This window comes from Beta vulgaris, chromosome 5 (genome assembly GCF_026745355.1).
Source record: "Beta vulgaris subsp. vulgaris cultivar EL10 chromosome 5, EL10.2, whole genome shotgun sequence".
Lineage (NCBI taxonomy): Eukaryota > Viridiplantae > Streptophyta > Magnoliopsida > Caryophyllales > Amaranthaceae > Beta > Beta vulgaris.
The window spans coordinates 50,205,578-50,277,666 of NC_079206.1; the positions used below are offsets into that span (position 1 = coordinate 50,205,578).

Sequence of the window (72,089 nt, forward strand, 5' to 3'; positions counted from 1 at the left end):
TTGAGGGTATAATTTCCAATAGGAGCAATTTGAATGTAAGGATTTCCCTTACCCTCCCCTTTAGTCTTAAATTGTCTAGACACTAATTCGAGCCGAATTGACATGTGCGAGGTTTCGGTTCGATAGGAAAATTCATCTTACCGATAAAAAAATTATGATTATATAGTCAAGACATGTACAATAGTCACTTGATACACCACAATACAATACAATATATCATTAACTTAATATGATAATATATAGTCAAGGCACGATATATTAGTAACTCGATATGGTAAGATGATATCAAGATAAGATATACTAGCCATTTGATATGTTAACTAGATTTCAAGTAACCAATACCAAATAAAAAAAACTTTTGAGGGTATAGAATTTTCCTTAATACCCTCCCTCTACTCTTAAAGTGTTTACCCACTAATTCGAGTTGGGTTAACATGTGTGAGGTTCTTGTCTGATAAGATAATTCATCTTACCGACCCAAAAAATGATTATATAGTCAAATGTATAATAGTCGCTCGATACAATACAATACAATATTAACTTGATATGATAAGATACAATCTATATATAGTAGCAACTCGATATGATAGGATGGTGTCAAATAAAATATACCAGCCATCTGATATGTTAACTAGATTTCAAGTAACCATCACCAAATAAAAATATATACAGTATCAAAAAATCAATTTTTTTTATTAATTCAAATAAAAATATATACGGTATAAAAAATTAAAGTTTTGTATTAGATAAAAATTTCAAAAATGTCATGGTATGTGACAAATTGTCCCAAACCTGATATTCGCTGATCAATGCTCCATCCTAGTTAAGTAATTTCCTCCATTTTGTGGTAAGTAGAACTTCCTTAAAAGTCCAATTTCCTACATTTTACCAACCAAACAATCTCTTAATCTTTACCAATTAGATGTACCTAAAAAATACTCCATCCGTCCACCAATAGATTTTCCACCTTTTCATTTATGTTTGTCCCAAATACATTTTCCTTTTTCTTATTTGGCATGGGTCCACCTATTAAAATATTATTTACCTTCCCTGTTTATTATATTACTCACTTTTTCATAAATCAATCATGGATCCTACCTAGGGCCGTATTCGCGGTTTGGGTTGGTGCGGTTTGGGATGTACTACCCAACCCAAACCACAAATCGCACCGTACTTTTGCCCAAACCAATCCAAATCGAACCTCGCAAAACGGTTTGGTGCAGTTTGGTTTGCATTTTAACCATTAATTCATCCGTGACATTAATTTTGTAATGTAAGAGTAAAAAAATTGTCAATAAATATAAAGTGTCCAAATAAATATGATGAAGTTGACTTCATAATTAAACATAAATAATAATTTATTAAAAGTCTTCAAGTTGTTTATCTCAAATTTCTTTTTTCAGTTGTATACTTGTAGGCTACCTTGTCAAGTGTATTTTAAAAAAAATCATATAAAATTATGGTTTACAGTGCGGTTTCAGTTTACAAAAATTAAAACCTAACCCAAACCGCAAACCGCGGTTTGCTTGAAATAATAACCCAAACCACAATTTTAAAACTGCAAACCAACCCAAACCGCGAAAAAGCGGTTTGATGCGGTACAGATCGCACTCTGAACAGCCCTATCTAGGGGTTTTCTCCGTTCCAAGACCACCGACTGGACCGGAATCTGGAAAAAATTTGGACCGGGACCGGACCGGAAAAATTTCTCCCCTGTCCATCAGCGGATGTTACAATAATACGTATATGAGTTTTGGCTGGTACAACCACTCTATTGTCCACTTCTAATAAACGTGATTGACCCAATTCTGGATCATCTTCTGGAATCGTATAACTGTCAAAAGTGAGTGACTGTTCATCGGAACTGTTATAGTCCGAATACTCATAAGGTTGGGTCGACGCCCGCCTCCCCCCAAACTGTACTTGCAAGTTTCCCCGCAAAAAGCTCTCCACGCCTACTCTTAGAAAGAGCACTATTTTTCTTTAGTTTTAGGTAGTTCTCCCGACCGGAGGTTTGGACTTTTTGGACCGGAATCTATATTTTTGTAAAAAATTTTTTTTATTTGATTTAAACATATTTATAAGTTATATACTGTACATTAGAATTTAATAAGTTTAATAACAAAATTTCTAAAACTAATAAATATTAGCTTTTTAACTTTATAGCTTTACCTTTTAAACTTTTTTAATAGGAGAAATTCACAAGAGGGGACCCAATTATTACCTATTTTCTTGTATAAGTCCCAACTATATATGGATTATTTCCTGCAGGTCCAAGTTTACCATCTTCTGATTTTTATATGTCCTGAATTACTTATAAACGGTTTAAAAGGTAAGATTTTTAAACGTTGCTCCCATTTTATAGGTATTTGTCACTTGTTGAAAGTGTTCGAAGATGGTAAACATTTAAAAATCTTACCTTTTAAACCGGTTATAAGTAACTAGGGAGTCGGGACTTATGAAAATTACAAGTTAGTAAACTTGGGACCTTTAGGGAATGACCCATAGTTGAAACTTATAAAAGAAAATGGGTAATAGTTGTACCCTCTCTTGTGAATTTTTCCTTTTTAATATATGAACTCTTTTTTTTTTTTTACTAAAAAATCAGAAATTTGGTCCACCAATCCGCACAGGAATTTTTACCCCTCAATAGAAATTTCATAAATAATATACCAACTCTAATATTTTATTCTAATTATATATAACCAACAACTCACTTATAAGTTATAACTATTCTTTAATACTTGTACCAAAAAAAAAAGAAGTCTATTAAAGAACAGTGAGTAAAAAACCGTCATTGTACATGCTCTAGGAAAAAAGAAAAGAGGTCAAATGTTATGTATATGCCCACAGGCCACAACATTCCATATTTGCCCATACATTTTCTTGATAAGAGTAAAGTTAGCTAGCCTTCTACATCAAACAACATGTGGAATGCGTATAGGAAGTGCTGGCCAATATGATAAAATCAGTGACATTGTTGTACTGAAACTGTAGTTGGGGTCTTGGGGATAGAGGGGATAGACTATGGAGGGGTTGGTTTGTCTATTTTGTTTAGTTTATTTGGAATTTGGATCCTCTCGGCTTCTCCCGAGATTTCTCATCAAAGTAGAGCACTATATGTTGTCAACTTGTCATGTTTAACTCTTTAAGTGCCTATTCGATTGGATGTAAAAAGTAGAATTTCTTACAAAGTTGTGGGTAATAATTTTTTTTCTAAAAAAAAGTAAAAGTTGTTTGATAGAATATGGAAAAAATAGTTTACCTTTGCCTAATTATTCTTTTAGGAAGTTTCCCTTTCCACGTAATTTATATTAATCAAACAACTTCTAAAAATGTAAATAAGCTTTAACAATTGATGAACATGTCTATCTTCATTTCATTATAATTTACTCAATATTGTTTTCACAAAAATCAAGAAAATGGGAAACAAGTAGGTGGAAAAAATGAATGGGATTAAGGCGAGAAAAATAGTTATAAAATAAGAAAATGTGAGTAATAAATTTAAATGTTATGGTGAGCCTCACATTCCAAAATAGATTTGGCAAAGTGAGTAAATCTTTTCAAAACATACCAAGTGATCAAATATACGGATATGGAGGAAGTAGACGGGTATTATGTAGAGATGACAATACATTTGTTATCTCAAATTATTTATTCAATATGACTCTAATCGATATCGTATATTTCTAAATTCATATTAGACTCAAAATTACTTTTCATATCCAAATCACATTAATTTTCCTTGGATCAGGTCAAAATTGATACAAAATTATACTAGATGAGATCACAAAAATCATAGATTAGAAAACATATACTTCTATATTACAGTTTTAATTTTTTTTAATCATGCAGACATAATTATTCTATTGTAATGTAATTTTAATCTATGAATTGATGAGATGACAATAGATTTCGACACGAGTCAGATTTATTTGATCTTTCATAAATTTTACCCATATAAGATTTAGATCATATTTCACTTTTCTTGATTCAAATAGAATTTTCTTCTTCATATCGGTTCCACACTCAAATCGTATCTAAAGTGAATTGTCAATCCTAGTTCTAGAGGACCATTTTCAATATCAAGACCTCGTAAAGCTTATCCCATTTGAATTATTTGGTAGAATAATTGTAGCCACATGATAGTGTCTCCCTATTTAGCACCCAATGATGAAACATACAATCACTCTAATTAGTCCGGTCCAAAGGAACCAATCCAACAAGCTAAACCTCGAATCGTTATATGAGCATAAAGTCTAACTTATTTGTTTAGAACAATTCCGAGCTCGCTTTAAAAGCTCAATAAATTACTCATGAAAGCTATTTGTATTTTCAAGCCCTTTTTCATAAAGCACAATTGATTATTCTTGATAAGTAATTTTATTTTAATGAATATTAATTATTCTAAATGATTAATAAATATTTCCTAAATCAAGAGATATTATGAAAATTAGTTTTTATTCCTTAAAATAATTGATTTCGGACTCCAAAAGATAATATTTAATGAGGGATAAAAAGAATCTTTTAATTTCGAAAAATTGCTTAGATTTGCGTTGCGTCACACGCACCAAAATGCGCGAGCAACATCGAGACACTCAACAAAACGAAGAAAGGCAATGTGCAATGCGTTGACGTACGAATAGAGGTGTCAACACGGTTGAACAATACAGTTCTGGTTTACCCGAAAAGATTGGTTCAGCGGAAAACATTTAAAGATATCGACAGTTCGATTCAGTTTACTTGACTTTTCGATCAGTTCATTTTGTTTCGGTTAATTTATTTTTTAGTTCAATTGCAATCAATTTCAGATTAAACAAAATCAGTTCAACGGTTCAATTTGTAGCAGTTAATCACATAACCACAATTATTTTCATATTTGGATTCGGTTAAGTTGTAGCTTAATTCGAATTATACCAGATCAGTTCAACAACTAAACAGTTCCATCTATAGCACTTTAGCGTATCGATAGTTAATTTCACTTTGGGTTCAATTAAATTAAGTTGCAACTTATTTCGGTTATACCCGATAAATCATTTTCGATTATTTCCAATTTCGATTTAGTTAATGTCGGTTCTTGACTAAAATCACATCAATTCTTGACTAAAATCACATCGAAACCAAAAACATCTACTCAAATGATTCCAAATACTTATGGGACTAAATGAATATGTCAATGGTAGTCGATAAGCTAATTTTAAGATCTTTCATTCCCTTTAATGATGTTTTGGTTAGTTATTTCAAATCTCATCCAGTCTTAGTTTTCGCAAAGACTTCTAACATTATTCTCTCCTCTCCTTTGGACTTAAATTCCCTATTAATCGTCTACACCTCATTGCCTTTAAACTCTAACCTCCACAAAGGCTAAGTACCACTATAACCCACCTATAAGTGCATCACCATTAACTGCTGGGTAGTCCACCGTCGTACCACCATTGACTACAACACCGATCAACACCACCGTCGATCACAATAGCCTGACCACCAAAATCTTATAACCAATATTGATCCTAAGGAGAGAGTAAGATATTGTGCGAAAGAGTAGATATAAGAGAAACCACTAATGAATTTTGATCTTAAGGCAACCATAATTAATCTCAAACGCTCCACAACCACTGTGTTGTTGGGTTAAACTAGACTTAAGTATAGATCAATAAACAATCATGGATAAAAGAAGGAGATAGAGAAGCCAGTAGGCTAGCCCTAGTGAAATTATGATAGTGAAAATGATGTTTTTTAGAACATGTTGACCAAGATGAATGATGGATGGTGATAATAAATGTGTTCTTTGTGGACGAAGGGTGAAACACCATGGGAGGAAAGATTAATAAAATTTAGGGTGTAGGTGACCACGGGATGGACTTTTGTCAACAGAGAGATGGTCCATTTTAGCCTCCATTTTTCGTACCCAAACTAGATATAATTGGGCTGAGTTAGTCGAGCTTTTTAGTTTTTTTCTTTTGGTTTACGTCTAATTAAGCTTTAAAAAAAATTTACTTTTCAAGTTTCGTAAGTATGCCCATAGCCTCGATGTTACGCCCACAAATCGGAAAAATTTAACGGAACTCAAGTTTCTTTTCAAGCCAAGTGAGGGTAGACTTTATCACCTCTAAAGTCATAAAGCTTAGATTCAAAAGAAAATTGATTTTCTAAATCAAACAAGTTTTAAAGATTAAATTTCATTCACCAACATCAACCAAACATGTTTTACAATTTTCCTTTTCTGATTCCTTTCCCTCCCCTTTTACCTTACACGAACCAAATGCCCCCTAACTAGTTTTATACTTTTATCAATGTGGCAATTCTTAACTTTAGCTCAAGAGTGGACCATTAGAATTTTGATGAGGCTTTTTTGTTCTTTCTGAAAGGAACTTAAATGGGGCTTCAACACAACAGTTTCAACAACAAAACTTCAAACCATTCGTTGCTTTTTCTAAGAAAAACCCAAAAGTTTATTCCTTGAAAAATGCCCAGAAAAAAGCCCATTTAACTACTCCCCAATTCAATTTTCATTTCCATGTTTAAACTCCATTTTTAATAATTTGTTCTTCCCTGTTCTTTGTTTGGTGAGGGGAAAGTTTTTCTTCCCCTTCTTTCTCATTCTACTACTCTTCCTGCTATGCTAACACCTTCACCAAACTCATGGGTTATCGCAATCACCACCTTAGATTATTTTTACACAGAAAACACACAAAACTCAGATTATCTCTCTGCAATTTTACCACCTTGAATCTCTCCAATGGCGGAAATGTTGAAGAAATTTCAACACTTCTCAAACACAACAACTGGGAAATTTTAATGGGTTCTTCAAACATCACTAAGAAGCTAAACCCAGATATTATTCAATCTGTTCTTCATCATAATCAGTTTTCTGATCCAACTAAACTTCTGGGTTTCTTCAATTGGTCACATTCTCAACTGGGTATTCATCAAAATTTGTTTTCTTTCTCAATTTTGGCTGTTCTTCTTTGTAATTCTAGCTGTTTTCCTCTTGCGAATGGGGTCATTGAATGTATGTTCGAATCCCACCGACCTCCTCCCTTCATGGTTTTTGATTCTGTGGCTAGTTGTGTGAGGGAATATAATAGATGTGAATCTAAATCTTTAGTTTTTGATATAGTGATCAATGTTTGTAAGAAAAAGGGTTTCTTGATTGAAGCTGCTAATGTGTTTTTGTGTGTTAAAGATAGTGATTTTTGCCCTAGTTTGGTTTGTTGCAATTCTTTGTTGTCTGACTTATTGAAGAAGAGCATGATGGATTTGTTTTGGAGGGTTTATGATAAAATGTTGGAGGTAAAGCTTGGTCCTGACATTTATACTTATACTAATTTGATTAGTGGTTTATGTAAAGAAGGGAAGGTTATGGAGGGTAAAATGGTGATTTTGGATATGAAAGAGAAGGGGTTTAGTCCTAGTTTAGTGACATATAATGTACTTATTAATGGTTTGTGCAGATGCAAGGCCTTAGATGAAGCTTTAGAGCTCAAAGATTCCTTGGCTAATAAGGGCTTAGCTCCAGATAGCTATACTTACTCGATTCTCGTTGATGGGTTTTGTAAAAATAGGAGGGCTCAGGAGGCAAAGTTACTGTTGGTTGAGATGACGGGGAGGGGTTTGAAGCCTAACCATGTTACTTACACTTCCTTAATAGATGGGTTTATGAAGCAAGGTGATGTGGTAGAGGCTCTCAAAATCAAGGATGAGATGATTGCTTGTGGTGTTAAGCTGAATTTCCTGACGTATGCTGCACTAATTAGTGGTGTTTGCAGGATAGGTGACATGGAGAGGGGAAAGGGTCTTTTGTTTGAGATGATTAGATTAGGTTTAAGTCCTAGTTCTCAGATATACAGCTATTTAATTGAAGGTTACTGCAGAGAAAATAAAATGGAGGAGGCCTATAAGCTGCTTGCTGAGATGAAGAGCATGAATTTGCCTCCTACAGCTTTCACGTACAACGCGATTATCAATGCACTCTGTCTTGTAAAAAATGTTCAATGTGCTTATAATATCCTACAAGAAATGGCCGTTTGTGGTGTGAAACCAAATGTGGTTACCTACACAACTTTGATCAAAGGTTATATCCATGGGGGTAACTCGGGTGAAGCAATGAAGATATTTGAAGAAATGAAAGAGAAAGGGATTCTACCTGATGTTTTTTGCTACAACTCTCTTGTGATGGGCCTCTGCAAGGCTGAGAGAATGGGAGAAGCAAGGTCTTATTTTGATGAGATGGTGGACAGAGGGTTAAAGCCAGATGCATATACTTATGGTGCTCTTATCCATGGATATTGCAAAGTTGGGGAAATGGAAATTGCTAGTAGGTATCTTGAAGAGATGTCAAGTCGTGGTATTAAACCAAATGATGTCGTCTATGCTGCATTTATTGATGGACATTGCAAAGAAGGGAATATTGCTGAGGCCTTCTCATCCTTTAAAGATATGCTTAGGCAGGAAGTTCTCCCTGAATTACTTGCCTACAGTGTGCTGATCCACAGCCTCGTCAAAAATGGAAAGATGCAAGAAGCAGCACAGGTATTCGTAGAACTCAGGGATAAGTCTTTGGTGCCTGATGTGTATACTTACAGTTCTTTAATCTCTGGATACTCTAAGCAAGGAGATATGATAAAGGCTCTTGAACTTCTTGAAGAGATGAGGAGGGAAGGTGTTCAACCAAATATTGTCACTTACAATAGTTTGATTAATGGACTCTGCAAGTTTGGTGAAGTGGAGAAGGCACAAGGATTCTTTTGTGAAGCCATCGCAAAGGGGATTGCACCAAACAGCGTGACTTATTCTATTTTTATCGATGTCTATTCCAAATGTGGGAACTTGGTGGAGGTATTTAGGTTGTTTGATGAGATGCAATCAAAGGGCATTCCATGCGATAGCTTTATATACAATTCCATTATTGATGGTTGTTCTAGAAAAGGAGATATGGAGAAGGCTCTTTCCTTGTTTCAAGAAATGTTGCACAAGGGTATTGCTTCTGCACATACTTTCAACACTTTAATTGACGGGTTTTGCAAGTTAAATAAGTCAACTGAAGCACTTAGACTCTTGCAAGACATGATTAACTTAAATATTGCACCCACCAATGTGACATTTACCATTTTGATTGATCATCACTGCAAATTGGGAATGATGGAGGAAGCTGAAGATCTCTTCTTGGAGATGCAAAATAGAAATCTAAAGCCAACTGCCATAACTTATGCCTCCCTCTTGGATGGACATAACAGAATAGGCAACGGGTTCAAGTTGGTGTCTCTTTTCAACGACTTGTTGACCAAGGGAGTTGAGCCTGATGAATCTATATATTCTTTAGTGGTGCATACTTATTGTAGAGAAGGAAATTGGATGAGAGTCTTTCAGATGTTAGATGAAATATCACTTAAAGGTTTGACATTGAAGGAAAATGTATGGGATGCTTTAATAGAAACCCTAAATGAGAGGGAACAATTTTCAGAATTCGTAAAGTTACTTGATAATATGGGACAGGAAGGCGTCATGCTTAGATCAAATACTTGCACCAATATACTCCGTGCTTTCTGTCAATCCCAACATACAGACAAAGCAGCTAAGGTTCTTGAGATCATGGTTGAATTTGGATGGGTTCCCATCGGCACTAGCTTAAGTAAATTTAGTCACATCCATGGCCAAGACAACTCTCAGAGTTCTGACAGCCTTTCAGGCGAAGGGGCACTGACTGTTGCATATCCAGTGTAAGAGTGGTTTTATATAATGTTGGCCTGTCACTAATCTCATGCTGCTAGCTGCTGCTATTTCAGGGGAGGTCGCACAAATACCATGTAAGTCAGGTTCTTGTACTCGTATTTTTATCTCTGTTATTCTCAACTCTGATATATTGGTTAGATAGGAGAACATTGATTTTGCTGCCCCTTCTATCTTTGTTCCAGTTGTCCAAATATAGTATCCTTTATTTTTTTGATAGAACATATAATATCCCTACTCACAACTCACAAGTATGTGGAGGAGATACATTATGCTTTTAACTGTTGACGGTCCCTAATATTGCCCATTTTCAATAGACATATCACATATGGTAATATGGTATACCCTATTATTGTGAAATCTGTTTCACCATACAATGTAGCCGGCGATGGTAGTACATCTATGATCTAACTGCTGCTTAGCTTCTTTACCGATCAAAATTGTATTCTTGACATGTGATAGTTATCCTTCTCCTTGTAAAACTGTGCAGTTTTTTTTTCTTGATATGGCCTGGAACTGCCCCATCCATGGACCATGATCTTATATTTGTGTAGTGGATGTGGGATGACATGTTGATAATATGCGAAGAATTGTTTGCTTCATTGGTGTTTGGAAACTGCGTAAGTAGCTTACAGTTTCTCATTTCTCTTTTGTTTCTAAACGTTCTTCACATTTTTTTGGGAAGGAAAACATAGAGGTTGCGAATATGAAAAGTGATCCGAGCCTTCTAAAATATGTAGTGGAAGGCCGATTGACGATTGTAATAGATGAAGATATCACATCTTTTGGATCCTACTGTTTCATTTTGAGGATTAGTATATGGTCTTTTGATAGCTTGCTGAGGTTTTTGCAGTTTAAGATATGTAAAATACGATTGAATATAGTGAATTAAAGGATCACCTTCACAAATGCTAGGTTTTGTAGTCTGAGAACTTCCAGCTATCCCTGATCCTGAAAGAAGGCCATAGTGGTCAATGAAACAAAAGGTTTATTATTTGGTTGAACCAGATACTCTGCTTGGAACCTTCTTTTTCTATAAATGCTGATTTTTGCTGCATCAGAATTTTGTAAAGCTCTGTTATCAAAATAGAGGTGAAACAGTGTCAACTTTGCGTCCAGCCAACCAGCTAATGCAGGCGTCACTTCAACATTGCATTCTCCTCCCCATAGGTCAAGTATTAGAGGGGAAGTTGTATTTGCTAAAACGGTGTATGTTATTGACTGTTGATTGAGTCAGTTTTCTGCATTTGTCTGAATGTAGCACTTGTCTATCTGTTTCTTCGGCACCTGCAAATGCCTCTTGCTTGCTACACTTTCAAGTATTTCTGATGACCAAGTGATTTTCTTGTGCAGCTGCAGATTCTTGCTGCATCTATCTTGATTAAAAGATGCAAGAGTCCAGGTGGCTGATTGATCAACAAATTGGAGTGGCATCTACCGGATTACACGCATGGTTTCCTGTACGAGATCATGCACACGCTTATGAAGATCTCTAGTAAAGCAGTGGAGGAAATTATGCAATCTTCTGCCCTTTGAAAGGTATTCTTCATTGATGCCAATCTCACAGCTTATTGTCAAACTAAGTAATCTAACTATTGAGTATTGACTAGTATTAAGTTTTTTTTTTTTGATAACTATCTTGGCACAATTCAGGTTTGACTCGTTTGACAAAGGATACGTATTGAACGGTCTTATCTTTGAAGGGCTAATCAGAAAAATAAGTCTTTGAGATGCTGGACTAACTTCTGCAATCCCAGAACAAGTCATAAGGAAGTGCAGTAGAATATTATTCTCTAGATCTCCGATAAGTTCAGTTCAAATAAGTTCAACAAGTGAAGCGAAGCATGCTGGTGGCTCTAATCGATTGGGTACTATATATAAGAAAAAGCAGCTTCTTCCAATTATGTTTTCCAAGTGATCTACGATCTTGCCCTGTTAAAAGATTGTGGTTTTGTTGAATTTGCTTCCACATTCGCTTCGGTCACTCTCACTCATGAAGTACATCAACTATGAGGAGGGCCTTTATCTAGTTTCAATTGCATAGTGTGAGTTTTGGAAACCTCGGCAGCAAATGATACATCTGCTGATAGATCTTTCGGTACAATGAAATGCTGGATTCTAGCAATTTCGAGACGTCAAGGTAAGGGAAGTCATTAGTCATGATTCATGAATATGATTTAGAAGTTAAACTATTATAATATGTTCACAATTGTAATGAGATTAACAGCATATCGTATGTCGGAATTAGGATAGTTACTTGTCTAGTTCATCCATTTTTTTTGAAACAGTCCAACTGTTGCGGCTGTATTTTCATGCTGCCATTTGGCATAGTTGGATGAACATTCGTTGTCATAACTCATAAGACGACATGTGTCCTCTATAATAAGACGGTAAGTGTCCGTGTAATGATGAGACACGTGTCTTTGTAGTCTTGTGTGCTTTAAGTATTCGTTTATTAATATAGATACTAATTTTGAAGACCGTGCGTTGTACAGGTTGTTAATTTTATTTTTTTGCAAATTTTTTTTTACATTGTTGATTTTTTGTTGCCGTGAATTGAAACTTTTCAGCACCATTTTATTTATATACTTCCTCAATCTTTTTCTATTGCAACAATGGTAGTTTCATTTAGGACATTGATTGAGTGACTTTAAGGGTTGCCAACCCTCTTATTATTGAATTTTCATCGGTTAGGAATACATTAAAACATTATTTTTATATCTTTTCTCGCCTCATTTATTACATATTTATCAATATTTTATTCTAATGTGTCTAAGAGGGTTGGCAATCCTAAGGGTTACTCAAACATTTTCCTTTCATTTATTGAAACCATTCCACTTTTGGTAAAAAAAAAAAAGCAACTGTAGTTGACAACATCGCTTTTACTTTATGTTGATCAAATTGTCTCATAAAGTTGTTTTTACTTTATTAAGGATTTGCTTATCCCATAATCCAGTTAATCCCTCTTTGCTAAATTACTTATTTTTTTTAGTTCTCTTAAAACTATGTCCAAGTCTATTTTTGCAGTATGAAAAGACAAAGAAATTATGTGTCAGTATACTTTAATTTCTAGATTTGTTATTGTGATATATAAATTTTATATTTTTGGTAAAATTTTAAAAAACTACTTTTTATAACCAATTTTTTTCATAAAATTACCTTTTAAAATTTTTCTCTCAAGAAATTACCTTAAATAACAAATTAATTTCAACATACTACCATTTTATGTTTATATTTAATACTAATTAATGAATAAGAATCACCGTAGGTTTTGCTGTCGGTTGGGTAGTGAGAAAAGAGGAAATAAACGAAAGGGGAAGAAAGAGGAGCAATTTATGGTGATTCAATTATTAGTGATTAAACCCCATTAACGGTAAAATGGTAATAGATTGAAAGAAATGTGTTATTTCCTCCGTTTCGTTTTAAATGCAACAAAGAGGTATTATTTGTGCGATATAAAATATTCATTTATTGCATTTAAAACGAAACAGAAGAAGTATAAAAGGTAGTTTTTTCAAAGAAAATTTTTAAAAGGTAGTTTTTTGAAATTTTTTTATTATAAAAGGTAGTTTTGTGAAAAATTTACTATGTTTTTTAATGTTCAACTAAATATTGTAGCTAAGTCTATTATTAAAAAATATCTCAATAATTGGTATGACTTACAATAACTAACACAATTTTAACATGAAAAATACCCGAATGATACTTTAAGAAAGTAGAGGGTAATAATTTAACAGAAGCAGGATAGAATGATAGAGAAAAAATATGAGTTATAGCCACAACTTCAACTTTCAATATAGCACATAAACACTAAGGTGTATAGGTGTATAGAATAGGAGATGAAAAAACCAAAAAAGAAAATCATAACGATGATATCATGAATAAAATAATAAATTTAATGTAAAACTAACTTCTATTAATAATCTAAAATACTATTTAAGAGAAAAAATATCTTCATTAATCATAACCATATCAAAACTTATCAAACTTTCTCTTTTTTTATGATATGCGATCTCAAATAATTTAGAAACTCGATCATTGATTTCCTAATTAGTTTTAGTAGAATTAAGTTCATTGAGAAAAAAGAGATATGACATATAGGTTTATGAAAATGAAAAATATAAACAATTATGTACGCAACAAATTTATTAGGAATAAAATAATTAGTCAATTGCATAATACATCTGAAATGTCGTTGACAAACTTTCATTTAATTTTTCATGTAATTCCATCATGGTATGTTATATGTTCAAAACTATATATATGTATTTTTTATATTTATATAACTTAATTTTTAAAAGTATATATGATGTTGAAAGATATAGTTACTATTGTTACATATAAGACGCTATTTTTAAAGTTATTTTTATATGTATTAAAATAGAGAATAAAGAATACGTTATTTGTTCATCTAAATAAATATATATTCATAAGTTGTAAAACTATATTGTAAATGGAACTTATTTTGAAACATATTTTGAGCACTCTCCGATGGTAAAAAAATTATAATATGGCAAATTAGGCAGCAAAAGTTATATTCAATTTACATAGTTGAATTATTTAGGTTGTTATTTAAAATCAGAGTATAAACTTCACTTATTAAAAACACCTTATTTGTATTTATATTTATGTCTAATACTATTTTTTTTTTTAAAATTAAATATTAAAAAGAATGGCATGTATGCTTAGGTAGAGCTCTATATAATATTTTAAGATTGTTTTTTTTTATAAAAAAAATCATACTCTAATTTTTTCATCATCAAAAACTCTAACATATATATACTAGCATTTTTTGCACGCGATGCGTGCTTCGATTTCTTTCGAGACAAACCTTCGGTTCTATTCGACATAAGTAAGAGTCAAAATTTGAACATTAAACATACAAAGTATAATTGTTTTGAGTTGCAAAATTTGATTGGTTTAGTCTCTATCACTTAAGTCTTTCACCGGTCTTTTTTTTTTAAAAAAACTTTTCAAAGTTAAATTCTATGAACAAAATAGAAATTTTATTGAATTTCTTTATGATTTCTAATAGTATATTTTTTTAGTTGATTTTTGAATTAAGTACACTACTTGATAGATTGTGAAGAAAGTGAACACTTTGATTTCAAGTCAATTTTTTGTGAATATTTTTGTGAGTATGTATTGATGTTGTAGTGTATTGGTTGTATTTTATAAGTAAATTTTAGTTTTGTAAAGTTTTCTCATTTGAGTGATTTGTATAATGTAAATTATGCATTCTATGATTTTATTTGATTTGCGAGTGATTGTTATAATTTTATTTTCAGTATTTTTCTTTGAAGCCCTCTTTCGTTTGTAAATGAATTGGTAATTTAGAAAGAGAATGAGGGTAAAATAGTCTCTTCATCCAGGGACACCATAACTCTCCATTCCCTTATATAATAGAGATATGCAACATTATCGCTATACATTTTAATTTTTATTGTAGCAATAAATTTTTCTTAATAAATTTTGTTGCAACACTAAATTGTTTTGGTTCAGTTGAGAAGGCTGGTGTTTGGATTCTCTAGAGTTGTAAAAAGAATAAAGAGTTTGAGCAATATCAACCATTGAATAAAAAATCAATGGCTCATATATTATCTTTCCTAAACCCCCTCTATTTTTTCTCACCAAAATCCACCTCCTTATTTCCCCCCTTCCACCAATATAAGCCCTTGATTATAAAATATATGGTTTATATACAACTCTATCTTGTAAAATTTTATTTAAACTCTAGAGGATCCAGATTCGTAATGTTGAGGTTGTGAAAGATAACATGTTTAATCTTGTAAATTGGACCTATGATAAAATGTTATAGTCACAATATTACATATAATACACTATAGTTATAGCTATTATTATCTAAGAGAAAGATTAAATAATGTCTTACCATTCATCTAGTTCAATATATTTTCATGAGTTGTAAAACTATATTGTAAACATATCTTATTTTGAAGCATATTTCAAGTACTCTCAAATGTTAAAAAATTATAATGTTTTGAACCAAGTAGCAAAAGTTATATTCAATTTACATAATATAATAATTTAAGTTGCTTATTCAAAATGAAACTCTAATTTCTCGTTATCCAGAACTCCATGTATGCATTTAAATATATGTAAAACTCTATTTTTAAAATACTAAAAATAAAATTTAATGATATCACAATCCTATGTGGCGTTCTCTATTTCATAAGTTGTATAAATATATTATAAATAGATCTTATTTCGGAACACATTTCAAGCACTATTCAATGGAACAATAATTATAATATTGTATTACGTAGCAAAAATTATACACAATTTACATATTATAATAATTTAGGTTGTTCATTCGAAACCAAACTCTAATTTTAGCTTATTTAGAACTTTTATATGTATTTAAATCTATGTATGACTCTATTTTTGTAAAAAAATAAAAATAAAATATGATATGACAATCCTAACGGCGTGCTCTATGGCTTCGAAATCTTGAGGAGCTCCCTATGCTCCCGAAAATTCATCCTTTATATATATACTAGCCTTCTTTGCACGCGATGCGTGCGTGGATTATTTTGGCGACTATTATTAAATTTCATCTAAATGTAATTTTGAAGAATGTAATTTACAATCATCATCAATTCTAATCAGATATCATGTGGTGTAAATACAAAATATAAAAATTACTTGATGAAGAAATTGTTTCTTGGTATTTCTATTACTTGTTAATGGATGTTGGTATTGTTATCGCATTTCAAAGTTCAGACAAAATTAAAAATTTATGTCTTTGGTTTTATAATTGATTTAGAAATTGTTTTAGTTATGTTAATTTGTTCTTCAATCATAAATTTTTTTTGTCACTACACATTTTTATGAAAGTTTATTTTAACTACTTTGAACTTCTTTTGATATACATATTTTAAATTTAGGAAGGGCTATGATTGAGGAAAATCTTAAAATCTTAGTATGCAAGTATTTTTATTAGAAATTGAATGATACTACCTCTGTTTTTTTTTAATTGCAACGATTAGATATAACGTGTGAGTAGAAAATGTCTAATCGTTGCAACTAAAAAAACAGAGGTAGTATATGATGATTATCAATTCATTGAACAAATAATCCCTTTCAATTTGAAACACTTGGTGACCTTAGGAATTAGCCAATCAAGAGTTGGGATTTATTAGGTCATTTAATACTGCACAACAAGAGAGTAAAAGAGGAAAGAAAAGCCAGTTAGAATCAATACCTCACATGTTGACTTTGTTGATAGGTTAACAAATTTTAGAGTCTGTTTTTGGAATAAACACTAGTTGGATTATTATTAGAAGATCACCGATAATACAGATTATCGTGTTGAATCTTTTCTTTTTTTGGAACAATTAGGGATGGTTTTAATTGGAAAATTGTAGGCAAAATGTTGAATGGGGAAAGAAAAGAACATTGTAAACAAAATTCACAGAATATGTCCTACATACACCCTCCATTTATTTATTTTTTCTTCGTCAAAGAGGAAGAACTTTTTGAAACTATGAGAGTATCTAATAATAAGTTATTTACATAAAAGTAAATAATTTATGATAAAAATATTTCATTTTCTAGGAGAAATAACAATATTTTATGGTATTTGATAAGTTATAGAAAATTTACAATGGTACATGAATAACTCATAAAATATTCCATATTTATTAACTGAGTGAAATTCTTTGCATATCAAATGAATATAACTAGATGTTACAAGCTATCAATTAAAGGAATTATATATCATCACAAGTTTATTGACAAAATCCAATCCTCTACATCCCATTTCTTACAGCAAAATCATGCCAAAGAAGACTGACATATTTCAAACTTTACCTCTCAGACAGTATTACTTACAAAACGCCGTTATTACCGGGAAATTAGAAGCAAACATGAAAAAAAGGAACAATGGGAGAAGCTATAATGCATGACATCTCTATATTACTTTATGTGATATTATATTTTGTGAAAATATATGTGAACATACATACATATATACATATATATATATATAGATGACCTGATTATTTTGCATGAGCTTCTGGGAAGGATACGAATTGCCGCATCTCTTAAACCCTGATGTAATCCAAGGTAGTATTACCTTGTATGCATGTGAATTGTGATTCCTTTGATCCTTTGGTGTTGGTTTCTATGTGCAGCTATCTTTTAAGAGTGTCAAAAGCTCAGTATCATTTAATTCCATATCCAAAGCCAGCTGCATTGCAGATTTGCCTTCTTGGTCCATGGTGTTCCCGCTAGCTCCCCTGTAACTAATATTATCTCGTAAGCACACTTCATGCTGCCCAAACAACAATCAACATGAACCATAAATCTTTACAAATAGCAATATGTACACTCATAAGAGAGAGAGATCTGTCGGGAGAGATTTACATGATCATTCAAATGCCTTAAGGCTCCTCTCCGTATCCTATATCAATGGTCAGGATTGCATGAAGGGAACGATATAGGTTTTTTTTGGGAATCGTTTGTCATACTAATTTAGCTGCCACAATCTGGATATAGGACATAAAAGAAAAGAAGTTGAAAGGATCCTACTTCTAAATGAGTGATGGAAGAAGACTTCTCTATTACACAAGACTCGCTCGCCTCAGTTATGTAAGTTGGTTGATAATAAATGATATTGGACCTCTCATTGTCTCCACGAAGCAAATATGAGAAACATTATCCTGCTTACGTCAAATAACCCTGTCATGACAGAAATGCTATTTCCAGCTAATCCATAATCCAAATGTGATGAATGTCTGTTACTCAACAATAGATAGAAAAGACAATAATTCACCGAGTCACTTCGATTTAGTCTGTTCTATTCCAAACACTATATAATCAAGCTGAAGTTCTAGTTCTTCATGAATAAGTAATGAAGTCGACTAGTCAAGTTAAGTTACTATGCATTAATATCAGAATAGATCATGCCGGACTTCCAGATAATGAAACATGAAACTTGGGGTGGTTAAAGCTAATGGTTCAAGATATTGTTATTAATTTCAAAGTGATATAGAACTTGTACAAGGTCCTCAATGTACCAATTCCCTTGTCAAGTAATAAGATCTTCATTGTCAAAGTTAAACTAGCTCCCCTTATTATAAGAAAAGATAGGCAGGTATGTCATATAAAGGTGATGTCTCAGAAAGTAGTCATCAACAAAATACAGAAGTCCATTAAGAAACAAGGATTTGGGAGTTAATAAAGGCAAAGAATAGAATACCTCGTGAGAAGCACTTTTGCTATATCGATTTTCCGTTCTGTAATGCAGTGATGAAGCGGTGTTCGACCTCTTGAATCAACAGCATTTATATTTGCGCCATACTGTAGGAGCAGTTCGACCATGCCAACATCAGTATATTGACAGGCAAGGTGAAGTAGAGTACAACCATCAAGAGAATTTTCTAAATGGATCTTTTCCCTTAGTTAGTGAGCTCCACGATCTTGAGGTAGTCCTCTCCACAGATTTTGCTCTTCCTCTGTCGGTCAGAACAAGGGGGTCTCTTCTGAATTTCTTGGTCTTGGCATGATAAATGACTTAGCAGTTGATGGTAGTCGATGCACGGCATTGACATCTGCATCAGAGCATACAATGAGGCGATAAACTGCTTTCTTATTATTGGCACGGACACTTTCCCACATCTGTTGGGGAAAGAGAACACGTTCTGATTTCCCTTTGTCTTGCGAACAAAAACTTTTTCTTCATACTGCAGTCAGCAAAGATAGCATCACGTCTTAGAGTTGAAAAAAGAGCTATTTATATACACGAGTTGCGAAATTACTTCAGTAAATAATGAAATAAGAAAAAATAAGAAAGGCGGTCCAAAGCCAGTCTATAAATCCAGCACTGCAGATGAAGTGGTTTCAGCTACTACATTACATAGGCATTAAAAATAAGACTACTAGGAACAGAAGTGATATATTTTCAATAAAATTAAAAAGATGCATGTAATGAATCTCCAGCTATGAGCAACTCCAGTGGTAAGCTAACTGTCTAGCACTCTAGCTTGGCTTGCCACCTTAACTTCTTAGCAATATCACTTCCTAGCTACAAATTATCCCATGGTTAGATACAAGCATATGACCCTTATTGCTTGAATGGGTCCCATTAAACTGAAGAATATTTTTTCTAAAGAAAAACCTACAGGTTGGCTGGGGCAAATTACCATGCAAAATTCAGGCGCTTGCTAGCATGCTCAATTCATTTGAAGCAAATATGTCTCTCACGCACAAATGTGAGGATAGGTTATCTCTTGTGACTTTTGGTCGACTGAAGTAGACAGTTGGGCGAATTTGCTTAGAAAGCTAAGTGTATATTTTTGCTCCAGTCCTTAGTAACCAATGGAGTTGCCACAAGACCATTAAACACAAAGTAAGACTTAACAATACATGGTGGTACAAAATAGCAGGCTGAAGTGTTTATAGCTCAAGCGATTGAAGCAGTTGCAGATCAGCAATAGACAAGAAAAGTTAATGCACAATGGAGTAAAGACAATGTAAATCATAAAATTTCTGCCAGATTCAAAATTTGTGTCCATCAGAAATCTTGCCCTTGATAAGAAAATCCCATGTGTGAGTGTGTGTGTGAGAGAGAAATAGATAGATAGATAGATAGATAGATAGAGAGAGAGAGAGAGAGAGAGAGAGAGGGAGGGAGAGAGAGAGGGAGGGAGAGAGAGAGAGAGATGTTTTAGAAAGTCATGTCACAACTTATGTGGCACCATGTCAGCGTTAGAGAAGGGACAACACGTGGTGGAGAGCATGTCTTGGCCATAGGTTTTTATGATAATTATCAGTGAGACAAATACTTCATTACTACATATTATATGCATTTGACAAAATAAATTTTAAAAATATATTCAACAACTACGGGATAAGGACGCCAGATGATATGTTGACTTATCAAAACTTCAATTACGGACAAAGACGGTCAGATAATTAATAAATCACAAGTCTAAAGTTCATTGTCTGATAATCATCCACCAAATACAAGAACTTAAAGCAAGTTTTTAAGAGAGGTATACCCAATACCTTAGCATGAATGAACAACTCTTTGACTGCAACAGGATCATTAGGTGCAGGCTTTTTCATAAATGCTGGTTTGTGTTGCTCAGACTTCGGAAAACTGCTTAGGTGAGTGGAAAATCATCACAGAAGTGAAAGAATGTCTTTTATATAATGTAAAGTATGCATCACTTACATTACTGGTCGTTCATCTGATTGAGTAAAGTTCCGGGCATGCATAAATTCTTCCCAGACTGAGTTTGCATGGACGTTACCCAGGGATTGAAACAAAGATATAACAGAAGGCTCCCACACTCTTACATCCAGCGTTAATGACCTTACCTGTTTTCAGCAAATGTCATCACTAATCAGCAGTTCAGCACAAAAGAAAGGCTCGATAGTTTTTCTTTTTTTTAAATGCAGGAGCTAGAAAAGGAAAATTTTGCATTGACCTAAGCAAGAAGGGTATAGAAATAAGCTACTTATTCTAGAGTATATAAAGTAGAAACAGCAACGGATAAAAACAGAAAAACAATTATTTGAAGCATCAATTTCAAAAGACTCAAACCATGTAGTCATAGTAGTGTAGAGGTTTCCAGGGCACCACATCTAATCTAGGAATGCATAGTAGATACACAGTCTGCTACTTGTTTATGGTTGTAGAGAAGAAAATAAACTATCAGCCCCTAGGAACATATAGCTCATACATTATCTCGCTTTAATACTACAATAACCAGTTAGTTCTGATCCTGAATTTTTTGAACTTGTAACTCTAGTTCCTGGCCTCATTACTTCATGGACAACTCTAAAAAAGATGATGAATTATGATAAAATAATTCAAATTTTTTGACGTAACAAACCTTTGATATATGAACTCCAAGATTCCGATGGACACCAGAACATTCAATGCACATGAGAATGCCAAGATTTAAAGAAGCCCAGTCAGGTCCAGGAGCACCACAATCTGCACATTTCTCATTACCAGATACCTTACTCAACAGATCAATAGGTTTTTCACCTCTCACACTATATCTTTGTTGCTGGAAACTACGGGGTCCAAAGCTATTTGATGTGCCGTCTTCAGTGACTGATGAATCGACAGTAGAAGATACAGAGGAACCACTATCTGTCATACTGGCTGGATCCTTTTGTTCCCCCCACGTTGAAGGACGCTGACATTTAAGTTGGTTCTCATCAGCACAATAACTTAATTAAAGAAGTCTTTTCTAATGACTACAAACAGAAGGCAAAAAGAATTCTACAGATATACCCCTTCAATGGCTTGTGAATTCAATAATGAAGCAATTACTCCTCTAATCATCTCAATCCATTCCATTTGATCTGCCGCATTCTCAGCCTACATTTGCCAAGAAATAATTTAAGTTATTTTTTCATTATAAATCTTTATGATCTGCTAACTAACTCTAATTATGTATCTGCTCAAAGTAATAAGGCCTCCCTACATCACTCATTAACAGAAAACATGAAAAGTTATTATTGTTGCTGTTGGGCCTTGCATTATAAATGAAATCGGAAAATACCTGCAAGGTGTAGGTCTTCACAGGCGAGATGATCCTGAAGCAAAATCTCATATCTGACTGCTCAGCATCAGGCTTTATTGTTGATGTTAGCAGATTGACAGTGTGACGTGCCACAGACTTTTCATCGCTAACGGCAAGAGTATTGTAATGAGAAGAGATCCATCGACCAAGTACTGACCCAGGGTCAACAGTACTATTAAGAGGACCAGGAAGCTTGGTGGTGGCCATCTGAATACAAGAAAGGCTAGTAAGTGGAGATGGTCCATATGAACTTGATTTGTAATCTTTTCTTTTACTCAACTTACAGATGCCTTGCTTCGTGGCTTTCGGTAGTAGTACAACATCCCACGACTGTCAAGAACAAAAAACCTTCGTTTCCAGTCAGCCCTCAAATTAGTAGAGCGCTTAAATAGATATCCTTGACGAATAATTTGGACCTGTATGCAGAACCAAAGCGTAAACATATATGAAATAATAAACTAAGAAGTACTTAACTTAGTGGCATTTGACATAGGCTCTGATTTCCACAGCAACTATGTAACACCTTTCCATTTGTAGAAGACTGCATAACTTCTTCAATTGTTTTATCCGTGCTTTTGGGGAAAGGTTGGGACAATCCACTGTAGGAGATTCCCCATTTACAGATTGCCTACTTTGCTGATCTATCTGCTTTTTGTACTCTTTCATCTTTTCGTTGAGGGATGTGAGTTCACTGTTGGAACTTTGTTTTGACTGCTCTGCATAGTCAAGAATCTGCAGGAGACATATAATAGTGGTTATCATGTTGTTTAAAAAATATAAAGTTAATAATATTCCCAAAAGAAAAGACAAAAAGCTCTAATTAATAAGCACTCTCTCCAAATTTCCTCAGGCTTCAGCAAAAGAAATATTCCTAAACGAGCACTCTATCCACATATCCTGAGGGCCTTTTTAGGGAAATATCTCTGTCCGTCAAAAGTTATAGAAGCAATGGTGCAAAGCAAACTAATGCATGCTCGTAGATAGTAAATAGAGTATGTGTAAATATTTTTGTTATGTAAACTTCCTTGTATGTATGCTAAAGACAATTTTATCTGAACACTGCAAATACACGAGATTCCAGATCAGGGCCTCTCTCATATATCTTCTAATTTAACACCGGTATCTATCCAGATATCCAGATTTTGACTGCATGTCATCTGATTTGCATTACCGCATTCAACTACAATGTGGTTGACTGAGTCATACTCATTACATTATTTACCTCGGATGATTTAGCAATCAAGACAAGGAACATCCAGAATTAAACCACAACCTATACCTTCTCCATCAGGGCTGCTAATTGTACCAACAACATCCTAAAAAGTTGCAGTGTTGTACACTAGGATATATAAGTTTCCATGTTAAACTTACAAATAAATGGGCTGGCTTAACGAATTTTCATGCCACTATGATTGAGTACTGGTTTCCAAGATTCAATTCCTCTCTTCTATGAAGGAGTCTTCTACTTTTCCCTCAGAAAAAAACTATAAAAGTGTTTATTATGTATTTATGTTGATTTAAAATCTATAAACACAATCAAATTAAGAATGAGAAATTTTTACACAAGATTGGATATTTTTACGTCTTCAAGTTGTCCAATGAGACTCCCTACAGTCAGTAAATAAATTATCTCAGCCTACTGTTTCTCATCCCTAGTGCACTACGATCAGGCTATGTTACTCGAACTCAAACTCTCATATGCATCCAAGTGTCGTACTCAGCTGGTTACTTTGAAAAACTCATGTTTTTGATCAATAATGAATGTCAAGCTTTGTTACCCAGACTCTTCCCTTTACCTCAAGTATCAGTGTTGGATCTTGGACATTTTGACATGGGTAAGGACACTTTGACAGTAAAATCATAAAACTTCTTCATAACATAGCCGAGTTGAACACTTGGACACATACTATGTCCAACACAAGTACCTAAGTCCAAGTAGCATAGGGTCAAGTTTATGTACTCCATACCCAAGTTATATCAAAAACTCAAAATGGGCACTTAAGGGGGAAAATATAAAAATTAAAAAGGAGTCCTGGGTAGCATAGGTGTACCATTTAAACTAAAATCCAGATAAATGATTCTGAAACCAAGCAACTACAGAAGTTAACATCAAAAAATAAATTGAATAAAACACAACCAACTCGAATTAAAAAGATACATATTACCAAACCTGCTTTATATAAGGCTCCATCTGATGCAATAATTCATAACCCTGGAAAGCAAACAATAAAGTTATTCAACCCGCTGTACATCATAGACAGCTGATACTGCTGATAAACAAAAGAGCCAATATATATTGAACCTGTTTAAAGTAATGAAGATGTGCATCCATCGACCGGCTAACAGCTTCCAAAAACTCATAATGTTTTTTCGCTTCCACGTTTGAAAGAGAAGTAACCTGCAATATGGATTGGAATTCATTAATTTAGCTGCAGGCAATGCAATCATTAAAACAAATAATTTCAAGAGAAATTCATTCAGTAAAATGGATGGAACAAATCAATACCAAATTGAAACGCGCTTGGTCATATTGAGCTCTTGCAGTGTGAAGTTCCTGGAATGTCTCTCTACCAAATTAGATTATGAGGATCATCGACACAAAATCAGGTGATCATGTACGCATCAGAAAAACTTTAGTGAAGGACTAAGAAGGTCCGCATACCTCCTCTACGATAGCAGCTGTATCCTTCCTGGCACTTTTTTTCAGCGACAAAAACTTCTCACGAGCCTGTGGCACAGTATTGCAATTAAGGTTTGAGTGTCACAAGAGGAGGGGGGGGGGGGGGGTTCCTGAATAGTAGGATATCTGAAATTTCAGGTAAATTTTCATTAGAACATCCTAAGTTCCTAACAATGTTAATTTCTTTCTCTTATGTACATTTGCCACCAGCAGAATAGAAAAACCAAAAGTAGAAAATTTGAATTACACCATACTTGAAGAAAAATAACAAATACCACTTTTTCCTAGTCTTACATAAAAAGGACTAAAATAAGTAAAAGAAAGGAACTCCCCTACTTGCACATGTGGATAGTTTTTCAAGTCATAAACTATAATCAGTGCCATCATAACAAATAATGTTTATTAATACAATCAATAGATAACAATACAACGTGCATTTTGACAGAAGAAAATGTTGAAAGATAGTACTGAAAATAAAGATAATAACGTTTAATTTTTTTAAAAATGAGTTATAACTTAGATACAGCTCACCTGATCATACATAGCGGCCGCCTTGTCAAAGCGTTTTCGAGCTTCCTGTATCAAATAATAATGGATGCTTAGATAAGCAAGTGTGCTAAGCTAAATGGTATAGCTTGTTCACATGAAGCACAACAGGGTAAGAGGGGAGAATGTTTAAGACCACCCTATCCAAGATTTTGGAGGGATGCCATTGCATCTCAATTTGGAGATTTTTGTCAAGCAAGGAAAGAAAATGTGTGTGGAGAGAGTTCTGTGAGTAAACAAAGAATAGGTTATGTTGTAACAGGGCAATGGTATTACATGGAAGTCTCTCAGAGACATGTCATGGAGACAATTTTTTCTATCTAGGAGATTCTAAAAAATCTAGGTGTACCTTGTTCTCACTTAATGAGCTTCATCACAAACATAGAAGCCTCTCAGAGACATGTCATGGAGACAATTTTTTCTATCTAGGAGATTCTAACAACTCTAGGTGTGCCTTGTTCTCCCTTAATGAGCTTTATCACAAAGAATAGACTATGTTGTAACAGGACAATGGTATTACATGGAAGTCTCTCAGAGTCTCAGAGACATGTCATGGAGACAATTTTTTCTATCTAGGAGATTCTAACAAATCTAGGTTTGCCTTGTTCTCACTTATTGAGCTTCATCACAAACATAGAAGCATCTATTGAGAGTTCCTACCAGCCACGTCGAAGACAATCCCCACCCCACCCCGACCACCGAATTCATATTGGGTTTTTGTAAAAAGTTTGTACATTAGATGCTGAGAAGATCAGATTTAAATACTCCCTTCATTCCATAATATATTGCTTACATTCCATTTTGGGTGTATCAATATATTGTGCCTACTTAATATTTTATCAATTTGTTTGGACTAATTTATCCTCAATTTTCACACAAACTTTCCAAAAGACTCCTACCTTTTTTTTCAAAATGTGTACTCCTATATATTGTTTTACATCGTTCCAAGGAGCAATATGGGTTTTTGATTTTTTTGGAAAGAAAAAGAAAATAAATAAATAGTTCCAAGACAAACGTAAATATATATTTTTGGAGAATCCTACTACCTTCTCCATTCTCCTTAATTCCCGTGAAAAAGAAGTAAGCACTATATTATGGGACGGAGGAAGTACATATAAATATACAAGTTCGTACATGTTAACTTTGGGGAAGGGGTGAGAGGGACATATTAGAGTGAAGGACGGATATGGTGAATACCATGAAGTACCTTGACATGATATAGGTCGACGTTGACGAATTGCAACAGCTTAACGTTTAATAGGTTCTCCACCTATTGAAATCAAGAAATAAAATTAGCACACAACGGATTTGCTGTACAGATTGGGGATTGAACTCCTAGGTTTCGGAGTAAACACAGGGTACATCTTACATCTTCCTCCCTCCATTACATGTTAGAGAATAAAGAATCCTAGTAGACACTTCAAGATCTTCAACAAAGATGTTAGGACTTCAGTCAGCAATTTCTCTCAATTATTCTAGTTTGTTATTGTTAAATTATGTAAAACTTGCTTTAAAATGTAGTATTTTATTTCAAGTTTAAATATTGCAAATACTACTGACATATTTTATAAAAAAAACTTTTGTTGGTAAGACTTCAAAAGGTCAAAGGTCAAATGGGACTGCTAATGTGGGACTTGGGTAGTAATATGTTCTAGTTAGTGCACCTTTTCATCATGCGAGTCAAAATAAACTAGAAGCAGTGCAAATCAGAGCACTCAGAAGCCAGAAACCTGAAAGCTTTAAGTCAAGAGATATGATAATCTTTAGGATTTCAGCAGCAACATGTGTTGGCTAACAGATAAACCATCCTCAGATGAATTTAACTGACATCAACCGATGTGGTTACCAACAATACATCAATCCAATACGCAGCTGAACAAAAAAATTATCTTTCATCGGTTTTGTGATACATATATTCCTTGACTAAGAAAATATTGTTAGAGTTGGACTGTTGGAGCATATACAAGCACCAATGTTGGAATCATGCAGGTCCTGTGTTTCATTCAATGCCTACCTCAGTCCTCAAGCTTTAGTATGAGGAAACAAAGTATGCAATATACCTTCTTTAAAAAGCAGCAACAAACGATAAATATAATCTTTCAGGTTCAAGAAAGCTAAGGAGGTACCTGTGATCGAAGAACTTCCTTGTACGTACCAATCTCTCTTAAGGCGATGGTAAATTTTGCCATCACAGGACCTGAAATTTAATGATTACGCGTGAAGATGTAAAAGAAAGTTCTGTTTGCATCTTACAATAAATTTTGTGATACACCAGAAACATAGTTATAGACACCCAAAACGAAATCCTTGAGACTAAAAACAAAAATTCAACGAGAAACATTTTGATTTCATAAAGAAGAGGGGAAATCAGAAGTGAGATACCTCCAAAAGAAACACCTAAAGGATCATTGTTTCCTCCTGCAAAAGTTTCAAGAGCGCTTGCAAAACCAACATCTCCATCATAACCCTCTCCAAGCCCTTCCCTGAAGTCATGGTGATAGCAAAAGTTCAAAACATTAGAATTAAAAAAAGAACTTTAGATGCAGAACGTCACACCCTTGTTTGAAGAACATTAAATTACTGGCACAAATTCCTTAAGTACAAAAATTCTAATACTAGTTCAAGTCATGCTTCTTCATATACTATTCGCATCAGCACGTTAGTCATTCAATAGAAAGCACCAGGCTCTTCAAGAAAGAAATCCTAATCCTCGTATAAGTACACCTTGAGAATTGAGATGAAGCCAACCTCTGAGAAAATGGGATAATTCTCATGATCCCCTTTATTCAGAAAAGCTTCATAAACATGCTGCACACAGCAAAATGAAATCTCCGCTAATAAAATAAAAGCCTGCTTATGGCATAAGATGATTATACCCATGTTTGAAAACCTCATAAATTCACCATCTCTTATTCCTCAGAAGTTTCAGTATTCAAACAAAAATCAAAGGTGGTCATATTGCAACCACCAATCACCATACTCATCGACAGTTCAATATATGCACACTCGATACCCCCATTGGAACCGTTGGCCATTGATGGTACAAAGTCATTAGTAAATTCATGTTTGCTGAACAGCTTGAAAACAAATGCCAAATGGGTACCTTTTATAAGCTGGTCAATCTTATAAAGTAACAAGAAAAAAAAAAAAACAGCTTTATAAACTATGTCGAGGTATCATTATGTATTGAGCGAACGGAGCAAGATGACAAGAAAGATAAACAAAAATTAACTTACGTGTACTTATGGCATCCTTTGTAAAACTTTAAACTTCGATCCTTTAGCAATTCAGCGTTTTCTTCCAAACACTGAAGCTGTTCATCAACCAAATTTTGTAAAAAGTAGGTCATTTGGTACAAAAAAACTAGTAGTTTAGCAACAAGAAAACCAAGGTGGTATAAAAGAAAAAAGGAAAAACGAAGACAAATGGAAAAACCAGAGAAGGCAAGAAGAACAATAGTGTGATCATCCTATTTTCTCCTAAGCTTTCAAGTAATGTTGAAGTTTCAATCATGCATTTCATATCAAGTATAATCTAAATTCAACCTCATTTGGATGCTTACACTACGAGGAACTAAAAGGTCCTAACAATTACTTCGTCCGTCTTTAATTACTTGTTACATTATTCTAAACACAAGTATTAAGGAGGGGAGAAAAGGTGTGGTGGGAACCATAACGTTATGGGAGAATGACATATAATTGGGAGTTATAAAAATTGACAAAAAAGAGGAATATTTATGGGTCATGGCTATCAAACAAAGAAATGTAGCAAGTAGACATCCATTTACGCAAAATGTAACAAGTAAAAATAGATGGAGTATATTCCAAACTACCCAAATAACCCCCATATGTTTTACACTCTTCTCAAAAAACAAACCTACTTTCCCCTTTTAGTTCCCAAAAAAGTCCAGGTTATGAACAAATTTTGTCCAAACAGTTAGGAGTCAGAAATCCCTTAGACTACCCCTAATTAGTTTAAAGGAGTCATTTTGATCATTTCGAAATTTGATATGATAATTCAACAAGTAATCAAATTCCTCCAAAGTGGAAAATTTCCTAGACTACAACAATGTAGAATAACAGCTATTACTAATCTGCATTATATGTAATATCAACAAAATTCTTGAATTTAACCTCAACAATACATGTAAACCTATCTTCAATAAATTTCTGTCTCCTCCAAGAACAAAACCCAGAAACAAAACTAAAAAAAGCTTCTACATTTATTATTATATTATATCATTTCCCAAATAAAAATTCAAACAAAATTGAAATAAAAATTAGGAATATAAAGAATAAATACCTGGGTCCTAAACATGGGAGAATCATCTAGCTTTAAGAAGTCCATATTTGTATCACCACTCATCCTCTGCAAAATAAATAAGATGAACCGAGAAAAACAAAAATAAGAAAGAGCAATTTTCTGAAACTCAAAAACATATAAATGATTATGAAACAAAAAAAGTTAAAATTCATACCCGATGAGGTTGTCTGTAACACAACATGCAAATTTTCTTCCAGCAAAATAACCTTTTTACTCTCCTCTTTTTCCTTAATTTCAAGATCAAATTTTGATGAATTTATGATTGCAAAGAATGAAAACAAATTCAGCAAAATGCCAACTTTGAAGAAAAATTCAAAATAAAAGAGGGGTGATTGTGATTTCCATACGTAGAAATTAGAATGACAGAGAAAGAAGAGAGAGAAAATGAGGATCATCAAATATTTTTTGTTTTGTTTTGTTTTGTTTTGTTTGAATATATATATTTTTGTTTAATTTTAATTACTTACTACTTAAAATGATTAAAGTAAGAGATAAAATTAAAAGAAGGTGGTGGATTTGTCATATTAGAGAGAGGAGGAGCGCGTTGAGTGGACGGCTGCCCATGTTTTTATTAAGATGATGAATTTTTACATCACTATTATTAGCATGGGAATTGGGAATGCTTCTTTTGTTTTTCTTTCTATTCAGTATTAATAATAATATGGTTATGTAACAACAATATATTATTATACACTAGTCTTATTTTATTACTATCACAAATTCACAAGAGTCTATAAGTTTTGCTGAATGAGATGGCGCCCAAAAAACATGGCATGCATGTCTCTTTTGAGAAAAAACTGTGTATTTCGTCATCTTGAGAGGGATTGAGGTTTCATCAACCGTCATCATTTTATGAGAATGACTGCTTTGTAAATAAGGTACAATCAATGTATAATAATGGTATTCGTATCCATTTACTAAATGTAGATTATGTGGTATTTTAGTTCAGATTCTAAGGTTTGTAATTTGAATCTTTTCAAATTAATGTGTTTAAGGGTTGGGATTGAGATTTTTATACCTTTTTATTTCTATTATTAATTATTTGACTTTTAAATATTGGACCAAGAAATCGTGAAAGTTAAAGTCCGATTCTTAAATTATTATTCTTACATTAATAAAAACCAACAATTTTTGCACGCTATGCGTGCGTGTCATATTACAACATCTCTCAACCCTTGAGCATCTCTAAAACTCGTTAGGAAATTGGAATAACATTTGGGATCAACTACTTTCTTTAGTTCCCATTCTTTTGAATACTTTCTCTAACTTTATTGTTTGAATTCTTCTTATATATTGTCAATTTACTTTCCCCTCCTCAATAGAGATGTTTGTCATAACATCATGTAGCTTTAATTAAACAATTCGTCTAAGTATTATCTCCATCTACTCTTAATATCTCTATCTTGGACTACGATCCTTTAATTTTTATTCTCAACACATATCATTATAGGGAAACCCTTGTTCAACACTTATTTTCTTTAATCTATCTTATAAATTTCTCTTTCACCAACATAATATACATTTGATTGTTGGAAAAAACTACTTTTACCTACACATCAGTACCCTTATATTTTGGAAACTTTCTTCATTTTTGCATTTTCCTAAGGTCAAGTAGCATTTTTCTTTTCTTCTTATATTATGCTTCTTTTACATACTCATTCCACCAAGTGCGTTGGTACTTTCGCCCTTCAATTCTCCACTACTGAGGTCCAATCAACTCCTTATCACTAATTTATTGAAGAAACATTACATTCTATTAGACCTACTATATAATTAATTATTAACTTCTCTTGTTCTTAAATTTTCCTTGATAAGAATTTCTAGCAGTATATTTCTATGTTGAGCCCTTGAAATGACCTTAAAGTCAAGGCAATTACGTCTATCCACACGCCTTGCTAACATGAAGTAAATTTATCTTGCATGTGCTCCATTTTGAAATGTCTCAAAGTGTATATCTCGCTTTCTAAACCACGTGTTAGCCAACATCAAGTCTTAGGATCGTGCACATCTAAATGGTCTTCCTCCCTTCCTCTCTTCCTTCCATATCGAAACCCTCCATAAATACTTTGAAAACTATCATGACTTGCTCTTACATGTCCACTTAATTTTGCACTAATAATTAGCTTTTTCGGGTAGGAAAACCTTGAATCACCTCATCTACATCCTCTCAAAACTAACATTTAAGTGTTTCTTTTATACTAACTTAAGGCCCATACAATCTCTCTTTCGCATATGATCTTGACTATCATAATCCTATCACCCTTCCAATATACTTCATCTACTTCATTTACTAGCATACCATCATCGATAGTAATGTTAACTCTTATTGTATCATGAATTACACAACTTATACCTAGCTTAAGAATTTTAACTTATTCCTCACATAAACTATGATCTATTTATAATTTAGGGGTGTTCTTGGGGGTGACTTTGGAAAGGGTGATAGATTGGTCATTTTTGGTTGCTATAGGTAAGAAAGGAGGCCTTAGATTGTTCGAGTTTATTTGAGAGATGTGTAGAATACGAATGTTTATTAGGTTTAAGATCGATGTGGTTCAGTGATTCTTTCAGCAGTCTAGGATTCTATAATGCCTATTATATTGTTGTAGATATAAAGGTTTTCACATAGGCCATAAGGGAAGATATCAATAATGTACGCTTCGGGTAATTTATGATTCTTTTGTAGCAACAACATTGATTGCATATTTTTAAATTCGTCAATGTAAGATTCGATTGATAATGTTATTACAAGATATTAAATATTCCCATCACATTTACCCCAGACTCATCCTCAAATCCAATAGTTATATAAATCACAAGTTCTTACTAACAAATTAAATAAATGAAAATCTAATTTTTCACTTCATCTATTATATATAGATAACAAAGATCAACATTATAATCACCATCAAGAATCTTGCAATGAGAAAATATTTGCAGCTTTCTTAATCCAAATGCAATGATTAGAACTATCAAAATTTAGGATATTCAAGCTTAGGGGAATTTCAAAAGACCTAGTGTAGGTCGCACTTTATTTAACCTTAAGAAGTTTTAGGAAAATACTTTCACCATTAAAGGAAGGTTTGATTTTGGGATTCCAGGAAATGATAAAAAAAATCAACTAATTTGATCATCTTGTTGTTTGTTAAGACATACTAGTCATTTCTTTTACTCTCTCTTTTCCCCCAAATTCCTCTACTTTCATTCCGCGTCCTCCCTCAAGGTTTCACTTACCCTTTCTTTCCTCTATTCCATGGTGACCCTAATCAATTATTAACCACTATTAGGGCTGACAATTCGTGTTAGTGTGTCGTGTTCGTGTTTGATTTCGTGTCGATTTCTGGTTGGCCTCCAAATGTATCAAAAATGATATGAAAAGTGGCATAGTTGCATAATATGATAAATGTAACTAATCGTGTTAACTCTGTCTCATTTGTCTTCGTGTCGGGTTCGTGTTTCTCTCAATAACTTCTGGTCGGGTGTAATCCCCCATAATTTTAAAGGATTTTATAAATATATTTAAGTATTTATATATTTATATTTAAACTCAAATGAGTTTGGAAAATGATTGACTATTTGAAAAGGTTGACTATTTTAAAAGTCAAATGAAATTATTTTTCATGGCTTAATAAAATTGAGAATATTTAATTAAGCATGTTTTAATAAAAGTTTTAAGTATGAAAGTATATCGAAAAACAAGTCTAATGGAACTAAAAATCCTAAAAAGATAAAAAAAAGGGAAAAGAGTCATATTGATGATTAAAGTCTTAAGTCATTTATCTTGATGATCATCAAATTTCATTAAACCTTATCTCTTTTTCCTAAGCCCAAAAGGGAAGCCTTTTATATAAATATCCTAATACCCAATTATTTTATCCCACACAACTATTTTTTTCTCCACATTCACGCCACTCATGTTTTTCCTTCCTCCCCTCGGTTTTCTCTATCCTCTTCGTCCGTCGTTCTTGGTTTTTCTCTCAAATCACTTTTCTTCTTCTTCAAGTAACGTTTCTTCTTCAACAAGAAACGTCACAAGCCTTCCTAAAAATCTGATTTCACTGCTGCCGTGCTGCTGTTGGTGTTTGTTGTTGCCGACGCCTTTCCTCCTCCTCTTTTGTTGGTTGTTTTATTTTCTTCCTTCTTAAGATTCCATTAAAGACTATATTTTTTTATGTTTTATATTATTATTAATCATGTTTATTAGTTTTAATTACTGTTTTATTAAGTAATTTCAATTCATCTATACTTTATATTATAAGAAAAATTTCTGATTTATTATTTAATGATTAGATTTTTAGTTTTAATCATGAAAATAGGTGTTTTTAGGGTTTTAAATTGCTAGAAAACCATAGTGGCATATTATGTACTATGAGATTAACTTATTATATGATTTTAATTATGTTATACATGTTTTAAGGAGATTTATTAAATTTTAAAGTTGTTGTAATTTTAGAAAAGGGTTATTCATAGAGTTTTTAATTGCTAGAATAGTAGTACTATGCTAGGAATTAAAAATAATGCAAGTTTGACATGAAAATCGATTTTTAAACGTGTTTTAAGGGGGTTTTAAATTACTTAAAGCTGCTGTAATTTTTATGTAAAGTTATTAATTTTAGTTACCTTGTTTTCTAGGCGGAGAATATCTCGTAGGGAACTTTTAACGGATTAAAAGTGGCCTACAGGCTAGTATACACGAGGTACGTACATAATTACGTACTATGTGGCTTAGTATCATGTTCTAAGGAAGATTTAAGTTTTAATATCATGTATAGGAACCTACTTTGTTCATATATGTGATTTCTGGAAATTATTTTACATGTTTTATGCCTGTGTGCAACATGTGACTTGGAATTTATTATGAATATCGAATTATATGTTTGTATAGAATAATTGATGCAAACATGTCAAGAAAGTTTATTTATTAATTCGCATGAAGAATTAGTATATGTTATTAAGTTGAATCATGTTGTTCATGTATTCTTTGAGAAGTATTATTTTCATTATCTTATGAGGACCGTGGACCTTATTTGGTAAGTTTACAAGTTATACCTATATAAAGGTAAGATTATTGTTGGCTAGGTTCAACAAGTAAAGGAAGTTAAGTTTTAAAAAGGAATTAAAGTCGTCTTGGATTGTAAGTTGTGATCACTTGTTAAATCCAAAGATAAAAGAAGTTCAGTTGTGACTGTCTGATTATTATTTATGTGATATTTGTATGTGTGTGTCAACACAAGTAATAATATGTAAATAACGTAAAGCGTAACGAGAATAGTTATAGACTTTAGACTAATGCACGTCTAGAGTTGGACATTAAGGGTTGGGGTTATGGTGAGCGTGCCATAGCTTTTCTAGGAATGGATTGATCACCATCCCTCTTTTATTTCAAAGGTTCCTCGATATCGCAGGTCACTCTGAAATGCGGAGTCGCGCCCGTATTTTACATTAGTAGGCAAGACAACTCGTTCCAATAACTATTCCATTTAAAAGAAGAAATGATGTTTAGAGTCTAGTTCAGTAAAAGTTGTCTGCTGAATGTTATATGTTTATATTATTATTTATCTCTGCATGTTAATTATGTAGTATCCTGTTTAGGAATGTTTATGTTTGATATGTAGTACTCAGCTTTGTTTGATGTTTATGTCAAAATGGTTGTCATCATATGAGGTTGGTCATAGCGTCCCGCAATCGTGTAGAATTGGCAAAAAAAAAAAAAAACAGCTGCTAAATTGCAAAAAATATGTGTAGGAACAGTGCACTAGACGCATGAGGATTCACCTGACGCACTGCTCCTGCATTGAGGGTACCTTTGCTGCGTGCACGCTTATTGTGGGTCTTATATTTTTAACCAATAATTTAGGCAATGTGGCGGCTGATTCCGCATTTTTTCCGTCTGCATGCATGTAGAGTTATTGGTCGTTCGGTGCATCCTTAAGTCTAAAATTAATTTCGCCTAATCAAAGAAAATAAAAAAACAGTCATTTTCCTTATTTTGTGTCTCACTACTATTAGGTCTATTTAATTGAAAGATCATGCTTATGATTTTTCTTTTTTTATTTTCTTTTCTTTTTGGAAAAAGTTGGATATTCTCCCAAAAACTTACCCCATACATTTTTATGGGGAAAAAAATCTTTTTTTTAGGTTGTTGTTTTAACAAAACCTTCTCAATCTTTTCGAAAATTTATTTTGATTTTTAAAAAACTTTTGCCAAGTCTGCATTAGATACCTCCACAAATTACTTTCATAATTGTTTGAATCGTCATACACTGCATCCCATATTGCCATCAAAATATCAACACATAATATTTTCCACAAAATCCATAACCAAATATATCATCATAAATTTCCCTCCACAATATAAACTTCCTTCCACAAACATTTCCTTTTCCTTGTCTTGGCAAGAATGTTGAGCAAATTGAATTCATTTTTTTTTTTAAAAATTAATATTTTCAAAATATTTCTTCCTTCACTTCTTGTCTCATCCATTTTTTTGGTGAGCCATAAGTCAACGTATCCTTGTCAAACAGGAGCATTGAGAAGACGTATCCAAAAACTCGTGCTCGTGCAAAAAGTCTCGATCTGTTGTAGTTGAAGCAAGAGCCCTCTCAGAAACAAGAATGGGTGGCGAAAAGAATACTGAGTTAACTGGCATCATCGAATGATTGTCTAAGAACTTGGAAGAGGTCACTATTAATCTGCATCAAGCTGAAAGTGGTGAATCTGCTGGATTAAATGGAAAATGTTGTTCACAAGGTCACTAACAAAGAGTCCTACTTCGAGTCACTACTACAAAAAAGGCCTAGGAAACCGGTTGAAAATGGCCTAGGAAACCGGACTATAACACATCTCCATCTCACAGGTGTCCTAGGCTAAGAGACCGGTTATAATGCCTGGTTTCCTTGTTTATTTAGGAGACCAGTTGACAGGTAAAACCAGTCTCTTAGATAAGTATATATATAATATATAAAGAGGTTAGGAGACCATTTAACATTAAAAACCGGTCTCCTTGCCTTACTCTTTGAAACCATTTATTGACCGCAACCGGTTTCTTTGGTTTAGTAATATGTTACAATACATACATTATCCTGTATTTGTGGCTCTTCGTATATACGCTTTTTTTTTCTAATAAAACAATTTATTTTTATTTTTATTTTTTTGACAGGTTTGTATAACAATTTATAAATAGCCACAACAATATTATTAAATATAAATTCTTGCTTGCTTTATTCATCATGTCAAAAAAAATATTTGCTACATTTAATTTATATACAAAATAAATTATATTCAAAACATCAATTTCTTCTAATAATGTCTTAAAATAAAATTTCTATAATCTAATGCTAGCTACTAAAACTAAAATTCGAAAATAATTAAATAATATGTACAATTCAAACTTGGTCGTGTCTTCAATCTCCATCGTCTTGTGTTTGATTGTTTAAATAATCCACCCACATATCTCTTAACTCGTCAATCATCTCTTGGGAATAAGTGCTAGGAATCCCTGGAAATACTACAAAATAATTTCAGATAATTATAATTAGAATTAGTATAATAGTATATTAGTATGAGCAACAATAACATTCTCCTCGTTCCTCACAAATATTTTCAATCCCAAAAAATTATTAGATGTTTATGAGTGACAAAAAGTTACCTTATCAGGAATTAATTGCCGTCTACTTGCGATAGTTTCAATCATGTAACGACAAACATAATAGCCACAATCCTTAGAGCCTAGAGCTTGACGAGGACACTGTCATGAAAAAGTTCAGATAAATCAACATTTGACATAACTATTTCAAATCAAATGTGTCATTACATGTAGTATAATTTTAAATATATTATTACACAAACCTGTATTTTGTTCCACCTTACAGGATTTTTTTTCAATTTCTTGACGTCCTTTCGATGAACCATGCTAAATTTTACAATACCTCTGAGAAATTTTCACCTAACATAATTAGATGAAGACATTGATAATAAGATAACTAAAAATATTAATAGACTATGATTAGGTCACATACTCATTAATGATCCGTTCAGCAAATTCACGAATATAGTCTGCTCCACTAGGATCAAACCAAAAAACTGTTCCGTTCCAAGGGCTTATGACAGCTAGCATCCAATGTCGACTATATGCAACTTATTAGCAAAGGCAAAAAAAATACTCGTATCCACTAATTTAGATCAAATTTCAATAAATTACGCATATACACTTACTCTTCATGGAAAGGTGCAAAAAATAGTTGATTAATGTTCTTGCCTCCATTGCACCCGAAAACACGACATAAATAGTCAGATCGTTCTTCTTCTATAGTTGGAGTCCATGGAGCTAGATAATTAGGATCACAAAATCCATACACCCCAGATATGCCATCTTTCTGACATGATTCACTTAAGTGCCTAGCATAACAAAAAAAAATTAAGTTCATAGACACTTATTGAAATCGTCAATTATCTAGAAAAAAATCACAATTAAAAGTTAACTAAATAAATACTTCATGTCCCTCGAAACAAAAATACATACTTCATGAGAATCGACATGTGAGCTGATCCCATCTCTCTTTGGAAGCACCAATCAAGCATGTCTTCATAATCAAGCCTTACCTCTTGCTCGTTGTAAAACACGCTATCCGGGACCGATAATATGATGTTTCCACGCGTCTTTTTCATCACCATAGCTTCTTTCTTCAAAGTCCTCAACAAATCGGTGGTCACCTTGGCATGATCCTTATCAGTAATGTCATACTTCTGAGTAGTTGATGTTTCTGAAGCTGGTGATTTTGAGACAACGTCATTTGCTGCCTGTTTTTTATACTTACAAGCAAACAAAAAAAAATGATTAATTGAGTTGCAAAAGCTACATTTGTAATTAAGGCGTTTGTACTTGCATAACCTTGATAGGAATGTACCTTTGTCTTTGGAAAAATTAAGTGAGCAGGCCAAGAAACAAAGGCACACTTTGCTTGGCACACTACACTACACTCCTCATTGAACATGGCAATGGTGCAGTTGGCACAATATCTTTGGTAATAGAGACTCGACGATAATCGTGTGATAAAGAGGTGAAGTGATTCAAAGTCACTTCTGTTGACCCCAGTATGTGCACTTGTCCAATTGCAACAATTTGAATCTCAAACTCATTCTCAATCACCAAGCAACAATCATGAATACCCTGGTCCGATTTTTATAGACAATTAAATTCAGGAAGAAGTTATGAATCTGATAGAATTGATCGTAAATGACTAGTGTGAAATAACATGGGAAATGCCACAAACTAAAGGGGATATACTTAGTTTCATAACACACAAAAAATATATTACAATTTCTCTTATCTACTATTTGCAGTTTGCACTACATTTGAGAAGAGCAAGCACATACGCTAAGAGCAAGCACATACGCTGCAGTTCATAAATTCCTCCACTATGTTTCAGCATCGCAAATAGTGAGTACAGACTCCAGATAACTCACAGGCTACTATAAATTGATGCAGTCGAAACCTCCTCAAGAATGATTTCAACCAAGGCTGAAACTTGACTGAGTCTAAGTTTCAAGGTCTCAACTTCAGCTCAATTTGACACTCAAAGAACGCCACTACGTACACAATAGAAAGAAGACATAAGTACATGACATAAATATTGCATGTACATAGATCAAGAATCAAGATGATAGTTTGGAAAATTCATCAGAAATAAAATTGCAATTACTTAAGGCAAAAGACTCCAAGATCTAAGAAAGGGGACATAACATTAAGTAGGAGAAAGCATTATAGTAGTTCAAGGAAAAAAAAAAGAAAGCTAAGTGCAATTCACTAAAGCCTTGAAGCAGCAACAATTCATGTTAAAAAAAGAAAGAAGAAAGATAGAATTTGGATTTTGGAGATGTAAATTAAGTTAAACAGATAAGCAACATAAACCAGTAACCTTTACACGCACAAGCTGTGTATGGGGTGGGCAGTGCAGAGAGGTGGGGAGTGCAGGGAGGTGGGGAGTGCAGGGAGGGGGGTAGTGCAGGGAGGGAGGGAGGGGGGTAGTGCAGGGAGGAGGGTAGTGCAGGGAGGTGGGGAGTGCATGGGGTGGGCAGTGCAGGGAGGTGGGGAGTGCAGGGAGGTGGGAGTGCAGGGAGAGGGTAGTGCAGGGAGGGAGGGAGGGGGGTAGTGCAGGGAGGTGGGGAGTGCAGGGGGTGGGGAGTGCAGGGAGGGGGGTAGTGCAGGGAGGGGGGTAGTGCAGGGAGGGAGGGAGAGGGGTAGTGCAGGGAGGTGGGGAGTGCAGGGAGGGGGGTAGTGCAGGGAGGGAGGTCCCAGATAACATAAAACCGAGACATAACATAAAACGAGCACGAAAAAATCTACTTCTAAGAGCTACAACGGTCTCCTTGTACATATATTGAGGTCCCAGATTCAGAGAGAATCATCATCTCTGTTTTAAGTGACAGACGTATGATAAAGCTAGGGTCATTTCAACCAAAAAGACAAACAAAAGTAGTTGTCATTCACGTCTACATTCCACAAAATCATCCACCAAAACTAGGAGCTCGTAAAGATACCATGTAAAGGCACATATAGCTGAATGAGCATCAGCTTATTACAAGACAAAAAAAGATATAAAGTATGTTCTCAACTCTGTTTTAAGGTGGGGTTTCTCGATTTTGGGTCATAATAAAGTAATATTTTTTAAATCCAAAAATTAAGCTAACTTTGGCGCTGAAATGTATAATCGTGATACCCTGACTTTGGGATCTATATTGTTTGATTTTTGTGGTCATGTAAACTTTTACCTGTGCTGGTTGCTTGTGGCCTTATGGGAGAAGTCATTGACAATTCATGTATTAGTCCAGTACATCAAAATCAACAAGTAAATCATGATAAACCTGCTGAGCAGTCCAGTACATCAAAATCAACAAGTAAATCATGACAAACTCTAACAGAAGAATGTTCTAAAAAGTTGAGAGAAAAAATAGTGAGGAATATAGTACTGAGTACTGACAGGAATATATACTGTAATATGCATCATGGCGGCTTATCTGTTAATAAAGCTCATACTGTCAGAGTTTGGAACATGTGTTTTCTTCTCTATAGCAATATTGGTCTGGGAAAGTATGATTTTCTGATGAAATTTATGTTTTGGGATCAAAACATAAACTAGACAGACTTTTTTTAGTGGTACCTGAGTTACATAGTTGTAAATGCACAAGTTACCTATATTATGGTAATTTGTTACATGAATAGGAGTACTATATAGTAGATAACCATGAGTTTTTTTAGAAAAATATTATTTGGGCACTTAAATCACCTGAGATAACTACAGAAAAATGTGGTCATATGAAGATGAAGGCAAAGTGAAGTGAAAATCCATATAGTTGGGAACTAGCCCAACAAATACCCAAGGAGACGGTAACTGTGTAACAAGGGAACATTGTTTAATATATTGCTTCCCTGAAACTTCCTTTAATAAAAACTCCTCCGAGTTGCATTTAAATTTACAGAAGTTTCATCTAAATAACTGTGTAATAATGGAAACTTCCACCAGTTTAGCATTTATGTTTATGGAAGTTTCAAATACATCACTCTGTAGTAACAAAAACTTGGATTTATTTTTGGGACAATCTGAATGACAAATAATATAGGACAGAGGGAGTACTAACCAAGAACCAAGGGAGCAGTTTGAAGCAATCCATCCAGCAATAAACACCCACAGCAGCACAGTTTTCATTTGCAAATAGCTGATACTTATTTTCGTTTGTTTCTTTCAATTTATATATATCAATCTTTAGCGTACCTTCATGGTACAGTAACTTGATTGTTGTTGATCGAATTCTTGTTGGATCTATACTATTTTGAGAGTATGTAGTGAGGGCTAATGGCAAGCATAGGTGGGTTTGATATCTCACTTGCTATCCTTCTATAGTTTTTTTTGAGGGGAAAAGACTATCTTTTATAGTTAATTATAAACTGAAATACAGTTACAGAACAACAGATTGTTCAGTACTTAAAGTGTGGTGTGGGATGGGGTTTTATGGTAAAACAAAAAAAATTCCATTTCCTTTGGGCTACAGGTTATCATCCAACTCAAAGGTTATCTCAATTCACAGTTACCACAAACAACAAACACACTTAATAACACTACACTACAATAATCAATTACTATAACAACATCTAATAAGACTCACAATTCTTCTGACACAACAATATTGGATAGAACAGAGGTAATAAGAGAGATATGGAGGAGTTACAGAGTCAGTATCAAAGAGCTAACATCATAATGTTTCTTCCACAGCTAACACAATGATAAATTAGGCAGCAAAACATTGGAATAAGTGCAAAACAGCAGCAAAACAGCAAACAGCGCATTTTAAGAAAGGCATAGGTATGGAGGAGCAAAACAGCAGCAAAACATATTGGATAGAACAAAATTAATATCAGAGATATGGAGGAGCTATAGAGTCTTCATACCTGAGGCAATTTATGTTCACTAATAGGTTTAGCGTCGTAGTCCATTTCGCGCAAATGAATACTCGTGGGGGAAGGATTGGGCAGCTGATAGTGAAGCTCAGGTTCTTGTTGAGTTACAACATTCTCAGGCCAACGAACAACATAGGGCTCGGGCTCGGGCTCAGGTTCGGGATCGGGCTCGGGCTCGGGCTCTCGCTCTTGGTTTTGGGGTTGAGATTTCAAAGGGCTTAACATACCTTTAGACAATATAGAAAGCCATTACCTCTAGTTAGTAATTAAGTGAAGAAGCCATCTTTTTGCCCTTGTCCAGTTAAGCTGCTTTGTTGTATCCCTTCAGATACTTGGCCATCTCTATGACCACCCAAACCACTAAACTGCCCACCACCTTGGCCACCAAAAGTCCCTATTATACTTGCACCGGCCATAAATTGTTTCATCTGCTCTTGGGTTAAGCATGACATCATAAAAGTCATCATAAATTGTTGGTTGTCTTTCATATGTCTCATCTTTGACATAAGGTTAGTTATTTCGGCTCGCATCTGACTGGGTGGTGTTGGACGAGAAAATCCAAAGTACTCCGTGTTTGTGATGCCTGACCCAACACCCCTAACACTTCCACCATGCTCGGGCTTCTTGAGTGCTCTAGCCAAAATATCATCTCGACCACCCTCTATGACAACTTCACCTTTTTCCGATTGCGCCTTCAATGCATTCTTAAGATAATAGTGAAGAAACAAAAGTTAAGTTAGAGTATATAGGACAAAGATTTTAGATTTTAGAAAAATGTCAAAAGGAAATCTATTTTACGATTGCATTAGCAGTTTAATGGTCGATTGGATTGTCAAATGTTACTATTCCATCTTTCACAAGTGAATGAGCTCTAATCCATAACTCATGGCGAGGCACTTGCTCGACGTGGATCCCTTGTTTCTGAAGTTCATTTGCCTAACATTACATATAAACATATTTAGAATAATTAACAAATCAATGCCATATAATATAACCGATATTCACATAACTTACAATCTCATCTTCATAGTATTGGTACCCACGGGAGCTTCCTCGATAGCTTGAAACTTTCAGACTTGATCGCTTTCGACTTTCTTCACTAAGCTCCTTGAAATAGTATAGATACAAAGTTAGAACTTAGAACAAATAATATTCTATTTGCATAACCAAAATAAAGAATATGAAAAATATTAAATATTATGAAACCTTAAACTTTTCGGTAGTGCACATTTCCTTAAATTTATCCCAAGCAGGTTGAAGGATAAAAGGATATTTCCATGGTGGCTTTTTTCTCAACCTTCGAGTGGACTTGCTGTACAACCATAACTTTCTTAATCTTGTCTTGAAAGCCCTTCATCGATCATTAGCACGAGACAAGATCCATTTTCTACGGTCTTTTTGTACAGTGAACCCCTTCTACAAAAACGAGCAAATGAAAATATGCACAAGCAAAGCCTCAGAGGATGATCAAGTCTGCTGTAAAGCTAAAAAAAAGGGGAATTAAACCAAAGACAAGCAACCGGCAGCATCTAGGTTCACGTTTCACAATCACAGCAATAAAAAGTATAATCTAAAAGAGAAAAGAGAAGGCCAACCAGGGTAATACAAGTGCAAATACTTGACAATAAATTCTTAAGAAAAAAAACCGACAACAGATACATGCACAGGCTGTGTATGGGGTGGGCAGTGCAGGGGGTGGGGAGTGCAGGGAGGTGGAGAGTGCAGGGGGTGGGGAGTGCAGGGAGGGGGGCAGTGCAGGGGGTGGGGAGTGCAGGGAGGTGGGGAGTGCAGGGGGTGGGGAGTGCAGGGAGGGGGGGAGTGCAGGACTATCAATCTGGAAGAGGAAGTATATAGTAATCTGCCTGTGCAAAAACAGATTGTATAATACACCTTATAAGGAGGAAACATGTGCTTACCGTGATTATATCATATAACTCGTCTAATTTAGTTTTCAGAACATCCTTCCAACTGTCATAGGTGATGCACACTCGTTCTCGAGTAACTACACCAATATAGGTGGTAAAAGTGAGGCGGTTATCACCACGTGGAGTCCTCCGAATTGGATGCCAATCTAAAGAAATTTTGTTTCCATTTTGAATAGCTTTCCCCACCTTAGCGAGTACGGTACGTCCCCTCTTATCATCACGATTAGACTTTTCAACATCAGAATCATCAGAAGAGGTTGGATCACCTTGAGAGCACACTTGCTTTTTCTTCTTGGCCATAAAGCTACAAAAATTGCAAATAGAGAAGCCATTAAAAATATAGTAACATTGACAGATAACATAACATGATGCATTTCTTATTAAACATTAGATCTAATTGATGCATATACTCTAAAAACTTTTTAAGGCTAGATATTAGCAGGTTATAAAAAAGTAAAACAACATCAACACACCTCACTTGTTTTTACGGCGACGCTTTCTAGGTTTATCCTTAGTACTAATTTTGTCAACCCAATCACCTTCTTCATGGTCATCACGTACATATGTTGATGAATCTTCGACCTCATCGTCAAGAACACCCTCGTTTCGAAAAATATTAGTTGTCGGTATTTCTTCCAAAACAACATCCTCATCATAATCATCAATGTCTTGTCGAGATCTTGGTGTTATAACGACTGACCTCTTCTTATCAGCTGGATCAGTGACGTAAAATACTTGCTTCGCCTGACTAGCTAATATATATGGATCTTCCTTGTGACCAAGCTTGTCAAGGTTGACTAAAGTGAAGCCTAACTCATCATACTCGACTCCGGCATGTGAATCAACCCAATTGCATCTAAAAACCGGTATCGAAAATCCAATATATTGCAACTCAATGATTTCCTGAATGACCCCATAATATGACATTTTACCACATACAGGATGCTTGTCTTTAGAACTAGCAAAATGCATAGCCTCAGCTTCAACTGTTACCCCACTGTTCTGCATAGTGCTATTTTCATCTTGATCTCTAGTGTAGAATGTACAACCATTTATGACATATCCCGAATAGAAAGAGGCATTGAAATTAGGTCCATAAGCTAGATTCTTGAGTCGATCAGAAATGGAATGGGATGAATCTTCAAGCTCTTTCATAACTCGAGTTTTCAACCATGTGCTGAATGATTTGTTATGTTCACTTAGTAATGATTTCTCATTTCCTCTTCGATTGTATTGCCTTAAATAAGCAATGTGCTGCTTAATATACGGTGCAACTTCATCATCCTCGTTAAAGAGAATATAAGTGTGCGCCATGTACCACTGCTCATGAGACAAGTCAAGTTGCTTATGACCTAAAGTACCTTTTCCTTCCATTCTTCCACTATGCCGTGATATAGGAAGCCCAATCGTCTTCGCATTTTCTAAAAATTCACTACAATATCCAGCAGCATCTTCATAAAGGGCTCGCTCAGCAATACAACCTTCCGGTCTAAAGTGATTTTTGACATATCCCTTATAAGTTTTCATTTGCCTTTCAAAGGGATATTGATTTCTCAAATAAACGGGACCACAAAATCTTACCTCTCTCACCAAATGAACAGTTAAATGAACCATGACATCGAAAAATGATGGAGGGAAGTACATCTCTAATTGGCACAGAATGATGACAATTGAAGTTTCCAAAGAATTCAAGTCTTTAGGATCTATGACTTTGCTATATATTGCATTAAAGAAAGAACATAATCTGATAATAGCAAATCGAACTTTTTTAGGTAAAATTGAACAAATAGCCACTGGTAATAAGTGTTGCATCAAAACATGGCAATCATGAGACTTAGGACCCACGAGCTTCATATTTCCCATTGAAATAAGACTTCGAATATTAGAAGAATAACCCTCAGGTACTTTGACACCCGCTAAACATTCACAAAATTCTTTTTTCTCTTTCCTAGACAGTGTATATGCAGCTGGAGGCAAAAAATTTCTATTGTTTCTTTCAACGACGTGGAGTTCTTCTCTGATCCCAAATGCTTTTAAATCTTCTCTAGCACTAACACCGTCTTTCGTCTTTCCTGAGATATTCAATAGTGTTCCAACTAAGCTATCACACACATTCTTCTCAATATGCATCACATCTAGAGAATGTCTGACAAACAAAAATCTCCAATAAGGCAAACGCCATAACTCGCAACATTTCTTATATCCCTGTTTAGGAAGTTTGGTCCCATGGTTCTTTCCAAATGTAATCTCAATATCTTTAACCTTTTCAAACACCTCTGTACCACTCAAGACTCTTGAACGTCCCCTTAGTTCCTGTTGCCCGTCAAAAGCCTTTTTCAATTTACGATACGGATGATCATATGGCAAAAATCGACGATGTACATCAAAGATATCCTTTCCAGATGATGGAAGCCACTTTCCCCTTGTACCATCTTCACATATAGGACAAGGGTGTTTTCCTTTCGTAGTATACCCAGAAAGATTACCATAGGCTGGATAATCTTGAATGGTGCAAAATAACATTGCTTTAAGGTTAAACGTCTCATTTCGGTGTGCATCATACACTTCTACACCTGAATCCCATAGCATCTTCAAATCATCAATGAGGGGAGCTAAGTACATGTCAATGTCATTTCCTGGTTGTCTAGGACCAGAAATCAACAATGAAAGCATCATGTACTTTCTTTTCATACATAGTGAAGGAGGTAGGTTGTAGGTAACCAAAATTACTGGCCAAGTGCTATAGGTGGAACTAAGGGAGCGAAATGGATTCATACCATCGGTGCATAATGCAAGGCGTAGGTTTCGTTCTTCTTTACCAAACTCGGGGAATTTTCCATCAATAAACCTCCATTGCGGGGAGTCAGCTGGGTGTCTAAGTTTATCATCCTTAATTCGACCATTATGATGCCATGTCAACTTTTCAGCATCTCCCGCATTTGAAAAAAAACGTTTAAATCTTGGTATTATAGGAAAGTACCACAAAACCTTAGCTAGAACTCCTTCTTTCTTCTTATACCGTGAGGCATTGCAAACTGGGCAACTCTGTAATGATTCACGTTCATTTCTATATAATATGCAGTCGTTAGGGCAAGCGTGGATTTTTTCATAAGACAAGCTCATTGAGGACAGAATCTTTTTTGCCTCATATGTATTACTCGGAAGGACATTATCACTAGGAAGCATATCTTTCACTAATTCAAGGAATTCAGTAAAACCTGCATCGCTCAACCCATGACCTGCCTTCAAATTATATAACCTAAGTACACTTGACAATCTTGTATACCTTTCACACCCTGTGTACAAAGGCTTTTCAGAATCAACTAACAATTTCTCCAACGTAGAAGGATTCTCATCAAACTTATCATGAACATCCCGCAACATATCTTCTAACCTATCACCTTCATCGACAGTAGGACCTTCCTGCACGTTTTTTCTAGAAGAATCTTCCTTATCCTCCCCATGCCACATCCAAACAGTATATGTTCTATCAAAAGCCGATTTGCTCAAATGATTAAGTATTTCATCTACTCTTTTATGCATAAAATTATGGCACCTAAAACAAGGACAAGGTAACCTAGTACGACCTCCAGAGTTCTTAACAGCAAAATCGATAAATTCCTTTACTCCGGCCATATATTCGGGATCACCCGGTTTTGACTTTAATATCCAACTGCGATCCATATCTACAATTTAGTGTCTTTGAACTGTTGTGTCGTCTACATTAGCAAAACCCAATAAGCATAAAATTAATGAACTAATAGAAGAGCAGCTATACCATCTTTGTAGAAGATTCTTAATGTTAAATAATTGTCTATACTATTAGAGCCCTCATTATAGAGTGCCTGGTGAGTTTGAACTTTGTAGGCAAAATCTTCTTATTTCTCAGCTTCACAACTTCAGCAGACTAATGCCCTTGTGCTCTTGTTGTACTAGTATTCATTGTTATCCAAGTCTCTTAAGAGGATATGATCTAAAGTTAGTTATCTCTGACATGTAGGAACACAACTAGGCATGTCTCAAATTTACGAAGGAATATACAAAAAGCAACATAAAAAACACATCTTCAAGCAAATTGATAATTGTTTTTTATAATGTTTACACAATCACATCATCAACGTGGACCTAACATAGATGTATTCTTATATGCGCAAACATGATTCGTTTTCCCAAATACCAACTCAAAAGTATTCTTCCATCTATATAAACCCTCTTGGAACCAACACAGCCCTGATGTGGTACCGGCTTTTACAATGAACAAGGATAAAAGTACTCCAATTTTATACTTTTTCGAAAATTTTCAGTAATCAAAACATTCTAAAAGGGCTTCACTTGAAAGCTCCAAAAAAACATAAACCTTAACTATGAAGTACTCCAATTTTATATTTTTTCGAAATTTTCTTCCGAAAAGAATCACAAATTGACGAAAATAATCACAAATTCCAGAAGAATTGATGAAAAGAATTAGCCAGAATCACAAATAGACGAATATAACAATGAAAAACTTGCTTACCAGACAAAAAAATGCTCGATACAAGTGCAACCAATTTTATTTTCGAAATATCTTATCTTCCCAAATGAATCACCAATTACCCGAAGACAATCACGAATTCCAGAAGAATTGACGAAAAGAACTGACGAGAATCACAGCTTGACGAATTGAACAACGTGAGAGCACTGATTATGAATATTACGAAAGCAAAGGTGGAATTTTGATGGAAGAATTTGGATTATGGGGAGAATTTGGATTATGGGGAGTGGTGGTTGTAGGGATGGTGTGCGACTAAAGCTTGAGATTGTTGAAGCTATGGTGCGGCTTTGTTTATGGCGCAAGATGATGAAGACTGAAGGCGCAGTATTTTTTTTTTCTTTTGACAGGTATTAACCACGTTCTATTTTTTTTTTTGAAAAAGAAATATTAACCACGTTCTAGGTAGAATAATATTAGGAGAGGTAGTTTTTTCTCTATTATATTTGTTGCATAATTTTAAAAGTAAATAGTTTTTATATATATATAACTTTATACTGCATTAGTATTAATGATATTATAATTTTAAAATTATTATTTTTGGAAACCCATTGAAAGTTAGAAGTAGTCTTCTAATCTTCACAATAACAATACATACGTATAATAGGGTTGAAAAAAAATTGAATTAAAAAAAAATAAAATATATCAAGGAAACCGGTTATACTTGGAAACAGTCTCTTATTTCACAACTACTTTTTTTATTAGTCAAATACTTAAACTTAAGAGAGTGGTTGTAGATAATAAATGGTTTCCTATATTTAAGAAATGTGTTAGTAACCTCAACCGGTCTCCTATAGGTAGTCTCTTTGGCCATTTTTGTAGTAGTGAGTTAGTGAGAACAACAGATTCCAAGGATCGTTGTCTAAAAAATTTTCACAAGTGACTTTCCCAAGTTCAAGCCTACTGACAACCCCAAGTATCACTTGAGGAATTTTAGGGCCACTATGATCATTAAGTATGTGGACCCCGAACTGTATCCAACAGTAATCCCGATGTCATTGGACCCCATATGTAAAAACTGGTTCTACTCACTAGATCCCAAGCATGTTGAAACTTGTGGGATATTACCAGGGAGTTCATGAAACAATATGAACATAATGTTGTAATCCAAACCTCACTAAGGGAATTGGAAGTACTAAAGCAAGAAAATAACGTAACGAAGGCTTCCACCTACCTTAATAGGTGGAGAAAAAAAGTCATCTCACAAGGTCTTCAGGCCTCCTGAAAAAGACCTAGTTCGCATATTCATCGCCAATTTGTTGTCTAAGTATAGAAACCATCTCAAGTATTTAAATATCGAAAGTTTTACAAAGCTGTATGATATAGGCGTGCAATCGAGGATGACTTGTTGAAAAACGCCCAAAATGACAACAATCGTTATAAGGGCAATAATAACAACAACAAGAAAAATGACTATGGATCCACTTATAAAGGTGGAGAGGCAAACCTTCTTAAGGCACCGAACAAATACTTCTAGAGGAGGACAAGGAGGACATATACTCCAATAAGCATGTCATATGCCACAGTTTTTGACCGCCTTTACTCAAAAGGCGCTCTGTTTCCCATTGGACTAACTCCCGATCAAGAAGAAAGTAAAAAGAGTCCAAAATAGGACAATAATGTTTACTGCAAGTACCATAAAGGAAATGGTTATAAAATAGACGATTATTTCAAGTTGAGAGATGCCATCCAGGACATGGTTGATGAAGGTAGACTTCTCATTCCTCCTGTGGTGAAGAAACATAATAACCAAAACGGGCCATTAAATAAAGTTTTGGCTATCTCCAAGGATCAATACTGTTATATATGATTCTTTCATCCTGATTGCACGAATAAGGGATCCTGTCCATACCATCATCGTTGCTGAAACATCATCCGATATCAATGGTATATGAGCTAATGATGATGAAGACGAATATGTCACTGAAGAAAGTGACTACGATAAGGGAGTATGTATCCTTCCACCCCAGGACTATACGACGACAATGAGGTCATCGATATTCATAATGATCATATCACTCTAAGGGAAGATTACTCTTACCGAAGTAAGAAGAGGAAGCAGTACAAGGGCTCACTCGAACTGGAAGACTAAACCAACCCGTTCCGTCAGTGTTCCCCAGTTGCCTGCACCTCTTGAAGAGCTTCTTCGCAAAGAGAATGCTCTCATTCAACAGCTCATGAAAACAAAAGCCAAAATTAACATTTAGCAATTAATAGCATCCTCTCACGAGTATCACATTATTGAATGCCCTTACGAAAATAAATGTGTCATCTGACACATCCCTTGAAGGATTCGTCAACTTTCGTACTGTTGATAAGCCAATCCAAGAAAAAGTAACTTCCTTTACTAACAATGACCTTCGTTTCGAAGACAATAAGTATAACAAGGCTTTGCATCTTACTGTAGCATGCATGGGCATGAATGTCCCGATGACATTAATAGAGAATGGATCTGCGATCAATGTATATCCATTGTGAAATGCGCGTCGTATAGGTTTCAAGGATGCAGATTTCAGTCCTTCCCACCAAGGCATCTGAGCATATGACAATTATTGACGCCAATCCTTGGGTAATATAGCCCTTAATATCTGTGCAGGGGTTATAGAAATGTACACAATCTTCCAGGTCATTGATAATAAGGCCTAATTCAACCTACTATTTGAACAACCATGGTTTCATGAGATTGGTGCATTCCCATCTACTTTACATCAAAAAGTAAAGATGTTTGTAGATGACATTCCCATAACACTTGATGCCTCTACAATGAAAGTACAAGTAGTAGACAATCCTCTTATCCACATAGATCATGATGAAGAGGATGAAGATTTTCAAGGTTTCGTTCCCGAAGAAGTAGCCCTCACAGAAGAGGACTTAGCGCCATTCCATTTTAATTGCTTCTCCTACTCAGCGCGCAATCAATTATGTCATGCGCAAGAAAGGACACTTCCCAAGCATGTTATTAGGTAGTAAGACCTGTTCTTTCGGACTTATTTTTAGTTTAGTTTAGTTCTTCTTCTTCTTCTTCCTCGTCTTCTTCTTCCTCGTCTTCCTCCTCTTCTTCTTCCTCTTCTTCTTCCTCTTCTTCTTCCTCTTCTTCTTCTTCTTCCTCTTCCTCTTCCTCTTCCTCTTCCTCTTCCTCTTCCTCTTCTTCCTCTTCCTCTTCTTCCTATTCATCTTCCGATTCCTCTTCTTCCTCCTCTTCTCTTCTTTTAGTTCTTCTTCTTCTTCTTCCTCGTCTTCTTCTTCCTCCTCTTCTTCTTCCTCTTCTTCTTCCTCTTCTTCTTCCTCTTCTTCTTCCTCTTCTTCTTCTTCTTCTTCTTCTTCTTCTTCTTCTTCTTCTTTTCTTCTTCTTCTTTCTTCTTCTTCTTCTTCTTCTTCTTCTTCCTCTTCTTCTTCCTCTTCCTCTTCCTCTTCCTCTTCCTCTTCCTCTTCCTCTTCCTCTTCTTCCTCTTCCTCCTCCTCCTCCTCCTCCTCCTCCTCCTCCTCCTCCTCCTCTCTCCTCCTCCTCCTCCTCCTCATCCTTCTTTCTTCTTCTTCTTCTTTCTTCTTCTTCTTCTTCTTCTTCTTCTTCTTCTTCTTCTTCTTCTTCTTCTTCTTCTTCTTCTTCTTCTTCTTCTTCTTCTTGTGCAACGATATCCTAGTCAGACAAAAAAGCACCCACTTGGAGGTTTGGGTGGTGGTTCCCCCTCCGAAACTTAAGTCAGGTATCATGAGTGATAAGGAAAAGTAGAGAAAGTGAGAGAGAATTTTCACAAAGTAATAGTACACACTGCTCAAAAATATCTTTCTCCTGATTTCAAGGATTATTTATAGTGTTTGAGGTCTGATTGTTGTACTTCGAGGTCACCCCTAATTTAAGGGCACCTGATTAACTATGCAATCAGAGTCTGACACGTGACAGACAATGATTAGATGGTAAATATCAACCAATCATATGCAGCCGTTTTTTGAGATTTGGGCCTAGATACTCTGTCAGGCCAAAAAGGTGGACTAGTACTTTTTCTCACTGAAAATCAGTACTTCAGCCTTCCTTTTCTCTGTACTTCTTCTTTGAGAGGATACACGTGGACGCTCCAGATGGATCCACGTGTACCTTGAGGAGCCATAGATTTCCAGGCTACACCATTTGCTCCTAAAAGGGGATTTTATTGTTGGCACCAAGACCATTAATACCATTTTACTCAAGGGAGTTACCTTGATTTTCAAAAAATGGCAAAATGCGCCATTTTACCGGTTTAAGTGATCACTTTACCAACGGTCATTTTAACCTAGGTAGAAGGTTTTTTCGCCCCTCTATAAATATGAGCTTTTGTCCTTTATGGAGTCATTTTACACATTGAGAGAATTTTCCTATAGAGAGAGACTCTGCCTTACTTCTGAATTTCTAGAGAGAGTGTGAGTTCGTCCAACTTCTGCTTTCTTCACGGACCGTTTGAATCGCTCGTCAGGTATCCCCTTTTTCTTCTTCGTTCTCCTTTATTCTTTATTTTTCTTTAGAAAATCAATAAAAATGAATTCCTCTTCTTTGTCACATAATTCCGACCATCTAAGAGTTGGTCTTGACGCTAGAACCGATAGCTTTCCTTCTTCGGCACATTCTAAGAGTTGGTCTTGATGCTAGAACCGATAGCTTTCCTTCTTCGGCACATTCTAGAGTTGGGCCTATTCTGGCCGATAATGCATTTCTTGTTTATGGATTTGGATGACAAAATCAGACGACCCACTCTTCACTTGTGCAGGGTAATTTGGCGCGCGTCAAGCAAACCACCCGTCTTAAACATAGAATAGTACTCCCAGATTCTAGCTCCGAGATGGAGACGTCAACAGGGTGGATCCCTGGAGATGGGGAATGCGATCGAAATTCAGAGTGCACGACCAGCGCCCAAGGATTCTTCTCCTGGTAAAGTCCAGGAAGAAGGGGTCGACCATATTATTCCAAAAACAAGCCCGTCTGGGAAAAATATTGAGATGGAAGAGGATAACGAAAAGGAGAGTGAATTTGGCTTCTCTGATGACTCAGACGACCCCTCTACTACTTCGTCCAAAATTAGAAGACGCCTAAGCCCCCTTTCTGATCCACGGTTTATATTGGCCAATAATGGCTGGTTAGGTAAAGTGGGCACTGACCCTAGTCACCTTTCTTCCGCTATGCCCATGCCGGGTTACTCTTTCGTCCTACCAAGTAAGGACGATACCATTCTGAGTGCCTCAACCAACCACTTTGTCGTCTATCGGTTGGCCTTAGACACAGGGTTGAGATTTTCCATTCACCCCTTTGTTACCCGATTGCTGCAGTATTACATCATCGGCCACAACCAGTTGGCCCCCAACTCTTGGCTGAACATACTGACTTTCCTTGTCATCTGCGAGTTGCGGGGCTTTCCTTCTTCTTTGTCGGCCTTTACCCAGATACATTATGTATCTAAGGTCCCAAAAACGGTAGAAGGGGACTGGTTCAGCGTCTGCAATCGTCACGACTTACTCACTTCTTGGGATAAGACGTCCAAGATGCATGCGTGGAAGGCCAAATTATTCTTTTTCTAGGCGCCTAATAAGGTTGTTGCTAGATGGTACCGCTATTATAGCCGGACACCTACAAACATCGGACGAACATCATCCTTCTTGGAGCTGGAAAGCAGTACTGACGAAAAGTTGGTAGAATACTTCAAAATAGCGAAGTATTCTAAACCAAACAACTCGTCTTTCAAGGGACCGTCCAACTGGATACCCTTTAAAGAGATGTTTATAACGATAATTTTCTCGTCGCCACTGGTTTGCGGTTGGCCGAGGATAAAAGTATAGCACAGATTTTCTCATGTAAAATTTCCCGTCCAAGTTAAGGTATTTGCTTTACTAATATTTTGTACGGGTTTCTTTTTTCGTGCAGCCTCTACCAAATCCAGCCTGAAAAGATCTTGGACAGGAGACATCAGTATCTCTAGGTTCACAGACTCTCTTTGGGAAGAGTTCAAAAAAAAAACCGGCTCTGAGAAGAGATTGGAGACTTTAATTAGTGAAATATTTTTTCTTCTGCTTTATTTTTTTATGATCACTGGCCATTCCACCGCTTGGACGAAGATTCCTTGTGCTAGGAGAGCGGCTAGAACAGGCAAATTTTCCTCGGCCAAGAACTTTCGTCCAGATTTGGGGCCATATTTTGGATGTGGGCTCCTTACAGAAGGAAGGAGACCACCCAGGTCGTCTTCCCTTGATGAGAGTCCTTTGTCCAAGATTGGATCCTCTTTCTGGACAAAGGCTTCCTCCAGAAGGAAGGCAGCCAAAACCGTTTGGCGTTTCCTGCCGGATTCCTTCTTCCGGTACGAGTCATCCGACCCAGAACAGGCCAACTTATTTCAGCCGACTTCCTTTTTCATGTGACCTTCGTCTGAAGAACGAGATATGGCTGGACAAACACTTAGAATCACTCTTCCTAGGGGCCTCCTTTTGTGCTTAAGCACGACCTTTCCTTGTGGCCGACTTTCTTAGGCAATCAAGGGGAGTCCATGTTTAGTTTCATTTCTCCTTTCTTCCTGCCTTTTTAGACGATTATGTTTCAGACTTGTTATTTTTGCTTCAGAAAAATGCCCCAACGTCCAAAGCGTTGGTAGGAAAGCAGGCGGCTGCTAAGAAACGACCATCAACAACCGGGGATCAACCCCTTTAAAAAAAAATCCAAAGGCTTTACAGCCAAGAAAAAGGCAGATCGTCCGTTTGTCCAGAAGGTTGAGAAGCCTCCTAAGATGGTCGATTCAACGGCTATTGTCCCCTTCATCGGGGATGACGATAGTGCCCCAACGTCTACTGCTATAGTTGTCACGCAGCCGGACGCGACTGAGCTTATGGGAGATAATCCCGTCGTGGTCGATGAGATGAACGAACAGCCGAACGCAACTGATAAAGAAGGCTCAGCCTACAGTGGCATGTTGCTCGGGTGGTGTCCCAAATGCCCCCGTATTACAGATCTGCATCATTGTCCTCGGGTGAGCATACTACTCCAACGTAGTTAAGACATTGTGAGTTGGCGGGCGTCCAATGATTCCGTCCAACAGACTAGCAGTAGTCATCCCAATTAGAGACACTGACTCATCTCCTTTCAGATAAAGGCAAAGATCATGTTGGTGCTGCCCCTGAAGCTCCTCTGGCGTTTTCGGACGATGAATCCTCGGCCGCCTTTGCTAGAATGACATTGGTCGACCGTGAGAAGCTCAAACAGGAGCTTTTCAAGTGCTTCCCTGATTCCTACATTAAGGGCTGGAGGGATGCATCTTCTAGGCATGTAGGTTACATGTCTCAGCTTGCTGCCGAGGTACATGTTTCTTTGCCGTCTTGCTTTTATACTTGTAGCATTTTTTCCTCATTTTTTATATACTCGTCTACTAACTCAATTGATCATCGTCCTGTCAGCTCTTTGCTCGCAGCACATTAACTGAGGATTGAGCGAAAGTGCTCAGGAAAGAAAATAAAAAGCTTGTCCACCAGGCTAGAACGGTCGGGGACAAGGCTATATATGATATTCAGATGGCGAAAACTCTTCACCGTCAATCCCGGTAGGCCTGGGAGAAGAGGTCGATCGAGCTAGAGGCTCAAAACAAGAACTACCTCCTCCGCATCAAGAGCCTTTTCACTTAAAAGGATGAACTGAAGCTGGCCATAGACACAGTCTCGGCCGAACTGAAGGACGAGAGGGATACCAGTCTGGTGGCCACTCTGAATGACGATGCCAAGGAGGCCCTTAGTGAGGTTATTGACACCTCGAAATCTTGGGCCGTGAAGGCATTTGAGATGCTGGCCGAGCCAGAGGATATTCCTCGCTATGAATGCCGTCTGGACTTCCAGGAGAGCCTTCATAGGGCCATGTTGGCAAGTGAAGAGCCCCTCATATTCCAAGAGTCCTCAAACAAAGATGAAGATGCCGAGGACGGGACTCCAATGGACAATCAAACCATTCCTACAGCTGAATAGTTTACCTAGCCTTAGGCTTATTTGTTGTTGTAACTGGGCCAATGGCCACTTTGTAACTTAGTTCTTCATTCTAGTTTCGTTTGTAACTTTTTTGAACAAATCAATATATATGCTTGATCTTATGTCCAACTTTTGCTTTTATTGCCAAATACCAAAGCAGCTCGTCTTATTTTAACGATGAATCTCAAACTTAACCATAACTCGTCTAGAACTACGAACAACTTATAACCTTGTACAATCTAAGCATAAGAATAATTCGTCCTGATTTACTGGATGACCTCCTTATGGTGTCCTGAATTGTAATAGCCCCCGTTATAGCTTACCTTAAATCAAATTAAAAATTATACTTAATAGCCATTAGCAGAAGCAAATCATAATCAAATGGTATGGAGGCTGTCACCTGCTTGAGTCAACCCATTAATATGGTTGAGTTGACTCTACGAGCTGATTTTAAAAGAAACATACATCACACAAAATATAGTTTACTAATTATAGGCCCAAAATAATATTATAATGTACATTCAAACATTCTTCATAAAGACAGAATTAAAGTTGCACAATATGATCATGTTCAAGCTTGGGTCCGCTATGATTGTTGAGACATGACTCCACTACAGCTTTTCGTCTGCCTACCTTAGCTTGCTATTTCCTGCACAAGAGTCTGCCCCCACCAGGACAGGTTCATGAACAAAAATCAGCTTACGCTGGTACACAAATCAACTCAAAACTAATCATGGTGGCTGAAAATAAGGAGTAATCACACTCCAAGGTTTCTTATGCAAATCAATATTTTTGGAAAACCACACCATCATAAGATTTCACACTTCAAATATTCACAAGTTCATTGTAAACTTCTCAATACAACACAAGGTTAAAACGGTTTTTATAGTAATGCGCAGGGAGAAGAGATCACACATTGAGGTGCATCAAGATGCAAACCTCCACACAATTCGGAATTAAACTCCTACTATTTACTCACTTGCAAGCTTTTATAGGACATATCCTCGCACTTTATACACACATTCCTCTTCTATACGCAAAAAAATTCAAAATCGTCCTTCACAATTTCTAAAACAATTCACAAATGTTCCGTTATTGAAAGAAAACTCTTTATTACCTCGATAGGAATGATTGAAGGAGCTTATGACAGTAGTTAAATGACAATGTGAGGTGTAACATGACTTATCAAATCAAAATTTTACCATATAACTCAACCAGTAAAGAACTTGAGTTATCGTAAGTAAAAAGGATATTTTTAGATTCCTTAAACAAGGATTTAGTTAGCTTAAATCATAATTTGAATATTAACCTTGATAATATGAGTTCTTAAACCTTTTAACTACTGGAAATTCTAACAAATATAAAGAAATCCATTCATCGAAATTTTCAAACAAAACTAGCACATATTTGTCTCTAAAAACGAGATTCTAAATGTAATTCTTCTTTCTTTGGCGTGTCATTGAGTAAGAAAGTACTTAAAACAAGTTTCAATACTCAAATACAGTAGCTTAATGATATGAATCTTTGAAATAATCTCCCCAAAACTTTCACTTATCATTTACTAAATATAATCTTATAAGAAACATGAAAAACAATGTAGTTTAGTCACCCTTTTAATGTAAAAATCAACTACCAAACAAGAATGTCTTTTTAACCATGAATACCTATACATGCAACCTCTTAATCATTACTTAACTACTGCTCCATCAACCAAACATCATTTCAAAATATTTCCAATACCAAACACAAACAAAAATTCCATGAACAAAATCAGTGATCATGTAACTAGTTCTAGTGTAGAAAAAGAACATAAATTTCACTTGATTTATGGACATGCAATGAATATTTCTATTTGATACTAATATAAAATAGCTGATGATAACCTAAAACCAAGAAAATCATCCTTAAAATCGTTCTTAATAATTTTCCCAAAGTTTACATATAACTAGTGTTCTAAAAGAGGTTGATTTTTGTGTACCTTCACTTCCAACAGTAATAGCTTGACTTCTCCTTCTTCCCAAGGGATGATTCTTACTTCTTCTTGTTCCTAAAATACAAAGGAATATTCACACAAAATTTCATAAGAAAATACCTAAAGAAAGTACCTTAATTCACCCAAAATATTCAATACACTTATTGTTTCCTTGATTGAAGAAAATGGCCTTGCTTCTTGAACTTTTCGATCCTTAAACCTTGAATCTTTACCTCCCCAGTCTGCACCTTTATACAGGGAATATGGATTAGGCTTTGCATGTAAGATTTTAGAGAGAAAAATTGAAGAAAAATGAAGAGGAATCCAAGTTCTGCAAGTACCGCAGGCCTGGCGAGAGAGATAGAGAGAAGAGTTCTGTTCTGGGCAGCAGGATTTCTTTGGAGTTTTGTGATGAAATTTTTGTGATGTGTTTGGGTACATGTGAACTATGTTTGGTGCTTCTTATTTCTCGCGATTTACTCTCCAGTAAGTCAAATGGGGTCATTGTTCCTACTTGATCCTTTACAAAAAAATTCTACTCTTCTTTTGTACTAACCTAATCCTAAATTTTTATATTATATTACATGCTAGTGGTCTAATTCTTTACAATATTATTATTCCACTCCAATTATCCTTAACATAGATTTTATTAATTTACCTAAGCCCATTTATTAAAAAGGAGCTCTAAAGTCCATTCTATTAAGCATACCCGTTAATTTACTTAATAGTTGAAACATAATTCCTATCTTCCAATAATTCTCAATTCTCATAATTCAACTTCTTAATATAATATGTCGATCCTAAAAGTTCTCATTTAACTAGTGATTTTATTATTATTATATAATTTCTTCTAACCAATAATTACACGCAAGCACAATTTATTTACACATACCACTTATCATACGTATTATCTACGTACGATCACATTTAAATTTCATGACTTAGGTTACTTAATCACATACTAAATCCTCATTATTTACCGGCTGTTACATGAATGGTGGAAGAATTTCAACTTCACTCAAATATTACGAATTGACAAAGCGAAGTACAAAAGTGGGACTGCATGAGAGACGAAGAGTCGAACTAGTTATAATAATTTTTACGAACTTTTGGGTGCCAATTAACAAAATCACTCGAGTGGGCAATTTTCGACATTATCAATTAAAATAACTGATTTGATGAAACAAGCATAAACACTACATATACACATACAACGATAAAGAAAAGGAAATCAAAATTCTAAAATTCAAGATAAATGTAACTCTTTCAATCAAGATAAAAAAAAGGACATTTGAATTAAGTGCTCAAATAACACACAACACGACTATAATAAGTCATTACTACTTACTCCAACTAAGGGTGCGTTCTTTTCATCTTAAATAAATTAAGTTTCAGGTTCAATTAGTTCAGTTTAGTTCAATCAGGTTCAATCAGGTCAATAAGTTCCAATCGGGTCCAATAAGTTCCAATCAAGTCCAATAAGTTCCAATCAGGTGCAATAAGTTCCAATCAGGTCCAATAAAGTCCAAATAGTCAATGATCAATAAATTTAAATTAAAATAATTAAAGTATCATTATTATATAGCTAGTATCATATTTGTAATAGGAAAAAATGACATGAATAATCACAACTTTCACTAGTTTTCTCTAAATAATCTCGACTTTGAATTATTTTAGAATGATCTAACTTTAAGGGGGGCCTTCTCAAAATAATCTGAAGTATTAATTTTCAACATATTATAGACCAAAATTGGATTAGTGCAGACAAGGAAAAAGATAGTTTGGTTTACTTTGAGAAGGTCATCTCAAAAGTTGGAATAATTCAAAGTTGGGATTATCTTGAAAAGACGGGTGAAAATCGAGATCATTCATGTGAATTTTTCCTTTGTAATATTGTATATCATTTTATTATTTTATTATTCAATAAATTTATAAATTACTGTTTTTTCAAAGGATTAATTTTAATAATTATTATGTCATAATAAATTTTGAGGGATAATATTTATGTTAGGGATAACATTTATGTTATTACAAATCAATTGTTTTGTCAAATAAGGTCTAATTAGGTCCAATCAAGGCTAAGAAGTTCTAATCAGGTCAATAAGTTTCAATTAGGTCCAATAAGCTCCAATCAGGTTCAATAAGTTGAGGTCTCATCGGTTCCAATAAGTTTATTGCATTTCAATTTAGTTCAGATAAGTTCAGTTCAATTTAGTTCATTGCAGTCTTATTCAGCTGAAGAAAACACACCCTAAACCATAGTGATAAAAACAAGGGGTATTACATATAATTCTCACGGTCCCGTTCACCGATATCACAAGCCTAAGAGGCCAAGGTGCTCGTGGGGTAAGGGGCATTGCTCTCTCTCTCTCTCTTGATCAAGTCTTCCTCTCTCCTCTACATGCGTTTGTTGCTGCCCTAATCCTTTGTCCTCTCTCTTGCACACTAGTTTCGAGTTGCAGAATGGCAGTTTTGGTGGCTAGGAGTTTCGGTGGAGGGATAAGACAGTGGTGCTGGTATGGGGTTACAGTGGCTCAGGTGGTGGTTTGGGGTTAACCTAGGTTAGGTAAACCAATAACATTCACGATTGAATTAACGATTTAACTATCACTAATGTCGCAGTTGTATAATATTATTAGGTTTAGGTTATTTATGAAACTAAAAAAACGATTTACCATTGTAAATGTTCCATAATACAGGGTTACTAGAAGGAATTTCCATTAATTTATGGACTTCTAATCAGCCTCATTGCATGATCATTAAAGAACATCTCTCTTCCCGCATTTTAGATTTGCATGTCTGGTGTATCACCCTGTAGATTTAGTAAATTCTAGTAACAAGCTCAATGTAATCGGATTCACAAACTTTAATTGGTTTATAGCAAAACACAAGTTCCCGGCAATATGTCCTAGAGTATTTACCAACATGCCTTTTAAGTCTTAAGAAATAGAAATATTATCTTGTCTTTAAATGATCCCCCCCCCCCCAAAAGACCAACTAAGTATTGTAGTGTAGTTGGTTAGTGCTTTAGCATATCAAATGAGAGGTTAGGGGTTCGAGTCTTGAAACACACATGTTTATTGTTTAATATCATTTGATTTTGTAGAGGAGGGAAGAGTATATGTGGCCGCATGACATTTGTTTGTTTTGGGTTTATATATATATATATATTACAACTATCTAGATTTAACTGAAAAGATGTGACCATACATCTCTTAATTATTATGAGGATTCAGTCTTTATTGCTCAACATCTTATTGGCCAATTTACCGTGATAAATTGATCAAGGACATATGAATCACTAACATGTCGGAATTATTTAATGTCATGAAAGGAATCTAAGGTGTGCATCAGTGTCGTTCCTGACCTTTTAAAGGCCCAGGGCTAAAAATAAGATCAGAGTCCCCTTATATAATGAATGAACTTATCTTTTTTCTAAGAATATTAGTAAAAATTTGGTACATAAATATTCTAAAACTTGTAATAGTAGCATATTAGTTGATTTCAAGTAATTAACTTGTCAAAAAAAAAAGTAATTAAATAATCCCATTACTTATGTGTTTATTTTATTTTGTATATTTATACAAAATAAAGTGAAAATCACATACATTAATACTCTAGTTTACTCTTCGTAAGAGACAAATGTTCATCCACTGACTTATACTTGGGGAAATAAAAACTTCAACCTTTACTTCATTCCTCCATGAGACAAAAATATGGCTACTCATCACTCATGTCTCATCTCATTATAATCCAACAATCCAATAATTTTATATTTCCATTAAACAAAAGATTATAGAGTGTACTAGAATGTAGAAGTGAGGATAATACCTCCTATAATATACCAATATAAGTCAGCGTTGAGCAAAACCAAGAGATAGAAAATGCATACCGTTGCCAATCGCCCCACCAATTGATCATAAGCTCGCCGCGGCATCCCATCAAACAGGGGCTTATTTAGTTTTCAAATTTCATACTTCAGATCTACAAACAAATTTTAAATAGAAAAAACTCTGAACCTTAATACTCAATCCCAAGTTGTAGCCTTGCAGGTGAGAAACTATGAAAATTGGGTTTCACATATATTTTTATATTTCCATGTGTGATCACTAGTGGAAAAAAGAAGTAGGGTTGCGCTGAAAATGGCATGTAGGGCTGCTCTTTTTGAGGGCAGCCCTTTCCATAGCAGCCCTTCACTTTTCAAGTAGGGCTGCGCTAGTCCAGCGCAGCCCTTCAAGTAAGAAGGGCTGCGCTAGTTGACAAAAAGCGCAACCCTTCAAGAAAAAAGGGCTGCACTAGTTCTAAAAAGCGCAGCCCTTTTGTGAAAGAAGGGTTGCGCCTTTTAGAACTTGCGCAGCCCTTCTTTCATAAAAGGGCAGCCCCTTCTATGAAAGAAGGGCTGCGCTTTTTGAACTAGCGCAGGGATACAAATAAGTGAGCTTGTTTACGCTTTTCTACGGAAGGTGTGATCAATTTTGAACCAATTGTACCCTTGCCCTCAAGTCTGCCCTCGTGTCGGGATGTCGGAAGTCCAACAGGATCAACACTAGCAAAATACTCAGCCACAAAATTACTGATCTCTTCACCCACAATCCCTTGAATTATACTACCTTCTGGTTGTGCAGGATTCCGAACTTTATCCTTCAAAGTTCCCATATATCTCTCAAAAGGATAGCACCACCTCAAAAACACTGGACCACACAGCTTAATTTCTCGAACTAGATGGACAATGAGATGGACCATAATGTCAAAGAATGCGGGGGGAAATACATCTCAAATTTGCATAGAGTTTCAACTACTCTGGCTGCAAGGAATCGAGGGTCGACGGGTCTAGGACTTTGCTGCAGATTGAATGAAAAAATGAACACAATTCTGTAATGGTGTGCCTCACATGCTTTGGAAGTATCCCACGAATTGCAATCGGTAAGAATACTTGCATCATGACATGACAATCGTGCGATTTCATACTCGATAACTTCAACTCACCATTTAAGGTAACAAAGCGCTTCATATTCGATGAGTAGCCAGTAGGGACCTTAATGCCATACAATGACTCGCAAAAAATCCGTTTCTCTGCACGCGACATCGTGTAGCAAGCTGGTGGCAAATAATTCTTCTCCGAATCCTCCACCTTTTTACTTTTCTGTGTTTCATCATCAACCCTTTCCTCCCCTCTTTTCTTCTTCCTTCCGTCCCTTTTCTGAGCCCACAACTCTGGTCGAATCCCCTCTTTTTCCAAGTAAAGTCGTGACGCCTTAACATCTTTTGTCTTGCCCGGAATATTCATAAGTGTCGCGATAATAGCTTCACAAACATTCTTCTCTATGTGCATGACATCCAAACAATGTCTGACCTTTAGATCTTTCCAATATGGGAGTTTCCAAAAAATGGACTGTTTTTTCCATAATCCTGTAGGTCTATCAACCTCACTAGCAGGTTTACCAAAGACTGTTTCAATGCCCTTCACCTGATTATAAACTTCAGTACCAGTTAATGGTCTATGAGCAACTTCTTCTTCAACCGTCCCATCGAATGCCTTCTTCTTAAACCGATAGGGATGGTCGCGGCTGAGGAGCCTTCGTGTGCGCATATACACATGTTTGCAGCCCTTAAGGTGTGTAGATTTCATGTCATCTAAACAAATCGGGCAAGGTTGTTTTCCTTTAGTCTTATACCCAGATAAGTTCCCATAAGCTGGATAATCGTTCATAGTACAAAAAGCATGGCACGCAGAGTGAACATCTCATTAGCATACGCATCAAATACTAACACTCCTTCGTTCCACATCTTCTGTAAATCTTCAACAAGCGGCTGAAGGTATACATCTATGTCATTTCCAGGTTGTTTGGGCCCCGATATAAGAAGCGACAACATCATGTACTTGCGTTTCATGCACAACCAAGGAGGCAAGTTGTAAACCACTAAAACTACTGGCCATGTACTATGCTGCGAGCTGAGATTGCCAAAAGGGTTCATGCCATCCGTACATAATCCAAGCCTCAGATTCCTATCCTCATTACCAAATGACTTATGCACCCTGTCGATAGTTTTCCACTCAGGCGAATCAGCCGGATGCTTGAGCAGACCGTCTTTCTTCCTACGATCTGCATGCCACCTCAAATTCTTCGCATCTCCTTTAATTGAGAACATGCGCTTAAATCTAGGTATTATGGGTAGATACCACAACACCTTGGCTGGTGGTCCTTCACTACCTCCAGCTCCTTCACGCTTGTACCTCGACAATCCACAACGTGGACACTCATGTAAATGCTCATACTCATTACGATAAAGCACACAATCGTTAGGACAAGCATGTATCCGCTCGTACTCTAAACCCAAAGGACACATCAGCTTCTTCGCATAATAGTACGACTTTGGCAGTTCATTTCCATCAGGGAGCATCTCAGCTAAAACTTCCAACAACGATGTGAAACTAGAGTCCGTCCAACCAGCGTTCGACTTAATGTTGAACAGTGTTACCACCGCGGAAAGTTTGGTGTACTTTGTACAACCTGGATACAACGGCTTTTCAGCAGCCTGAGACATAGACTCAAAAATACGAGGTCGTCTACACGACTGATCTTCAACCTCGTGTATCATCTCGTCTACCCGATCCCTATCATCATCTCCAAATTCATCATCCAAATTCTCATCCCCTAACTCATCATCATCCTTCTTTTTTTTCTTCACATACATCATTCTTTATCCAGAGCTTCCCATATACCTCCCCTGCTCACCATGCCAAATCCATACGTGGTATTGAGGCCTAAACCCACGGCGAAGACATGCTCCCTAACCACATGTATACTACTAACCTTGCTCACATTTCTACAATCCAAACAAGGACAATAAAAGTCGACTGCTCCAGAGGATGTTTGATATTCTAATGCACTTCTACAGAATTCCAAGACCCCATTCACAAACTCAATCGATTCACGACTACCATACATCCAAGTACGATCCATCTCATTCAAGAAGACCACCTCTAATAATTAAACACAACATTCATTATAATGCATCAATCATTATTAAAGTACACACACTCACATATTCAAATCACACACGTATACAACAAGCTAAGATAGTCACATGTTCAATTGTATGCATGCAGTCAAAGGTCCTTATCACTCCAACCTAACCCATCCTTGGACGTCTAATCTCACTAGTGAATATATGCCAACTTTTCAATTCTAAGGAAAATCCGGCAGCATTTCCCTACAGTTCTCCAAGTACACAATGTAGATAATTGCTTATCTACATATGTACCCAGAGAACAATGTAGCGAAACGATAAGCCAAGATTTTCCTCAGAATTGAAAAGAAGACACACATTCACCACCTAAGTGAGATCAAACGTCCAAGAACAGTCCCAAACCGGGGACTATTCAAGACTTACTCCTAATGAGTAAGTCTTGAACGGGTATCTAGGCATATATGATGATGATTCAAACAACTTGTAGATTTCATATATAGCTAAATCACATTGCGTTTTCATACAATCTCATATCAACAAATAATATATATACATTATAAAAAATACATATACATTCAATAAATTATCAACTTTGTCTACATGTTAAAGTAGTTACCTCTTAACACCAACGACGAAAAGAAAGAGTACTTGGAACTTTACTTGCCTTCCTTAGCCTCTTCTTCCTACAATTGACAAAACTCACATTGCACATTAACCATGTAATTCAATTAAGAAAACAAAAGTAACTTAAAAACAAAATTAATTCATACCTAATTAACCACTCAAATGGTGGAGAAGAGAAGAAAAGAGAAGAGAAGAGAAGAGAAGAGAAGAAAAGTGAAGAGAAGATAAAGGGGGTGGTGCGCAAGGTGGGGGGTGCTGCAAACGCTCGTAATGGTGCGCAATGTGGTGGTGCGCACAGTGGGGGGTGCTGCACTTGCTCGCAGTGGTGGTGCGCTCAGTGGGGGGGGTGTTGCACTTGCTCGTAGTGGTGGTGCGCACAATGGGGGGTGCTGCGCAATGTGGTGGTGGTGCTCGAATTAGGGTAGCACTAGTGGTGGTGGTGGTGCAACACTCAAATTAGGGTAGAAGTTGTGGTGGTGCGCAAAGTGGTCGTAATTTTTTCTAAGGGAGGGAAAAAAGAAAGAGGGAAAGTGGGAAGTATAGGGCGCGCGCATAGAGTGTATCGAAAAAAAAATTAGAACCTAGTAGGGCTGCGCTAGTTTCAAAAAAGCGCAGCCCTACCTAGAGAAGGGATGCGCTTTTAAAAAAGCGCAGCCCTTCTCAAGGTGAAGGGCTGCGCTTTCAAGAACACGCAGCCCTTCACCTAGAGAAGGGCTGCGTCTTTTTAAAAAGCGCAGCCCTACTTGCGCAGCCCTTCTGCTTTTTTCCCCTAGTGGATGTGTGTTATAAAAGTGGAAATTTTTCATTACCTTGATATTACAGTAAGGCCTTGAATTGTTTTGCGGTTGATTTTTCCCTATTCACATTGAAGTTTGCTTGGAAATATGGAAACAGAAGTAATTGAGGGGGAAGTCAAAGAGCCTTTGGTTAATTAGAAGGATAAGTTGTGGTTGAAGATGAAATAACGCTTCTATGATTATTAGGGAACTAAATTACAGTTAATATATAGGGTTCTCTCAAATGAATTTTTTTTAATATTGGGCCCCCGCCTGCCCTAGGCCCTGGGCGGACACCCCTCTTGCACAGGCTCAGGGACGGGCCTGGTGTGCATAGTTAAAGCTCATAAACATGTGTGGCAAACACATAAATATACGTCGTTAAAATCTTTGACATAATTGAGTTACACGACCCTAGTCCACTGATGTGTTACAAGTCAATGCATTTTAGAACAATAAGTCCTTTTTCCATGTAACAGATGTAGATATCGTAACAAGGCGAATCTGGATTGAAATTCGACTTTTTATTCATGGATCAAGATGTGACTTGAATTTGCTAAATTTAAAAAAGTCAGATCCAGATTCACTAAATCCTTAAAGATGAGACATCAAGACACATCCGTGTTATAATTGCACTCGATGTTTTGGTATTGTGCATGAAGAGGCATCAACTTTAGGGTTGCATGCCATTCTTCTATTCGCATTGAGGGGGAGCTCGTGGTGAAAAGGCTGGCAGCAACAATAGCAAGAAGGTTACAACAACTAACAAGAGTTGGCTCAAGTGGTAAGCAGCTTGATGTCGCTTAAGGGATGTCTTGAATTTGAGCCTCACCATATGAAGAAACTCTTGTTGGGAGACTCACCCACCAAAGCTAGGTGTGCAACTCGGATCGGATATAGGCGAAGCTTTGCTCCGGTGAACCAGGTGGGCAATCAAAAAAAGAAGGTGACAACAATAACATATACGTAGTACATAACATGTCTTTTTTACTATATCACGATGCGGGAGTAGTGATTACATATAGATTGTGAAGACATAAATGATGACACACTCATGTGAGGTGGTGGTGGTTATTGGAATTACATTATGCTAGTGTTTAATTTGATTGGCCAAGGATTATCTAATGTAAAATAGTGGAACAATGGATTTCACATCTATTTGCTTAAATGCTTCATAAACTCAAGTTTCTAAATTTCGATATGTAACAATTAGCCCTCTACATTTAGTATCCTCTACAATCATTCTCTATTAAAGATGTGTATTTACATTTTAACACATTGTTCTCGTATGAATAAGAGGGTGTTTGGTATAGAAAAGCTTGATGTAGGAAACATATTCAAATAAGTGTTTCCTTTTCTAATTGTTTGGTATGAGTGTTAAGTAACAAATACCATTTTTGGAGGAAAACACAATCCCATCATTTATTACCCTTATCAAACTAGTGGAAACAAATCACGTTTCCTTCCTCAATCATAAACCTCTCAATTGTTTCCATTCCACTAGGATACCAAACAACTATCAAAGGTAACTATTATTGTTTCCATTTCCCCTCCTTATCCAAATCCTTTCCATTCTGTTTCCTTTAATCATACCAAATACCCCCTAAATGCGTTGGAGTGAACCGATATCCTTCAAATGTATCAGCCAGTTTGAAGTCTTGCGAAACAGAGCACGTAAACTAAACTCGGGGGATCGATCCTAGGAACGCCCTCCGATGCCTAAGTCAGTAAAGGGTAATAATCGGTATATCTCAGGTAGAGTATATTAATATATGTGAATGTACCTTATGACTCATATGAATGGGGGCATATATAGGAGCCGACATTGTCCTTGCTAAGATACAGTTCTATCCTCTTTCAATACTTATCTTTAAGCCCATAGACATATTAGATAATAACTGATCAGACCCAGGCCCATATGAGAATGGCCCAGGTTAGAAATACCATCAAGGTATCCTAACAACACCGGTATGACGTAGTCAACGGTCCTATCGCAAATACATTGACCATGACGGTCTTTAGCTATTCCTCAGGACCGATATGGAACTTAATCAACCCCATAAAACTAGCCCCCAAGCTGGTATGCCTGGCACAGGCATGTCCTGCTTAATGCGTATTAAACCGTCATGAGTAAAATTGTTTGGGGAACTTCGCGGGAAGACCAATCGCCGTCTTGGTTTTTGGGCGAATGATGTCAGAGATTTTGTAGCGATTGCTCTCCAGCTATATCCGTATCTCATGCCGCGTGGCATGATCAAAGACGGGAAGACGAAGAGTCCATTCAGAGAAAAGCCAACAACTGGAAGGATATATAATGGTAATTGGTAAGCACAAAGTGAAAGAAAAAAAAATGACATTAAAAACAAAATTGTAATCTGGATGAAGGAAGACAAAAGCAAATAAAGATGGTAACTTTATCATTATTCCTCTAAGATGTTTTTTTCATTTCGAAAACTCTATCACCAATAATTCAAGAATAACTCTTTAAGAATAAACTATTTTCAAACACTTAATAATAATTCAAGAACAACATTTTAAGAACACTCTTTCCAAACACTTGAATTATAATTCAAGAATACCCTTTTAAGAACAAACTCTTTTCAAACACTTGAATAATAATTCAAGAATAACCTTTTAAAAACAAACTCTTTCCAAACACTTGAATAATAATTCAAGAATAACCTTTTAAGAACAAACTCTTTCCAAACAACTTGGATTAAAATAATCCTGAAAACAGTTCCCTTCTTATCACCCTTCTATTTTGCTAAGTGTGCACACCCCCCAAGCTAGTCATCCCATCATGAGCTATATCAAGGGGTAACTATAATTGCCAACAAGTGTACTTTGAATCTCTTGATATTAATCAAGCGGAAATAATAATAATATGACTTGTAAGTCATGAATAAACCTCCTTTCCTCATAAATAACTTTTTGAACATTCAACGTTCATAAAAACCAATTAACCTTTTCTTGTAAAAGTAATTTAATTTTCCAAAAAGGATAACAAAACTTCTATATAGAAATGGTTGATAAAATCATTCATTCTTTTCACTTCCAAGAGTGAATAATAAAATATTGTAACCATTTCAAACCAAATTTCTAAACCAATCCAACCATTAAATCAATAAACAACTTTATCACATAAAATCATATTTCAAAGATCTAGCTACATAACGTACCTTGATCTTGCACAACTAAATACTAGTATCTTCACTTATTCTTATACTTGAGCTTTCTAATAACCAATCAATAAGCAATCTACCACATGAACTTAATCATGAATTTAAACATGAATGACCTATCATGAGCATAATATTTTTGAGTAAGAAATATGAAAATATTTTTCTTAAACCAAAGAAAATTGAAACTTGAATAAGACATAAAAAACTAGAATAGATAGGAAGAGAAAAAAGAACTTTGAAGTCAGAAGTTATAGATTCTTCAAAGTTTTTGTGTGGAAGATGGCTTAAGGTATGGGGTATTTATAGGAGTAGAATAGGTAGTACTTAATTTCCAAAATTAAATAGTTTGTAACATTCACCATAAATTAGGAGATTAAACCAAGATTTGTAACCTCCATCATAAATTTGGAAGTTATAGGAAAACAAAACTCCCTCCAATCACCATAAATCCCCGTAGGAATATATGGCCCCTAAAAAAAAAATTATTTTTGGTTTTCTGAAATTTTTTGACTAGGATTTAATACCAAAAGCTTAACAAATCCAATTTTGGCGCCATATTCCCGTCAAAGTAATTAAAAATCATTGAAAATACTAAAATATCCTTTGCTTAAAATATTTATTTTAGAAAATAAATATTTTATTATTTAAATAAATACTAAAAATATGGGGTATTATAGATACTACCAAGGGGTGATCATGAGGATAAATGATCCCTTTGGCGTCCTCTAACATAAAAGCTACTGACGGCATGCTTGGAGGTGTCGACCACTATCCGATGTTATTATAGTTAACCTGGTGCCTATAACCTCTTTCAGGCTAACCTTGGCATCATGTATGTTTCCTCCATGCGCCGGTCCTCTTGAGATGACATGAATTTCAATGATCCGTTCTTATACCGACTTTCTACCACCGTCTTCATCTTCTCTGGACGGGGTCTTTCGATCTGTTATCGCTTACATACCAAGTCTTCGATGTCGTCCCTTAAATCTTTACAGTCGTCTGTGATGTAACCGTAATCCCTGTGGAAGTCACACCACTTCGACTTGTCCTGGCCCTTATAAAACATCTTCTTGGGCTTCTGCCACTTGTCATCTTTCTTATGGAGCTCATAGATCTCTGCCCTGGACATTGTCAAAAGAGTGTAATTGCGATAACGGTCAGATCGCCCTTCCTGACCCTTCTTTACCGAATTACTCTCTTCTTTTCTTCCAGAATTGTCCGGCTTCTTGTGTTTACAGTACATGTCCTTATCGTTCTCCTTTCCATCTCCTTCCGGTCGCTTCACAGCTGCAGCCTTGTCGAATTCTTCTCCACGAATAAAGTCGTTTGCCTTTCCCAAAACTTCATTCAGACTAGTCAATTTTTTGCGGCCTAGGTAGCTTTTGAAGGCAGTTCCTTCTCTTAACCCCGTCATCAAAGCTAAAATTGCCACCTCTTGCTGCGTGCTGGGTATAGTGACAGCTTCGGGATTGAAGCGTCCTATGTAACCCTCAAGCTCTCCGTCTCTCCTTGCTTAATGGACATCAGCTCGTCGATAGTTTTCTCCTTGCGCTTGTTACTGACGAAGTGTGTAACCAACATGGAAGTGAGCTGCCAGAAGTCAAAGACAGTTGCCGGTGATATGCTTTTGAACCAGGTATGGGCTAGTCCAGACACAATAGAAGGAAAAACTTTACATCATACCGAGTCGGTATCAGTGTACAGCAACATGTGTCCTTCATAAGCCGAGATGTGATCCTCTGGATCTGTCTTACCATCATACTTACATGTCAACATCTTGATTTTCTCCATGGGTTCCTAGAGTATAAGCGTCGAGAAAGGGGAATTACGAAGAGATACAGGTGCCCTTCGTC

General features: G+C 35.6%; 4 protein-coding genes and 2 long non-coding RNA genes across 7 annotated transcripts; 2 read left to right on the forward strand and 4 right to left on the reverse strand.

The window, feature by feature from the left end:
- The first annotated feature begins 6,409 nt into the window (after nucleotides 1–6,409).
- On the forward strand, nucleotides 6,410–12,207 carry LOC104893912 (pentatricopeptide repeat-containing protein At5g61990, mitochondrial). Of its 2 annotated transcripts, none has more exons than XM_048644469.2 (3): nucleotides 6,410–9,806; nucleotides 11,089–11,268; nucleotides 11,383–12,207. In XM_048644469.2, exon 1 carries the CDS (start codon nucleotides 6,643–6,645, stop codon nucleotides 9,721–9,723), a length of 3,081 nt encoding a protein of 1,026 aa, XP_048500426.1. In that variant the 5' UTR covers nucleotides 6,410–6,642; the 3' UTR covers nucleotides 9,724–9,806; nucleotides 11,089–11,268; nucleotides 11,383–12,207. The 2 variants fall into 2 exon arrangements, with proteins under 2 accessions (XP_048500426.1, XP_010678350.2); XM_010680048.4 differs by having other exon boundaries at nucleotides 6,411–9,806; nucleotides 11,083–11,268.
- A 5,234-nt stretch (nucleotides 12,208–17,441) lies between these two features.
- LOC104893913 (ADP-ribosylation factor GTPase-activating protein AGD3) lies at nucleotides 17,442–30,354 on the reverse strand. The gene is given in 22 exon segments (XM_010680050.3): nucleotides 17,442–17,993; nucleotides 18,950–19,376; nucleotides 19,379–19,433; nucleotides 20,758–20,851; nucleotides 20,927–21,072; nucleotides 21,591–21,902; nucleotides 22,001–22,087; nucleotides 22,272–22,499; nucleotides 22,577–22,708; nucleotides 22,816–22,886; nucleotides 22,889–23,024; nucleotides 24,463–24,504; nucleotides 24,595–24,690; nucleotides 24,799–24,846; nucleotides 24,955–25,020; nucleotides 25,504–25,548; nucleotides 26,726–26,788; nucleotides 27,645–27,715; nucleotides 27,901–28,001; nucleotides 28,755–28,831; nucleotides 29,821–29,886; nucleotides 29,996–30,354. Coding segments are annotated over 22 exon segments (2,511 nt in total). The 5' UTR covers nucleotides 30,023–30,354; the 3' UTR covers nucleotides 17,442–17,872.
- Nucleotides 30,355–37,309: 6,955 nt separating this feature from the next.
- Nucleotides 37,310–38,724, reverse strand: LOC130591441 (uncharacterized). Its single transcript, XM_057394762.1, has 6 exons — nucleotides 38,363–38,724; nucleotides 38,056–38,238; nucleotides 37,860–37,967; nucleotides 37,690–37,771; nucleotides 37,490–37,588; nucleotides 37,310–37,348 (listed from the first exon to the last, which is right to left on the reverse strand). Exons 1-6 carry the CDS (start codon nucleotides 38,512–38,514, stop codon nucleotides 37,310–37,312), a joined length of 663 nt encoding a protein of 220 aa, XP_057250745.1. The 5' UTR covers nucleotides 38,515–38,724.
- A 158-nt stretch (nucleotides 38,725–38,882) lies between these two features.
- Nucleotides 38,883–39,636, forward strand: LOC130591523 (uncharacterized). The gene is made up of 2 exons (XR_008969286.1): nucleotides 38,883–39,390; nucleotides 39,501–39,636. It is a non-coding gene; the product is annotated as an uncharacterized LOC130591523 (long non-coding RNA).
- A 5,058-nt stretch (nucleotides 39,637–44,694) lies between these two features.
- Nucleotides 44,695–47,904, reverse strand: LOC125497716 (uncharacterized). Its single transcript, XM_048645383.1, has one exon. It carries the CDS (start codon nucleotides 47,902–47,904, stop codon nucleotides 44,695–44,697), a length of 3,210 nt encoding a protein of 1,069 aa, XP_048501340.1.
- Nucleotides 47,905–57,176: 9,272 nt separating this feature from the next.
- Nucleotides 57,177–62,761, reverse strand: LOC109134971 (uncharacterized). The gene is made up of 3 exons (XR_007274013.2): nucleotides 62,575–62,761; nucleotides 58,689–58,930; nucleotides 57,177–57,371 (listed from the first exon to the last, which is right to left on the reverse strand). It is a non-coding gene; the product is annotated as an uncharacterized LOC109134971 (long non-coding RNA).
- Between the last annotated feature and the right edge of the window lie 9,328 nt (nucleotides 62,762–72,089).

What these genes read in the sequence shown, in the direction of transcription:
- LOC125497716 (XM_048645383.1), bottom strand. Translation starts at nt 47,904, where the DNA reads ATGGATCGCAGTTGGATATTAAAGTCAAAACCGGGTGATCCCGAATAT.
- LOC104893912 (XM_048644469.2), top strand. Translation starts at nt 6,643, where the DNA reads ATGGGTTATCGCAATCACCACCTTAGATTATTTTTACACAGAAAACAC.
- LOC130591441 (XM_057394762.1), bottom strand. Translation starts at nt 38,514, where the DNA reads ATGGTGATGAAAAAGACGCGTGGAAACATCATATTATCGGTCCCGGAT. An exon ending in GCTGAACGGATCATTAATGA is followed by an intron (nt 37,772 to 37,859) that starts GTATGTGACCTA and finishes AAAATTTCTCAG; the next exon opens with AGGTATTGTAAAATTTAGCA. An exon ending in GGCAATTAATTCCTGATAAG is followed by an intron (nt 37,349 to 37,489) that starts GTAACTTTTTGT and finishes ATTATTTTGTAG; the next exon opens with TATTTCCAGGGATTCCTAGC.